The 72,089-nt window shown below is 39.4% G+C and overlaps 1 protein-coding gene across 1 annotated transcript; it reads left to right on the plus strand.

Annotated features, from left to right (window-relative positions):
* Positions 1-20,524: 20,524 nt before the first annotated feature.
* Positions 20,525-58,842, plus strand: LOC124780907 (protein KRTCAP2 homolog). The gene is made up of 6 exons (XM_047253814.1): positions 20,525-20,682; positions 20,791-20,945; positions 32,839-32,902; positions 32,995-33,061; positions 40,370-40,485; positions 58,732-58,842. Exons 1-5 carry the CDS (start codon positions 20,679-20,681, stop codon positions 40,473-40,475), a joined length of 396 nt encoding a protein of 131 aa, XP_047109770.1. The 5' UTR covers positions 20,525-20,678; the 3' UTR covers positions 40,476-40,485; positions 58,732-58,842.
* Positions 58,843-72,089: the final 13,247 nt, after the last annotated feature.

Genomic DNA, 72,089 nt, shown 5'->3' on the forward strand with positions numbered 1-72,089 from the left:
CACCACGCTTTTGCACCGTTACAGAGGAAGGCTGTAGGCACCTTTGAGACAAATTTCAAACTTTTGTGTCGCAATGGGAACATTTACTGGGTTTTGAAAAAAATGATCCTTGAATTCTGTTTCCCAGTGTGCAATACTCAACACAGCCCTCTCTACCTGTGTGGCTGCCTCCTGTGTGTAATGGCGCACAGATCTATTAATCAGAACCTGATACTCCACCAAGCATTGGTGCAAGTCAGGGAATGCGCAGCCTACATGGTTGCAGAACTGTGTGAGACACTGACTCAGAACGTGCAGTTGGCTCTGTACCAAAGGTCCACAATTGATCCTGTTGACAAAGCTACAGATGGTGAGCACTGACTTCATCTTGCAAACAACACTATCGATCTTTACCAACTCAAGAAGCCATTGGAATCCAGAGAGAATCTCTTCTAATCCAAAGTGGCACAGATTGTTAGTACCTACAAGAGCCACCACCTGCAGTTATCTGCACCATGTGGAAATACCCAGAACTTGCCCACTGAGACAGGAAAAGTGATTGCATCATGCCCAGAATCTTTATTGGCCACAGTCAGCACCTAAAATCAGTTTGCCATAGGAACTGATGAGGCTTTCTGTCCCTCAAAGATCTTCCTCTGCTTGCCTCAAGACCATGAGTGAGGGGTCAATGTCTGCAGCCAGTAACGAGGATGGCCATAGCAATAGACCAATCGTGGAATGTATGCAACACACTGGACATCCCATGGATCCCCCACGTTTGGCCTCCACAGTGATGCCCATTGGCAACAATGTCAAACTGTGTGACTAAAGCCAGCACCACCTGCAGCTATGAGCGAAGGGTCACCAACTCAGCCTGTATCTGAACACAGCAATCACAATCCCTCTCCATACTAAAGAATGCAGAACTCAACACTGTGTAGTTATTAAAACGCAGAACTGTGCCTTGTATGTACGCAAACATGTCTGACTGTGCTGACATGTAAGTCACATGATTCCAGTATGAGAGTTCAGCTGCCCATTAATAACAAGACCATGTTTCTACAGCCTGTACCTGCATAAATTAATTAAAAATAAATTGTCATGTTGCAGTGAAGCGATTCCAGACAAAGTAATAAATCACAGAGCAACAAATACACTACTTCCTGGTGTTATTAATATGTCATTAAGCGCAGGAGTCTTTCCAGATAACTAAAAACACAAACTTTTGAATCACTTTACAAGAAGTGTGATTCATATGCTGTTAGTAATTGCAGACTGTATCATTATTACCTGGTGTTTCAAAAATAATAGGAAGGATTATGTAGGAAAGTCTCACATTTTCTTAGTGAAAACCATATGGACGAAATGATTTTAGGAAAAATATTTCAGCTGAAACAGCCATCTATAATTTTTTTTTAAATTAGTCATAAATTCCATATGTAGCAAAAAAATTGAATTGTGACTTATTTGTGGTTCTGTCTACGGTATTTGATGTTAGTGACCATATTCAGGCGCTCAGGAAACTAGCTTGCTACGAGAGTGAGGGAGTAGCATATGATTGGTTCAAAACCTATCTCACTAACAGATATCAAAAGGTAGAGATACAAAATACAGCTGCGGTTTTTCTTGTCAACATGCAAAAAGTCATGTATGGTGTGACAGACTCATTAGCACCATCGCTGCTCTTAATATTAGATTGTTTCATATGTTTGTAGCGTTTCTTTGATAAGTTTAATGAACATAACACATACACATAATGGAGACTTTGGTCATTAATAGTATATTCTGCTTCATTATTTACAACAGTCTGCCAATGATGGGGTAACTTTTCGATTCCACGACTGTAGAAATCACGTTGTTTTTAGGCGAAGGACTCGTCGAGCCATGTATGGAGCGCATTTTTATCCAGAAAGGAAGTTCCTTGAAGGCTGTTCGACAGAGAACGGAAAAGATGAACATGTAAGGGCACTAGATAAGGTGAATAAGGTGGGTGCAGAATGAAGTCAATCTGGCAGGATGTGGTGGGCGTTATTGTGGGGTAGCATCACTTCAAGCAGTCTTCCTGGTCCCTGTTCTTGTATTGCGTTTGTAAGACGTCTCAGTTGCTGACAATAAATGGCAGCAGTGATGGTTACAACTAAGGGAAGCAATTCATAGAAAACCACACCGTCGCTCCTCCACTACATTCGTAACACTAGCTTTTTTGGATGTGCATAGGTCTTTGTAGGGGGAGCTGCTGCTTTGTTTGGACCCAACCATCCCTTTCTGTTCCTTATGTTAGCATAAAGATACAATATCTCGTCACAAGTAACGACACCAGATATGAATGGTTGGTGTTGGACACGAAGCAATTGATGACAAACAAGCAGAGATGCACATATTGCCACCTGCTGACTTGTGTGATTTTGGCTTCGAGCATATGGTGCCCATACACTCGATTTTCGAACCTTCCCCATTGCATGTAAATGTTGCACGATGGTGGAATGATCACAGTTCATCACATTTGCCAGTTCTCGAATACACTGACGTGCATCATTATGGATTAGTGTGTTTAAACGACCTTCACCAAACTCAAAAGGTCTTCCTGAACATGGAGAGACATTAACGTCTAAACAATCCTCCTTAAAACGAGAAAATTACTTTCTTGCCAAGCTCTCTCCTGCGGCGTTATCCCAATACATGGGGCAAATGTTTCTGGCTGCCTCTGCTATTATTAGCCCTCTCTTGAACTCAAACAGAAGAATATTTCGGAAACGTTCCGATTTTTGCACTTGGCACTCCATTTTCTAGTGTCCACAGCTCCAGTCAATGTCTCCAAATGACAAAATTACAATATATGAGCTCAGATAACAACAGTGAACTACAAATAAAAAAATGGCACTCGATAAATAAACCCATAGCTACCAGAACACCAACACACGAAATAAAAACGCTACGAAATTATGCGCCAATCTAATACTTATAAATAACGTGCCAAACCCATATATCAGCAGCAGATATAATACTATTTACTGATTACACAAGCATGTTAGTTAGAGGAATGAGTGATCTGACTAACATTAAGTAATCGCAGTAGCAGCAAAAGAATGAAACACATGGTTAGAGAATAACAACGAACGATTTAAATGTCTCACAGCACACTGAAGTCTTTGTTTATTGCATAGATATTGCTGTTCAGTGCCCCTACTCTCTTTTCCCAGTGATGCTTATGTCTCCAAGGAGAGCTATCGATGTCAATATCTCCACAGATACCCCCCATCCCAGTGTGTGGAGCACTGGCGGAAGCTGTTAGGGCTGTTACTTTCATTGACCATCTGGTGTGGAATATTCAGAAGCGCGTGACCAGCTGTGTTGTGACTGGGACTGTTTCTCATAGAAGCATTATCTAGGTGTGCCTGACCAGTCTTGCCATGGCAGACGGGTAAGCAAGATACGACTAGACCATTTCTTGGAGAGGTGTCGCCCATAGTACTAATGTTGTACAGAATGTAAGATACCAGATGGCGTGGGAGCTGTCCGGTGCAACTACCAGAATTTAGAATGGATGCGCAGGGCCACATGTGAAGAGGCATGGGAGGTGATGTGCCAGCAAAAGTTTCTGTGCTGGTGTGTGGATGGTTGAGTGGCATCTGCCATGTCTAAGCCGTCACACAGATGATTGTGAGACCAACATCTGTCTATAAACGAGATGAAATAGAAGCATAATCGACATTGTGTGGTACTGCATAAACATACTCGATTCTCTGCATGTGGGCTACGATCGAAGTCGGTACAGTCTCCCTACAGGCATCCACTTCAAGGTATTATCGACGATTCTGATACTTATCTTCTCTGGATCGAAGTGTTTAAGATATATATTGTTAATGACAGGTTTTTCTGAGTTTGAAGAGGTCAGCTTCATACTAAATGGTAATCTGTCGTCACTATAGTTATCCACCGCTGCAGTGTCACCGGCATTTCCTGGATTGTCGTTCTGTAGGACCGACATGGGCTTTAAGCAATTGATCGAGACAGTCGTTGGTTTGCCGTTGAGCAGGAGGATCGAATTTTTGGGTAGAGCTGCTCCAACCATGTCATTGTGCAGCATGACATAATCACAGAAAGGCAGTGCTTTGCGCACAAACACCTTAGGGGTTGAGAGCATTGCAGGCAGTGGCACACGTTTGTGTTGTGTGGTCTTTTGCACAGTGAACCAAGTGGGAAGGCCCAGCTTTTCAAAATGTTGCATCAGTAGGATGAAATCTCCACGTAGTGAAAGTGACTCAGCATAAAGATGTTTGGCTATCAATGCTAGACTCTGTCTGCAACCTCCTGTGGCACATGAGAGCGACTTTAAGTGTTCTGTGCCATCATCTGACCATCCTGTTGTAACTTCCCCACAAAGAAAAATGTCAATAAAAATGAAAATGAGCCATGTGTAACCTCCCAACAAAAAAATGAAAATTTAGCCAAGTGTAACCTTCCCACAAAAAGTATAATTTATAATTAAATGAATTTTTAATTATTGTGAGCTCTGAACAAAATTAATCTTAATGTAACCTCTGAACAAATTTTTTTTAAATGAATTTTTGTAATATTGTAACCTGTGAACAAAATTGGATTTTTATGTAACCTCTAAACAAAATTGGCTTCCATTTATAGTCTCTGTGCAAAGATTGCATTCACACTTAATATTCCCACAAAATTCTTTTCTCATTTAATGTCAAGTTCGAAATAGAAACGTTCCTAAACACCAAAATAATAAAAAAAAGTTCTGTAACCTGATAAATTTTATGAGGACAGCAGCACTGACCTTCGGCCCTGTATTCTGAATAAAAAAAGCAAAAATTCTTACCTCAATAAAACTGCAATTATATCTGCTCTTAAATTAGTCATTTTTCGACACAGCTTCGTGCAATGCTGGTGTATATATATATAAATTTTTTGATTCTTGGATGCAATGATCATGCATTTGAAATATTCTTTAAATTGAAATGAATGCTTTTCTTTAAAAGAGTTGCTTTATATTACAAAATTATTATTGGGGCATTTCTTTAAACAAATTAAATTACAATTAACATACATTATTAAATATGTGCAAGGCTGCTTCTTTATCTTCTACAACAATACTCATCTTGCAGAGTCCTGACCAGAGTCGCGAGCAGAGCACACAGCAGACGCATGCCGACTCCCGCCGACTAGCACGAACTAGCATGGACTGACGACTACTGAAGACTGACTCGCTACTACAACTGTCGACTCGCGTGGTCAAGTGCAGACTAACAACAGCTAACGATAAACTACTCTCTGGTCAGAGATTCTGTCATGCCTCGCCCATTGCCGGCAATGTATACATCTTTCATAACCCTCCACTGGGGGGGGGCAAAAATTTGGCAGCGATGGTGAGTCAATTGGACTTGCCATGAGCAACAAATTTTTCTTAATTAACTAAGTTTACAATCACAGAATATACATATATATAAGTGCAGAACACGAAATAAAATATAGTGCACATGCACTGAGTACAGAACATATCAAGCAATGACAAAATGTATACAGAATGAGTACAAATCATATTAACAAATGACATAAAGTGCACACGCACTGTAGTTCTGAACATATCAGGAAATCACAAAACGTAAAGGCAATGAATACAAATCATATTAACAAATGACATAAAGTGCACACATACTGTAGTACAGAACATATCTGAGAATCACAAAATGTATACGTAATGAGTACAAATGGCATGAAGTGCACATGCACTGTAAAACTCTTTAGCATTTTTACAACAAATAAACATATCAAGGACTGAAATAAAGTGCACATGCACTGTAAAACTCTTTAGCATTTTTACAACAAATAAACATATCAAGGACTGAAATAAAGTGCACATGCACTGTATAAGTCTTTATCATTTTTACAAGAACTTAAACGCATTGTATAAGTGTTTACCATTTTACAAGAACTAGGAAAGGAATGGGAAGGATTGTATCATGGTTGTAGCACTTTAGGTTGCACGCAGCTGCACTGAAAGTCCATATCTTTCTACAGAAGCACAACACCAAGAGAGACAATCTGAAGTTCTTTTCCTTGAAGTATTAATCAGTGTAGCCAAGACACTGAATTGTCGTAGTAATATTCCATGTTATCATTTTGGTAGTACATTAGGTACACCAAACAGTGGGACTATTATAACATCTCCATCGCTCAAGGTGGTGGACAGCATGTCATGTCAACACCACTTTCTTGTAAGGTACACCAACGTAGAATTAGTGCAAAAACCAAATATAGTGCTCCATGACCATGAGGATACACAGGACAAACGGATACTGCAGTAATTCCAGGTAATTAGGTCAGAAGGTGAAGGACATTAAGTCACATAGTAGTCTTCATTGAGTATTACACTAGTCTAACAACTGATTTGAGTAATTGGTGGCACTCATCACCCAGTTACCGAACATTTCTGTACCATGTATGTAGTATTACAGAATAATGTTCATAAATCGTTTGTTTACAGAGAACATTGGCACTCATTGCCCAGGTACAAACCATCAGAAGTCATCATTCAAAACAGGATCTAATAAATGGCATAGTATTACAGAATAATGTTCATAAATCGTTTGTTTACAGAGAACATTGGCACTCATTGCCCATCTACAAGCCATCAGAAGTCAGCATTCAAAATGAGTTAATTATTGGCATAGCATTTGTACATAATTAATCTAATTATAGTAATCATTGGCATCATAGGTCATCTTATTATAATAATCAGTGGCATTCATTGGCCAGCTACAAAGCATTTTTTTATATATGTATTATTCAGAAGTCATCATTCAAAACAAGCATTAATTATTGGCATAGCATTTGTACATAATTAATCTAATTATAGTAATCATTGGCATCATAGGTCATCTTACTACAATAATCAGTGGCATTCATTGGCCAGTTACAAAGCTTTTTTTGTGCTAGCATTGCATTGCGTTGGGATCGATAATTAATAACAATATTTGCTTTTGAGTTATTGCTGCAAATGAAGATGTGTAACGTCATTTGTCATGAGTCAGCTGTAGCAACGTTATGAAACAAGTAGAGTATATGTGATCACATAAATGACATAGGTTTAATGAACAACTGCTTATAGCACATTAATTTCATGAATAATTTCTCCTGCAAAATATACAAAAATGGATTATTAAACTGAAAGAAGAAACGCATATTATGCTGAAAAGTAGTGAACGTCGAATTAACAGGTAGTGAAATGTGTATAAAAAATATATGTTCTCTAGCTGTCCTGTCCAAAACCTTCAGTCATCATACTATGTGATATAAGACATACTGTCAAAACGAACTGCAACAAATACTTAAATAACTACATAGCATAAATACATAAACTTCAACATTATCCTCATCTGTAAAGGAAAAAAACTTCATTATCCATATTATCATAACTCCAGTATTATCATCACCTGTAAAGAAAAACTTCATTATCCATAGTAGCATATCCTTCATCATTATTCATCACCATTCATTATCATCTGCAAAAGAGTCACTTCATTATTCATTATACAACTATTCCTTATTTCTAGCATATTTCATCACTAAAACTAAGATGTGTAGTTCTGTCTGAGAGCCTGCACCAATGGCCTCGTATTCTGAAAGAAAAAATTAGTTAAGACTGCTATTCTACGATGTGTATAGTATATTCTTGTTAATGCTTGTTAATTCTGATCCATTTACTCTTCCTCACGAGGTATTGCATCTTCTTTCGTTCATTTCGAAGGTGAAATTCCCATGTCTGTTTAATTTATTTTTTTTTTTTTTTTTACACATTATTGCTTTCTGAAAATGATGAACAAAGATTAACGTCTTGCATTTAAATCACTTACCCACTAAATAAAAACTGGTTTATAGTAACATAATTGAGCATACAGCATAGCATGACAGAAAGCGTAATATGTCAAAAACATAGACAGTGTTCAGGTGCAAAAATGTACACAGTGTATCACAATGCAGCAGCAAAAAAATGTAAAATAGTCACGATGTTGAGATATCGTAGGGCAAAAATGTTAAAGTCAATTGTGTTTGTTATATCTTGAATATTTCATAGTGCATACAAACAAAACAGGAAAACAATCATACATACATGAAAAAATGGAAAATGTGCACAGTCTGATGTGTAACGACAAGAAGAGCAACCTGCTAACCTTACCTTGCCGGGCACTTGCCAAGAAAAAATACGACAATTGTCAGTAAGTAGTCACATCAATATAATTGCATAAGTGATTATAAAAAAAATTAGGAAATGGCATTACAGTATGATAAATCATAAAGTATGTTCATTCAATAAAAGATTTGATGTTGGAGACGTGGTGGTTCCCTTTAGTTTTTCTGGTTCTCAAAGTTTCGACGTGTACTACATTGGGGTGAGGAATGCTGCGAATCCGATATGGACCTGCGTATAGAAGCTTAAATTTACTGCATCTACTCTTTCCTCTGTTGGATAAGTAGTGTGTACATACTAATATCTTCTGTCCAATGTGAAAGTCACGGCATGTACAAACCTGTTTTTGCTGTCTTCTCCGGCGCTCTGCGGAACGTTTGACGTTGTTCAGCGCAATGTCAATTATTTCATGGTGTCGTAGTCGACGAGATGTAGGGAAGGTTACTAATTCATTAATTTTGTTAGGTGGTTCAACATTTTTCAGTATAACAGACGGAGATAGCATAGTAGATTCATTTGGTATGGAATTAATTACATCCTGGAATGAGAGTATGTGTGTGTCCCAATCAATATGTCTTTTATGGCAGTATATTCTACACAGTTTACCAATTTCTTTCATTAATCGTTCACAAGGGTTCGAAGAACAATGGTACCTGGATATAGAGATCGGAGAAATGTTTCTAGCTCGTAACATACGTGTCCATATAGCAGATCGAAACTGTGATCCATTGTCGGAAATTACTTTCAATACATGCCCTACATGAAATAGAAAATGTATTACAAATGCTTTCGAAACAGTTTTAGCAGTAGCTTTGCGTAACGGAGTGAAGGTAACAAATTTTGAAGTGAGTTCAACAGCGACAAAGACGTAGCAAAAACCTCTATTAGTTCTGGGAATCGGACCAAAAATGTCTACAGCGACCATATGTCTCAATTTAACAGGTACAATGGGTTGCAATGGAGGAACATGTGAAGTCGTGTCTGATTTAGCTTTCTGGCAGATTTTGCATGACGCTATAACTCGTCGTATACGTTTCTCCATGTTGGCAAAATAATAGTTCTGTCTCAGTATAAGAAAACATTTTCTGGCTCCGTAATGTGCGTAACTTAAATGAGTATACCAGATTAATTTGCTAACAAGTTCGTCAGGAATGCATAATAACCAATTGTTGCTGTCAGGATGAGAGCGGCGAAACGGAATGTCATTGCGTACAGTGTAATGGTTTCCAATGGTAACATTATTCTTATCTTGCCAAAGGTGTTTAATTTCTTTCCCTACGTTGTCTTTACTCTGCTCTTGTGCTATGTCTTGTAATGATGACGAAATGAAATTTTCAAATGCAACTTGTTGAATGTACATGACGCTGAAATTTGCTTTGCAGAAGTTGGTTGCGATGTCTTGCTGATTGTTGCTGAGAGAACGAGATAGTGCGTCTGCTACAATATTTTGTGTGCCGGGAATGTGAACAATTGTGAAATTAAATTCCTGCAAATAAAGTTTCCATCTACTTAATCTGTCGTGTGTAAATTTAGCCAAAAGTAAAAACTGTATTGCTCTATGGTCTGTATAAACGGTAGTGTGACTTCCATAAAGAAAATGCCGAAATATCGTAAATGCCCAAACAACACATAATGTTTACAGTTCTGTAACAGAATAATTTCGTTTAGCAGGTGACAGAATGCGACTTGCAAAAGCGATGTTTTTAATTACTGTACAACCATCTTCTTCAGTTTCCTGAAAAATATGTACGCCTAAAGCAGTGTTAGAACTGTCAGTGGCAATGGAAAAATTTCTAGTAAGATCTGGGTGCGATAAAAGTGGTGCATACAACAAAGCATGTTTCAAATAACATTCTCGTGAACAAGATTCTGTGTGTCAAAAGTATTGCTTGCGTTACTGGAAAATGCAACCTGTACTGTATCTAGTCAAATTCTATCAGACGTGTTATTATTTTCGGGAGGATGCTGTGGCATTTCCACTATTTGTACTGTTCTGTTATTTCTTCCTGACGTCTTACGTTCTGGATGATACCTACTGTCTGGTTCATTCATGATAATATGTTGTTGCTGATGTTCTTGCTGCTGATAAGATCGACTGTTATTAAATGTACGCTGAAAATTGTGCTCATTATTTTTACGTCTGTCATAATAATCATTTCTATACGGTGCATTGCGATAGCAATTGAAATAGTGTGTTTTCTGTACGTACTGGTTCCCTTGTTGCTGTGCGTTACGATTTGTTGGGGGCGACGCTATACGTGCAGGCGGCGAAACATTAAAGCTTGGTTGACCTTGTACATTACATTGTTGGTTAGGTATGCTAACCGGCTTTCATGCTGTTGTGGTGAAAAACGTCTATTGTTACCAAAAATGCGTTCGCTGTTGCTGATAATTTTACACATACTGATGATTAAATTTTTTCTGTGATTAAAGTTCTCGTGGTTGTCATTTCTGGAGCGTATAAAGATAAATGTCACTTTCGGTAAAAATTTGTCTTATTAGGTTTTCTTTACACTTTCATAATCCTAGATAGAGCAATAGTTAAAGAGCTATTCAGATAGATATAAAGGATAGTAGAAGAGAAGGCAGCCATGCAGGAAACTAAAGATGAAACAGCACTACTACGGCTCGGGGCCCTGTGCACGCTACGGCACATATTCATTAAAGCGTAATGAATCCCCCGAGGTCAATTACGCGCGCAAATAAATTTTAGCTTTTGCGTTACAGGCAATGCCGGTGAAAATTCAAAAGCAAGTTGTTGTATTAAACCCAATTTTAGTTTTTGCATTATATGCAATGGCGGTGAAAGTACAAAAATAAATCGACGTATCCAGTTCAAAGCGTATACCTGTGCTCTGTCATTTTCAAATACCTTAAATATTGTTACAGATAAAATTTGCTTATAATCGACGTTATCGTCTCTGACTCTGTGAACAGGTTCAGGATTGCATGAGAATCTATTTGTCTGTGTCTGTTCGGATTCTAAGTCACGTAGTCTCTGTAAATTGCCTAAATGATACTGGCTATGTGAGTGTGACAAATGTTCGGAATGTGCCGTATGCTGTGACGTGTTAGTAACTGAAACATTTTTCATTTCTGTTACTTTAATACGTTCGTCAATTTGGTTGTTCTGCTGTTCACATTTCTTATCGACTTCCGTATCCACAGTGTGTGAAAGTTCTGGTGACTTTAAATTAAACTCGTCATGTAACTGTGTCGCATTTTCAGAACATTGTTCAGTGACTGCATTAATTTCATCTCTAAATGATTCTGTTGTGCCTGCATGTCTATTACCTAATTCTTGTGCAACAGATCTAGTTTCTTCACTATTGTTCGTAGCACAAGTCTTAGTATCCTCACGTAATTGTTCTTTAGTATCATCACGCTGGACGGTAACGGTTGTAATCTGTTCACTAAGTTGTTCGTTCTGTTCGTTAAGGTTGTCGTGTTTTTCGTTCGACAGTTTGAAACTTTCATTAATTAGTTCATTAAGTTGTTTGGAATGGTTGTCGAAACTTTCGTTAAGTTGCTGGAAATGGTTGTTTTGTTTCTCACAGAATTGTTTGAAATTTTCATTACGTTGAAATATTTGTCTTGTTTTTCACTGTATTGTTTGAAATTTTCATTACGTTGTTTGTACGATTCATTAATTTGTGGCAATAATGCCATAACTTGATCCCAGCTAATATTATCTACTCTATTCTCTATACTGTTTGATGGTGTATCTGCAATTGTCACGTTTTGTGTAACCATTTGGTTATTCTGTGACTCTTGAAAATGTTTGCTAATCGGATGTGTACTGTTGGTCACTACACCGGAATTAAATAAATCTGTTGTACTCTGATTACACTGTTCATTTCCGTTGGAAACATTTATCTGTTCATTACGTAAATTTTGCAAACCGGGTATATCAAGCTGGGCAGCGTTCATTGTAACAGAACGTCCCGCGTCATCAATAGTCGTCAAATTAACAGAGGACACAATTGAATTCGTTTGTTCATCGTTAAGATAAAAATCATTATTAGTGGTCGGTACGCACTGATTGTCAGTAAATGGAGGATTGTCATCATTACACTGAGTGTCGCAAATATTATCGGTCAAATTATTAGAGTTGGCTATTTCACTCATTACACATCGCGATGTACTATTAACAGTTTTTCGTGGCATTTTTCACAAATCAAAATTATTCACAAATGAAACAAGCACAATGCAAAAGTGCAACAAACACAAATACAACAAAGAGCAACAAATTGCCGATGAACTGTGAAAGAAAGAGTGACAAATTAGTAAATGCGCTGCGCCAAATGCAAACTACATTTAACCAAATAAGAGCAGATATATGACTACTTCTCAGAAGATTCCCAAAGAAATACGATCCTGGCAGGGTCACCAAGTGTAACTTCCCTACAAAGAAAAATGTCAATAAAAATGAAAATGAGCCATGTGTAACCTCCCGACAAAAAAATGAAAATTGAGCCAAGTGTAACCTTCCCACAAAAAGTATAATTTATAATTAAATGAATTTTTAATTATTGTGATCTCTGAACAAAATTAATCTTAATGTAACCTCTGAACAAAATTTTTTTTTAAATGAATTTTTGTAATATTGTAACCTGTGAACAAAATTGGTTTTTTATGTAACCTCTAAACAAAATTGGCTTCCATTTATAGTCTCTGTGCAAAGAATGCATTCACACTTAATATTCCCACAAAATTCTTTTCTCATTTAATGTCAAGTTCGAAATAGAAAAGTTCCTAAACACCAAAATAATAAAAAAAAGTTCTGTAACCTGATAAATTTTATGAGGACAGCAGCGCTGACCTTCAGCCCCGTATTCTGAATAAAAAAAGCAAAAATTCTTACCTCATTAAAACTGCAATTATATCTGCTCTTAAATTAGTCATTTTTCGACACAGCTTCGTGCAATGCTGGTATATATATATATATATATATATATATATATATATTTTTTTTTTTTTGATTCTTGGATGCAATGATCATGCATTTGAAATATTCTTTAAATTGAAATGAATGCTTTTCTTTAAAAGAGTTGCTTTATATTACAAAATTATTATTGGGGCATTTCTTTGAACAAATTAAATTACAATTAACATACATTATTAAATATGTGCAAGGCTGCTTCTTTATCTTCTACAACAATACTCATCTTGCAGAGTCCTGACCAGAGTCGCAAGCAGAGCACACAGCTGACGCATGCCGACTCCCGCCGACTAGCACGAACTAGCATGGACTGACGACTACTGAAGACTGACTCGCTACTACAACTGTCGACTCGCGCGGTCAAGTGCAGACTAGCAACAGCTAACGATAAACTACTCTCTGGTCAGAGATTCTGTCATGCCTCGCCCATCGCCGGCAATGTATGCGTCTTCCACTGTTGCTCTGCACATGGTATGCTGTCGTGTGGTTGTGCTTAATGCTGCATAGGTTGCATAGAGCTTCAAATAGCGCCGATTCAAGCTGTCGACCCTGATGGGTTGTTACTGCCTCGGGTGAGACGAATCAAGCTATTCCATTATCTACGAATGCACAAGCTGTTGAGTCTACATTGATGTACTTCAGTGGTATCGCTTTGATCCATCAGGACACTGTGTCGATTACTGACAGTAAATATTTATATCCCTTTGATTCTGGGAGGGGGCCAATGAAATCGAGGTGTACATGGTGGAACTGTGCCTGTGGTATCTCAGATATTCCTAAATGTGGTTGTGTGTGCCTGATGACTTCACTGCGCTGGCATGCCATGCATGCTTGTGACCAGCTGTGGCATTCTTGTTTCATGTCTGGCCACAAAAATCGCTCTGTAATGAGGTCCAACTGTCGACCTGATGTTCAGTTGAGATTAGCTGTGAAGTTGTTAGAAGATTATATGATACATTGTCTTTGGCATCAGGGGTCAGATTCTATTGGAGGATATGTCACAGAGACATATCAAAATTTCAAACTCAGTGACATTTGCTGCTCAATGCTCAGTCCTGTAGAATCTGTATTCAGCTGTTGACTCAGTATAGTCGATGTGGAGAAAATGACATTTGTACATGATAGATAATGTGCAATTATGTTGTCAGTCCTGTGTAGGTGGAAAATACGTGTAGGGTATTGTATAGAGAGGTCAAGGTGTCACCAGTGGTGGGGGCTGAAATCCTTTGATGGGTGGCAACTTGTGCCAGCGAGCAGTTTGTGGTCTGTAAGCATTATGATGTGTCTCCCCTCAATGTCCTCCCTGAAATTCCTCATAGACAGCCAGCAGCTCATGGTCAAAGGCAGACCTATTTGACTGTGAAGTCATGAACTTTTTCGAAAGGAAGCTTAACAGGTGAGTCTCACTTCCCACGACTTTTTGCAGTACAGCCCAGATCATGGTGTCCATGCTAATAGTGAACTGAGCATCTGGGGTGGGTCAATGTAATTCTTGTGCAAGACAATCCTTAGCAAGTTCAAATGTGTAATTCAATTTATTGGTCTGAACTACTTGTCTTTTTCGCTGCTTGTTCAAACCAGAGAGGGCAAGTGTTAGGGGTGCTTGTTTTGCTGCTGGCTGTGATAGGCGATGCCAATCGAATTTCAAGATCTCTAAGAAGCGTCGATGCTCATGGTAATTCAGAGCGAGAATGAGTTGTTTGATAAGATCAATTATATCAGCTGCATATTGTGGCGTTCACTGTTTGCCCTAGGAAGGTCAAATCAACCTTTCAGAATGAGAGTTTCACTCTGCAGCGGAGTGTGCGTTAATATGAAACTTCCTGAAAGATTAAAACTGTGTGCCAGACCGAGACTCGAACTCGGGACCTTTGCAAGTGCTCTACCAACTGAGCTACCCAAGCACGACTCACGATCTGTCCTCACAGCTTCAATTCTGCCAGTACCTCGTCCCCTACCTTCCAAACATCACAGAAGCTCTTCTGCGAAGGGCAAAGGTCCTGAGTTCGAATCTCGATCCGGCACACAGTTTTAATCTTCCAGGAAGTTTCACTTCAACCTTCTCTTTCCATTGGTGAGCGTGCCACCATCCTGTGTGTTGTTGGGGTGTGACTGAAAAAATGAGGATATTGCCTAAATAGCTGTAGCAGAGGACGAAGTCAAAAAGTATCCTATCTATAAATGACTGCCATGTTTAGGCTGCGTTCTTCTTGCATGAGGAGTTATTCAAAAAGGTCAACTGGGGTTTACTACCATTTTCGCATCTGGGTGCATGGGAATTTGGAAGTACACCATTTTGCAGTCGATCACACTGAAGATAGTGGCACCTGCGAGTGAGTGTGTGAAATTCTAGACATTCTGTACTGGGAAGCTATTGTACACTGTTCAGGAGTTGAGAGCTTTGTAGTTCCCGCAGCCCTGTCTTTCTTCTGCATGAGTTTTATCAGTGATGCCCACAAGCTGCCTGAGGGGCACACTATTCCTGCATTCTACAGTTTTTTGTCTGCCACCTTTGCGGTGCATAGATTAGCTGGGATTAGATGGTATGCTTTGTGTCGAACTGGTGGGCTGGCAGTCATTAAAATGCAGTGCCCCAAGCTGTTTCGGATCGCGCATAGCTGCATCTTGGATTGTGGGGAATTTGCTATGGAAGGGGTACCTAGATTCCATGCACTGTTTGTCGAGGCGGAGTGCGCCATATGTGTTACGTGCTGTGTGTCCAGAGCATTGACCATGCAGGCGCCAGGTGCGATGACAGCAGGATGGGGCATGGCTGCACTTGCTGCCCAGTCCTCATCTGTGTGATGGGTGCATACAAGGTTCTTGTAGTGCTCACGCACCAGTGCAAGAGTTGTGGACATGTTTATTGATGTGCATCCGAAGTTGAGTAGCAGTCGAGGTACTGTTGATGCATTCTCAACAGGATTTTTGCTGTCGTGATACACTCCTTGTTCATAATTTAGTACATTATTGCGTCGGCCTCATGCACATTTGAGCACAGTGTAGTTCTGCAAGATATGGCTATCGTCATTGCAAAAAGTCCCAGGATGCAGTACTCAGTTTCACGGTGCAGGAGCGACATGTTCCATAGATCTGGCGAGACATGGAAATGTAGTAAGAAATCGATCCCGACTACTGGTTCCTTGACGTTGGTAACACAGAAAGTTCATATAAAGTGGTGCTGTGGGAGAGGTGCAGGGTTGGGTCGAAAGTTCCTTGCACTGTGACCCATGAATCGTTAGTAGCGCAGATTTGGAGCCCTGTTGTAGTGGTGAATGTTGAAGTAGTTTCCTTTGGTACCATTATGATGTCCAAAACTGTGTCCACCAGGAAATAGTTGCATGTGTTGTGATCGTACACATACAGTCTACCCCACAGAGGTGAGGGCATTGAGGCATCTGTTTGATGCACGTGTGTTGGTTGTTGGTGTGCCTAGTGCACTCTACACGTGGAGTTTGGGAACTATCAAGGCTTATGGCGGTTCCTTGTGGCTTTGCCAAACTAACAATGATACCGCAGGTGGTGGCGGCGCTCCACCCGTCGCTGCCAGCTAGCATTGCTGTGGCGTGAGTGTTTGTCGGACTTACCTTCTGAGGGTTGTGGTGATGTCGTCCTCATATTTTGTAGTAGGAGGTCATGGCGAGTCAATGAGCTCAGCCTTCGGCTGTGACCATGCTTTGTGTGGCGTGGAATGTGTTGTGGCCTTTATTTGTTGATGGTGTTGCGTAATTGGCCAGAACCAACTTTTTTTAAAGTGACTCTGCCTAGATGGCGATCATTGCAATTTTTAATTGCAGTGGAAGTTTCATCATCCATGGTGTTCACAGACCTGCATCCAGCATGAAACTCAAGTGTTGTCCACAGCTGATGTCAACTCTGAAATGATGTCTTGTTGCTGAGCTGCTCCTCGTACATCGCTTGTTTTAACTGTTGCTGTGGTGACCTTGACAGGCGCTGCAGAATGGACAGTTCTGCCATATTGGTCTTCTTTTGAGTGGGTGGTGTGAGTATGACATGGCTCATGAGGACAGCAAGTTCTGCCATATGACAAATCGGGTGTCATCATCCAGAATGCCTGTGCTATTGAATACACATTCCATATCGACGAACCAGATGGCAGATTACCTTGTTGAAATGGCAACAGTTTATGGCGAGAGGGTAGTCAGTGTGTGGCATCATGGGTATGTGGTAAAGCCAGGTTCACACATGCAACAAAAATGTTTCCACAGCTAATGGTATACTGCAGTTGCAATGCAGATGCATGTGTAAACTCCCACGTTTTAGTGGCATATCTTGAGGGACACCACTTTTGTCATGACACAAATCGTTCTATTCGGTTGTACTTCCACCACTGCTCCCTAGTGGTTGTATTTCAAACACGAGTAATATATTTCAGTTATCATGGAGTAATTACTGCTGTATCCCATTTGATTTCAGTGTGTTTTGATGCTATTACTGAAAAAAGTGAAACTGTTTTCGGCAGGTGTTCTTTTGCAGTTTCTGGAACTACAAGAACAACATCTTATGTTTGATTTTTTGTATCAGTGTGTGTGTGTGTGTGTGTGTGTGTGTGTGTGTGTGTGTGTGTGTGTGTGAGTGTGTGTGCATGTGCACAATATTTACAAACCAATGATGTATCCCACAATCTTAGAAGATTTTTGGATAAATAAATGTAACATGCCCATATCAGCGAGTACAATGTCCACCCCTGATAGCTGAGTGGTCAGTGCAACAGAATGTCAATCCTAAGGGCCCGGGTTCGATTCCCGGCTGGGTCGGAGGTTATCTCCGCTCAGGGACTGGGTGTTCTGTTGTCCTAATCATCATCATGTCATCCCCATCGACGCGCAAGTCGCTGAAGTGGCGTCAAATAGAAAGACTTGCACCTGGCGAATGGTCTACCCATTGGGAGGCCCTAGTCACACGACATTTATTTTAGCGAGTACAATAAGATTCTAATATCTCGAAAGAGTGGCATGTCTTCAGATGATATTTACTTCTCTTCTCTTATAAAAGTGAGGTCACTGATTTATCTGAGAAATCTATTTTTGGATCCAACATTTAGGATTCGTCTTCCTTGCATTTAACTGTACTCACAGCTCTAACGCCATAACCTGCACTATAAAATTCATAAACTCCCATACGATTTCAACTGACGCCGTGTTGAAAGCTTTGCAACTACTTAGAATTTGTGACATCCAGGTATGAGTGATAGCTCACATTGCCAATACAGAGAGCCACAAGCTGTGGCATCACATTAGTTGCATATGTGAACCTGCCTTAATGGAATAATTGTGGCTTAGTGAAACAGCATCAGAGGCAAGATGACCTTCGGTACCTGCAGCATCGTTGTGAATCTAGTAGCCATATTATGATAGTGAGCGGCTGATTGTGGAACCATGTGTGAAGGAGTTCTCTGCTCAATTTTAGTTCATGGCATAGTTGACTCAGGTGTCACGTGAAACACATCAGAGCTCGAAATTAGTTCTGTTTGTAGCCATTTTGGACTCATAGTTTACTACTTGTCATGGATGTCACAATCAAACACTTATTCATAGTGCTACTCAGTTGATACGGGGTCACCAATATCGAAGACTTCCCTACCAGGTATGAGGAAAGTTCCAATATCGAATCCAAGACGGTTGTGAATGAACAATAGTTCATTAATATCGAACGATACAAAACCGTGACTGCGTGGTCGGATACCTCAAAGCCAGTGATCTCCATACTAATATAATATAGAGATCACTGCTCAAAGCACACTGAAGTCTTTGTTTATTGCACAAATAATTCTGCTCGGCACCCCACTCTCTCTGCCTAATGATACTTAAGGAGCCCTCACATGTTCTATAATATTGTCAAACTGTCAATATATTGACCATCTGAGGGCACATGTTGATGTCTTGTCAATATTAGAAATACTGATGAGCAGTACTGATGGACCTCAAAAATTTTTCTGTATTCTCAATACATACCGAACGTGTGAGGTCAAATATTGACAGTTTGACAATTTTCTCCATTGAGGCATTGACAGAGACCCATGAACCAGCCACATGGCGTTAGTGCGCACCGTTAATTTTTTCGACTTTTCGTTGTGCATATCATATCTTAGATACCATTTTTTACAAGCTTTTTAACACAAAAGAATTTTAATAGGCCTATGCAAGGGTAATTTTCGTATATGCCACTTTAGGATGGTTACTGGAGGGTTCTCTGTGACATTGCTTACTTCATTAATATGGAAATGTAGTTTAGATTACATGTCGATTTCACCAAATTTTCAAAAAGTGTAAAAAATGTTATAAGTTAACTGCTTGAACAGGTCTTGCCAGGCAAATACAACTGCTTCACAGATTTCCATAGAATTATAATAACTGTGCTTGCTGATATTACAAAACTAAACTTCGAGCATTAGAATGACTTGTCTGTCTCCAGACATCTTGAAGTTTCTCGTAATATCCTGTTCACTGCAATTGCCTCTCTCGTTAAGGTATTTTTCTTCTCTATTTTTATCTCAATCAACACTAATAATTTGTACAATGCAGGAGTCATCGAAAAATAATTTACAAAATCTTTCAACCCATGATCCTAGCTTCAATCAGTAAATTAACATGTGGACAGTCTCTTCTCCTTTCAACCAATCTCGGACCCTTTTCCTCTTTTCGTTGTTTTCTGTTGTTCCCCAAGTATAGCTACTATAATTGCAGTGCACGATTTCTTTTGGGTGTTCGACATCTAAACATTGTAAAATCGTGTTGTCAACTGACAATTTTTGACAATGTTCTTGATACTGTGAGGTCCGTTCACTATACTGAAGGTCTGACAAACTAGTGTTGTAAATAAATACTGAACATGTGCAGGCCCTTTTACGCCTCCAAGCAGTGTTATAGGTGACAATATACCATAGACTTATTAAATTACATTGTATTTGGACAAATATAATAAAACTTTTTTTATTAATTAATTTATATTAAGACTTTTGTTATGTATGGCGTCATACTATACATAAGAATATTTTGTTACCTAAAATATTATTCTAAAATTGTTAATGAATTATTACTTTGATAAATCCTATATATAATGAGATATCGTAGTACGTGGTTGGCAATAAATTGAATTCAATTAGAAAGAGCTTCCATTCGTCCGAACACAGTACCAGTCTGCTTAAGAAACTCAACCTCACGCAGTTTATTCATTGTGTGCAACACCGTCTCGTTTATATATTCTTGCAAGGAAGTTCTTTATGATGTAAAAATCTGTTCATTTATTTCTTATCCCCAATCGCTGCATGCGCTGTACACATAATGTTTCATAACCTGAAAAGTTAATGCCACACTGTTTATACATTTCTCTACTCTAGTCTACCAAAAAACGTATTTTTCCTTGTAGCATTGTAATTGTCGCCAATATTTAGTGTTGATGGAAGTCGTTGTTAGTGGAACGACCGATGGTGGTCTTAGATCCTATGAACTTTGCTCCCACGTATGTCCACGTCGTGACACCGGTAGGAAGTTGTAAACAAACACAGCGTGAATTATTTTTCGAGAAATAAAAATGGGTAACAGTCCAACGTTTGTCATTTGTAAAAATATCGCTCAAGTGATGTTTTTGTCGAAGAGAGTTGTAAATATTGTTGTTATAAAAATGGTAAATTGCTTTGTTGCAGCTGTATCTTCTGGGATGTCTTTTGCCATTGCTTCGTTGTTGACAGTATTGCTCTTCTCCGGCATGCAGATGAATCGTCAATGGCTAGCTTCTTCGCAGGTTCTTACACTCGTAGGAGGCTGGTTTGCATCAATGCTGTTCGAGCTGCTGCTGATTGTATCCTTTGGACATACCACATCGCTATTTCATAGGAAACTATATATCGAACCCGAAAATAGCAGTAAATTTTAAAAATACACTATGAGAAATTGTGTAGTGTTAATTTCTTGTGATGATGTGTATTTTCGTAATATATTCTTATCTATGCAAACACAACGGATGGTGACTTCACCGAAGCTTTTACTGCTGTTGAGTTTAGTTAGTGGTAGCCATCCTAATCTTTTTCGATCTACGTCCTCCTCCATTATCCAGAGTTTAACGATTTTCCAGAAATACGAACAATACATTCAGGATTGCACCTTACACTATTGGTCACAATCCATTGTGCTTCCAGTGTATGAAACGCATGTCTTTTCACTACCAGTGTTACACCGGTTACCAGCAAGGACTGGATTAACCGCATCTTGATTACAATGAGCCTTAAGTCAGGTTGTTGTTGTTATAAGCCAATCACCCATAGTGTAATGCATGCTCTTTCTACAGTTTGTAGCTTTCATGAGTACCATACTGTGTTGTTTGCATTGCTGTGATGAGTGGTTCATTTATCAGTTCCCTTATTTTAATATCTTTCTTTCAGATCAGTAAGTGATATTTACTGAATACTGGCATCCGTATAGAACAGTTTCTCATTTATGTTATTGTTGTGGTTGTCAGTTTGTAGACTGGTTTGACACATTCCTCCACAGTGCTCAATCTTGTGCAAGCATCTTCATCGCTAAGCAACTGCTCCAGCATACATCTGTTTGATCTGCTTACTGTATTCCTTCCATGGTCTCCCTTTACTGTTTTTACACGTAACATCTCCCTCTATTACCAATCTCACAAGTTACACCAGAAGTTGCTTATCCCCAGTCTGATTCAGTACCTACTCATTAGTTACCACATTTCAAAATAATTTGTCTTCTGTGAGCAGCTAATTGTCCCTGTCTCATATCCACACAAGCATACACTCCAGATAAATAGGTGGTCATTCCATGCCAAAATACACAATAATTCAAGGATTTTTACAAAACCTTACACATTTGCGTATACTGATAACATAGGAACTTCTGCAAAATCTTTTTAGTCTCGGACAACAACTTTATTTTATATCTAATTTTAAATGTAGTGATATTCTGATAACTGGGCTCTGCAAGAATGTCAATGCAGAATGGTACTTATCTACATGGAAAATGGAAATGAAGTCCCATGCTTCTTGACAGTGTATAGGGGAACGATGTGGGAAACCCGCACCGCCGTACTAGGCAATGTCCTAATGGAGATGGTTTGCTGTTGCCTTCCTCTGGCTGTAATGGGGATGGGGATGATGATGATGATGATGATGATGATGATGATGATGACGACGACGACACAACAACACCCAGTCATTTTGGGGCAGGTGAAAATCCCTGACTTCTCTGGGAATCGAACTCGGGATCCTATGCTCGGGAAGCGGAGAACGCTAATGCGAGACCACGAGCTGCGGACACTTATCTACATAAATACCCATAACTCAGGTGTTTATGAAGCTTTTGATTTGCATTTTTTTAGAAGCTAAGTAAGGCATATAATTAACTGATATCCAGTTATTGAAGCAGTAAAATTACAAAGAAATTTTTTTTTAAAGTTAATGAATGTCAATTTTCGATTTCAGATAAATTGCGAGGATGTGGAAAAATGCTTATATCAGGTGTCTCCAACCTGCTGGGAACATTATTTTGGTCTTAAATAATCCCTGGATTGTAAGCTTTTTATTAAAAAAAAATGTTTAATGTGTCTTCTGCTAATTGACACGCGCATCTGAAATCAAAGTATATTATGCTGTGCTGGAAGATGGTTATTTTAAGTAAGTTCATCCATTCACTGCCTCATATGCAAAGGTATCAAATTAGCATATTTAAGTACAACTCATTCTAGGTGGGCAAGTTAACGTAAAGTGTGAAAATTTATTTCCTTTCATTTTACTGATTCAGCAATTTTTTAAAAGAGTGTAATTTACAAGGTTATTCTGAATGATGGACCCATTTTTAAAAATTCATATGTCTTCAAGTACAAATCCAAAATGAGCAAGCTTTATGCCAATGAAAAGAGGAAGTTTCAAAGTTTTTAGCAGGTGGGTTTCAGAAGCGGCTGGTAGAGTTCACGCAGCAGTAGGGCTGTCATTCAATTTCACTGTCAGTTGTGAGTAAGATGGCAACTGTGGAGTACAAGGTTTCTTGAGTTCGCGAAAAGTAAGTAGTAGATTGCAGTGCAGTGAGCATATTATACCAAATTCGGTATTCAACTACCAAATCACAAAAGCATTATCCATTGGCTTAAGCAATTTAAACAGACTGGGAGTGTGTGCAAAGAAAAAAAGCACAGGCAGACCACTTGTGTCAGAAGATGATGTCCGACAGATTCAAGAAAGCCTTGTGTGCAGTTCCAGTAAATCTAACCATAGAGCCAGCGGAGAACTTGGAATATCTCAGCCATCTGTATGAAAACCTGCAACATGCAAACTAATCTCACATCCGCATCTAAAAACTGATCCCGACCTTATTATCCTACCTGCGGATAAAGGCTCCACCACTGTTGTTTTGAATTGCAATGATTACCTGGCAGAAGGACTCCACCAGCTATCAGATACATCCACCTACAAACCTTGCAACAGTGACCCCATTCCAGACATCCAGCAGGCTATCCAGTCACTCCTCAAATCCGTAGGCCCATTCTAGAACCTCTCCCCGGAGTCCATCTCTCTGCTCACCCCTACCATTCCCCACACTTCTACCTTCTACATCCTTCCTGAAGTTCATAAACCCAACCATCCAGGACACCCGATTGTGGCAAGTAATGTGTGCCCACTGAGAGAATCTCTGCTCTCGTAGACCAACACCTTCAACCTATCACTCAGAACCTACCCTCCTGTATAAAAGATACCAACCATTTCCTCCACCAACTCTCCACAGTTCTTGTCCTTTTACCTAACAGTGTCCTGCTTGTCACTATTTATGCCCTCTTCCTTTACACTAACATCCCTAATGTCCATGGCCTTACCGCTATTGAACACTACCCTTCCCAACACCCGACTGATTCCAAACCGACAACCTCCTTCCTTCCTTCATGACGACTCTTGTGTAATTTTATAAATAATGATTAGCAAATATTGTCAACTTCAACATTAATGATTTTATGAATGAGTTTTCTTATCTTGTGCTATATAACACAAATGGTATGTGAAGTAATGTTGTTGTTGTGGTCTTCAGTCCTGAGACTGGTTTGATGCAGCTCTCCATGCTACTCTATCCTGTGCAAGCTTTTTCATCTCCCAGTACCTACTGCAACCTACATCCTTCTGAATCTGCTTAGTGTATTCATCTCTTGGTCTCCCTCTACGATTTTTACCCTCCACGCTGCCCTCCAATACTAAATTGGTGATCCCTTGATGCCTCAGAACATGTCCTACCAACCGATCCCTTCTTCTGGTCAAGTTGTGCCACAAACTTCTCTTCTCCCCAATCCTATTCAATACTTCCTCATTAGTTATGTGATCTACCCATCTAATCTTCAGCATTCTTCTGTAGCACCACATTTCGAAAGCTTCTATTCTCTTCTTGTCCAAACTATTTATCGTCCATGTTTCACTTCCATACATGGCTACACTCCATACGAATACTTTCAGAAATGACTTCCTGACACTTAAATCTATACTGGATGTTAACAAATTTCTCTTCTTCAGAAACGCTTTCCTTGCCATTGCCAGCCTACATTTTATATCCTCTCTACTTCGACCATCATCAGTTATTTTGCTCCCCAAATAGCAAAACTCCTTTACTACTTTAAGTGCCTCATTTCCTAATCTAATTCCCTCAGCATCACCCGAATTAATTAGACTACATTCCATTATCCTTGTTTTGCTTTTGTTGATGTTCATCTTATATCCTCCTTTCAAGACACTGTCCATTCCATTCAACTGCTCTTCCAAGTCCTTTGCTGTCTCTGACAGAATTACAATGTCATCGGCGAACCTCAAAGTTTTTATTTCTTCTCCATGAATTTTAATACCTACTCCGAATTTTTCTTTTGTTTCCTTTACTGCTTGCTCAATATACAGATTGAACAACATCGGGGAGAGGCTACAACCCTGTCTTACTCCCTTCCCAACCACTGCTTCCGTTTCATGTCCCTCGACTCTTATAACTGCCATCTGGTTTCTGTACAAATTGTAAATAGCCTTTCGCTCCCTGTATTTTACCCCTGCCACCTTTAGAATTTGAAAGAGAGTATTCCAGTCAACATTGTCAAAAGCTTTCTCTAAGTCTACAAATGCTAGAAACGTAGGTTTGCCTTTCCTTAATCTTTCTTCTAAGATAAGTCGTAAGGTCAGTATTGCCTCACGTGTTCCAGTGTTTCTACGGAATCCAAACTGATCTTCCCCGAGGTTGGCTTCTACTAGTTTTTCCATTCGTCTGTAAAGAATTCGTGTTAGTATTTTGCAGCTGTGACTTATTAAGCTGATAGTTCGGTAATTTTCACATCTGTCAACACCTGCTTTCTTTGGGATTGGAATTATTATATTCTTCTTGAAGTCTGAGGGTATTTCGCCTGTTTCATACATCTTGCTCACCAGATGGTAGAGTTTTGTCAGGACTGGCTCTCCCACGGCCGTCAGTAGTTCCAATGGAATATTGTCTACTCCGGGAGCCTTGTTTCGACTCAGATCTTTCAGTGCTCTGTCAAACTCTTCACGCAGTATCATATCTCCCATTTCATCTTCATCTACATCCTCTTCCATTTCCATAATATTGTCCTCAAGTACATCGCCCTTGTATAGACCCTCTATATACTCCTTCCACCTTTCTGCTTTCCCTTCTTTGCTTAGAACTGGGTTTCCATCTGAGCTCTTGATATTCACACAAGTCGTTCTCTTATCTCCAAAGGTCTCTTTAATTTTCCTGTAGGCGGTATCTATCTTACCCCTAGTGAGATAGGCCTCTACATTCTTACATTTGTCCTCTAGCCATCCCTGCTTAGCCATTTTGCACTTCCTGTCGATCTCATTTTTGAGATGTTTGTATTCCTTTTTGCCTGTTTCACTTACTGCATTTTTATATTTTCTCCTTTCATCAATTAAATTCAATATTTCTTCTGTTACCCAAGGATTTTTACTAGCCCTCGTCTTTTTACCTACTTGATCCTCTGCTGCCTTCACTACTTCATCCCTCAAAGCTACCCATTCTTCTTCTACTGTATTTATTTCCCCCATTCCTGTCAATTGCTCCCTTATGCTCTCCCTGAATCTCTGTACAACCTCTGGTTCTTTTAGTTTATCCAGGTCCCATCTCCTTAAATTCCCACCTTTTTGCAGTTTCTTCAGTTTTAATCTACAGGTCATAACCAATAGATTGTGGTCAGAGTCCACATCTGCCCCTGGAAATGTCTTACAATTTAAAACCTGGTTCCTAAATCTCTGTCTTACCATTATATAATCTATCTGATACCTTTTAGTATCTCCAGGGTTCTTCCATGTATACAACCTTCTTTCATGATTCCTAAACCAAGTGTTAGTTATGATTATGTTGTGCTCTGTGCAAAATTCGACCAGGCGGCTTCCTCTTTCATTTCTGTCCCCCAATCCATATTCACCTACTATGTTTCCTTCTCTCCCTTTTCCTACACTCGAATTCCAGTCACCCATGACTATTAAATTTTCGTCTCCCTTCACAATCTGAATAATTTCTTTTATTTCATCATACATTTCTTCAATTTCTTCGTCATCTGCAGAGCTAGTTGGCATATAAACTTGTACTACTGTAGTAGGCGTGGGCTTCGTATCTATCTTGGCCACAATAATGCGTTCACTATGCTGTTTGTAGTAGCTTACCCTCATTCCTATTTTCCTATTCATTATTAAACCTACTCCTGCATTACCCCTATTTGATTTTGTGTTTATAACCCTGTAGTCACCTGACCAGAAGTCTTGTTCCTCCTGCCACCGAACTTCACTAATTCCCACTATATCTAACTTCAACCTATCCATTTCCCTTTTTGTAAAATAGTCCCCCATTCGGATCTCCGGGCGGGGACTACTCAAGAGGATGTCGTTATCAGGAGAAAGAAAACTGGCGTTCTACGGATCGGAGCGTGGAATGTCAGATCCCTTAATCGGGCAGGTAGGTTAGAAAATTTAAAAAGGGAAATGGATGTGAAGTAATAAGACTATGTAAAAGGCTTGTGTTGAAACATGAATTATTTAATACAGATATCAAACATTGACAAGATGGGATAACTCCCAATAACCTAAAATTATGTGAAATAAGTGTGTTCTAAGCCCAATACATACATGAAGATAATATCAAGAGTGCTGCATTGAAGTGTGTTAGGACCTCTAATGACCTCCCAAGTATACTGGGCAGTTTTGTTAAATGAGGAAAAACTACAGGAAATGATCCTGATAGGACAAGGAATAAAAAATGTCATATGTACAATCGACATATGGTTGGAAATACATGTCATTCTACAGGGTATTTATGAATTCATCATATTTAATACAGAACGATGCAGTGCACAACATGCTGTGATGACACTACTGTTAGACAATGTGGTCAAATGACCCACACTGGCCTTTAAGGATGCGCAAACTCATATTTTAATAGACACTATTTTTACCTTGTTTTTGACCAGTGCTCCATCCCATAAGAATATGACTCAATTTTTATAAACACCCTATAGATTTTTGAAGGAAGATTAGTTCTGAGAGCATGTCTTAAGTTGTGTCTCTTCAAGCTTCCCTTTTTTAGTGAAATACAACATTTGAAGACAGTGTTCCAACAAAACTGTTATTCTGAGAGACAGATACGTAATGCATTCAGCTCAAGTAAATTCAGTCTGTGGAGCTGAATGAAGATTCGAAGACACCCACCACTTTGGACTTTTGCCGTATTTTGGTGCCACGTCATCAAGAATCGGAAGAGTCCTTGGAAGATATGGCATGAAGTGTGTTTTCAACCGTCTGCAAAACTGAGAAACCTGTTGGGTTTGGTTAAGGATGATCTTGGCCTGAGGAAATGTGGTGTGTACAAGATTCCTTGTCAGTGTGGGGCAGCATATATAGGCCAGACATGTCGCACAGTACAAGAACGCTGTGATGAACATCAGCATCATAAAAGCCTTCGCCAACCGGAAAAGTCGGCAATTACGCAACACTGTCTGAATACAGGACATCACATGATTTATGAAAAGACTGAAGTTTTATCGCCGGCATCATTGAGGAAGCAATACACATATGTACAGTTGATAATCTCATCAACAGGGATGCGAGGTTTCAACTGAGCACAGCCTGGAACCCTGCATTGCCTGCTAGTAAATCACAACACGAAAATCAAGATTTTTGATCACAGACCTGTCATAACATTGGTCTAGTATGGTATTTAGTGAGTAACGTCTGGCCACACTGATAGTAAACACAGCGCGTGCGAAGGAGAGCCGCTCTGCGATTTTTGACAGAGAGCGTCTCGAGTATGGCACCATCTATCTGCTAATAATTGTGCGTGTGTGATTTCTGCACCAGCATGTTCTAGCTGCACTTGTTCTAGAAACGGGGCATTAACATGCGGGTATCGTCGTACCTAGCCACCAGCACGATTTAACCACCTGAAGATGTCGGACAGTTGCTTTGTGGAAATATTGTGGAATTTGCACACCATGTTGTGTGTTTTTCGTAATTCAGATAAGGTTTTACATATGTGGCTGGGTATTTCTGTGCTAGTGAGGTATCTTTGAATGTTTCTGCAACTGATGCAGAGCTGAACCTTGAGACTAACCAGAATCTGCTGTGGGTGACTATTGTAGAAAAAAATACACTGATAACCCAACTGTTATGAACAACTGCTTAATAGTGTGTTGGTCATCCTTTGGAATGCAATACCAGCAGCAGTTCTGCATGGTATGGATTTTACAAATCCTTGGTAGGTTTCTGGAGGTATGTGGCACCAGGTGTATATGCACAGGTCTAGCAATTCCAATACAACACAAGCTGGTGGTTTGTGATCACAGATATGGTGCCCAGTAGTTTCCCGTATATGTTCTATTGGGTTCAGATTATCTAAATTTGGTGGCCAAGACATAAATGTGACTTCACCATCTTGCTCCTTGAACCACTGAAACATGATTCTCGCTTTGTTTCATAGACAGTTATCCTGATAGAAGATGCCATCATCTTATGGGAAGATATGAAACATGCAGGTGGTCCGCAGTAATGCCCATGTAGTCCACAGCTGTTATGGCGCCATGGAACCTAAGGTGAATGTCCCCATAGCAAAATACAGCTCCCAGAAGCGTGTATCTATGGTGTAGTGCATGTTTCAACTAGCCATTCACCTGGGTGAAGCATGAAACGTGATTTATCCAACCATTTGACCTATTTTCATTGGTCCACAGTGCAGTATCAGTGATCTCATGCTCATAGCAGTCGTAACTGACAATGTCGTTTTGGTCAGCATTAAAGCGTGTAGGGGTTGTCAAATGCAGAGCTCCATGTTAAATTATTTGCACTGAATATATGTGCATGCACCATCATGGTACTCTGTCATCTCATCTAACACAGATTGCTGCCTATCCTGCATTACATAATGAGCAAATTCTGCCCTTGACATTCCGAGATGAGCCTTGGGTGTCCACCACCTTGTCTCCTGATGGTTTTACCATCCTTCAACCTCTTTTCATAAATGCTCATGCTAGTAGCACACTAACAGCCAACATGCTTCACTGTTTCAGAGATGCTAGTTGCTGGGCGTTGGACTATAACAATCTGCCCTTTGTCAAAGTCAAGTCAATGGATTTCCCCATATCACCACTACATTAATTCCATATTCATCACTTCTTCATGTCACAAGCACACAACAGCCCCAGACAGCACCCAATCTCATGATGGGCAGTGGTCATGATGTTTTAGTTCATTGATGTAAGTTCATAATCTGCTTTTATTTCAACCTCGCCTGACATTAGATTTTTCCAGAACAAAATCAGTCTCAGTTAGGAAATTATTTAATGTCAATCATACGTTTCACCCTTTTGGGCATTATCAGATTGTCTAGAAGAACAAGAAACCAATCAGTTGGAAACAAATGGAGGGAAAGGGTGAGTGAACTAAAAGTAATAAAAACTTTAAAGTAACTGGATATGTGACCCATCAGTCATAAAACCGCATATGGTGTAAAATAGACACCAAGATAACTGGATATATAATCCATCTGTCATGAAACATCTAAACCATGCGGTGAACCTAGTGGAAGGAGAGAAACAGCCAGAATAACACCAAGAAAGTAGAAATATGTGGTGGAAAATTTTTCCATGGTTATCATATGTTAACTTGAACACACCAGATGAATCTCCCATGGCTGTACAAAATAGGGTCACGCTTACAGAACTGCAGTATGAGCCACACATGGCATAATGTCACACACACACACACACACACACACACACACACACACACACACACATTTCAATGAAAATTTGAGAAATGTGTTGTGTATAGTGCAGTAAGAAGTACCCAGGTGGCACGCATGTCCGGCTTAAGGAACATTTTTAAAAAACGAATGTGTGTAAACCTAGTAAATAAAATGCATATAAACAAACCAATGCAGACACATAAAACCCAAAAATAAAATAAAAGTACCCCCCCCCCCCCCAATATAAAGCGCAAAGAATAGGTCAAATGATTACATAAAAAACAACGAATCAAAATATGTCTATAAAACTCCGTCACATAGAGTAAAACAGCTAACAGTAGGAGTATATTCATAGCATATGCATTCTGAATCGATAAAGCTTCAATATACCATGACTGGGGGCAGTCTTAAGCTTTGCAAAAAGAGACAAAAATATTCTTAGTTATTAAAATAAAGAAATGTAAGTTATAAAATGTAAAGAGGTAAAGTCATTTACAATAAAAAAAACATCTACAATACAAAAGTCATTAAAAAGCTCCCTTTAAAATAGGGTTCCCCAACTTCCCACACAAAAATCGACAAATTGAGTGTGATGCTGTCGACACATAATAATCAATGCAGCAACATTTGGAACACTGGTAACATTGTATCATAATACACTTGATTACTGTTAATCAATTGATCATTCATCAACTTGCCTTTGTTACCGTCAAGTTATTTAACAATTTCAAGCTCCTCTAGTAGACTCAACTTCTTCTCCTTCTGAGCAATGTGCTTTACCCTCAGGTTTTCTAGTGTGGGGGTGGTGCCCATTGGACTTAAGACACTCAGCAAATGCAGAATTTTGCTTAATCTGACCTTTCTTAGTTAACAGGTGTTCCTTGAACCAGGTCTTTAATCTGCCGCCAGTCTGGCCACCTTTTTATGACTTTTTGCAATTGCTACACACCTATTTATATACGCCTGACCCTGCATATCTATCTTTCTGGGGGAATTCATTGTGAATATAATTATACTGAAGCTTATTACCAGTAGTGTAAACAACATGCAAATCTTGTTTTTAAAGTGTTTAGCTAAATCATAATAGAAGTTTCCCATGAATGGGATCTTCACAAATTTGTACCTCGAAAACAGTGAGATGGCTGGTGTACTCAAGGTAACATACGATAAAAGTGGAAAATTTTTCCGCCACATATCTCTACTTTCTCAGTGTTTTTCTGGCTGTTTCTCTCTTTCCACCAGGTCTACTGTGTGGTTTAGATGTTTCATGATGGATAGATTATATATCCAGTTACCTTGGTGTATATTTTACATTATATGTGGTTCTATAACTGATGGGTCATGTGTCCAGCTACTTTTACATAAGTTTTTATTACTTTTAATTCACATTGTCTGCATAACCATGTAAGATAGGACCATGCCCTTTTCCTCCATTTGTCTCTAATTGATTGGTTTCTTATTTTTGTAGACAATTTGATGATGCGAAAAGATGAAATGCTGACTTTAATCATTTCGCAACTTGGACAGTTTTTGTTCTGAAACGCTTTTAAATCAGTTACTGTAACAGCCTGCCATGATGGAATGGGAAAATTTTTTATATGAGATTTTTATTTATTGCAGCAAAACACAATATTGCTGCATCAACGAAGATTATTTGTAAAAGCATATCTTCAGTCTTTGGTAATTTCAAATAAATTTTTACATACATTATATGGCAGGGGTACTTCTGTGTTATCAAGATATCTTTGAATGACTCTGCAACTGCGACTGTCTGGGAACTACAGCCCACCATCACTTATCAAAAACCTTGGGTTCCATCCAACTCTTGGTACTTAGTTATATGAATACCATTGTTTTAGTAGAGGAAGCTAAATTTTAGGTCTTTAGTAGGAGTGCTTTGGCAGTTAACTACTGAAATTCATTGGCTTTCACTGGAATTGTTTGTTATTTGATTTCATACCTTCAGCACAACTACAGTGCTACCACAGATTTGTTATAAATTCAAAACAGTCTCTACCGGAAATATTACCTACAAGTTAACTAATTTATTTAGATCAGAATGTGTCTAGCTATTTAATTTAGACATGCTGATAATTTCAGTGGTCACCATTGTGATCTTGTTTAATGCAATACACATTAAATTGTTATAGTATTATCTGGGTGTGTCATGAGATGGCATGGTTGTGAGACACTGCTTTCCTTTCAGAGACCAGCAGGTCCAAATTCCCTTACAGACATTTTGTTGTAGTGTTTCAATTGTTTCCCTGAGATATATATTGCATGAATGCTCTACCTTCCATTACAGCCAAGCCATATCCTCCCTGTTATGCTCACTTGGCCTAATACCCCATCTCTAATGACTTGCTTAGAATTGGATGTTAAAAATGATTGTTTCTTCCTTGTCAGAGAATGGCATTTTTCATGAAGTAATTTTCTGCATCTTCACATATGAATTTGTTTTCCTATTATATTGTCAGGCAGTTGGAAATTTGGAGTCTGCTCTGTTCGGTAAAGGGTTCCAAACAACCCTTTTTCCTGAAGGTAATGTAAATGACACTTGTAGTTTTGATTCCTTAATTTCTTCCGGTATTAATGAATTGAAGATATTGAGCATGTGTTTAATTTTGTTTCAGTTGTACTTTGTCTTGCTATTGCCATGGTTTCTGCTGGTATGATACACAGAGTCTGCACAACAACATGGTAAGTGATTGTTTTACAGAAACTGATAATTATACCATTTGGTCAATTGGAATATGCGTCCTTAACTTTCACAGGCAATGTGCTATCAATTTTGCTATTGGCACATGCCTTGTGTACTGACCCAGAGCTTTAATAAGTCACATGTTTCCCTCTGTTGTGGTTGTGGTCTCCAGCCTGAAGACTGGTTTGATGCACCTCTCTGCACTACCGTGTCTTGTGTATGTCGTTTCATATCTTCTTAACCACTGAACCTTACATCCCTTTGAATCTGCTTATGGTGTTGAAGCCCTGTCTCCCTGTACAATGTTTATCCCTTTCCCAACGCCCCACTTCTCTTCATTAAGAAGTTCCTTGATGCTTCAGAAAGTGTCTCATAAACCAATCCCATCTTTAGTTAAGTTGTACCGAAAATTCATTTTCTCTTCACTTTGACTCAGGTGCTCTTCATTTTTATGCAGTCTACCCACCTAATGTTCTCCTGTAGCATCATATTTCGAAAGATTCTATTCTCATTTTGCCTGTACTGTTTATCGTACATATTTCAATTCTGTATAAGGCCACTCACCTGACAAATGCAGGTGACCCAAAAGTCCTTTAACATTTAAAAATGCACTCAGTCACGGAATAATATAGATGGAGGGGTAAAAATTGACACGTGCCTGAAACAGTATGGGATTTTTTGAAACCAAAAACTAGTGCAAAAACTGGCTAACAGATGGAGCTGGACAGCAACATGTTGCTGATGCCACATGAGAATCATGTATAAAATGAGTTGTGGTGAGAGAGGGAGTCAGATGGGCCAGTAATCATGGCATAACTTTACCTGAAAGGGCACTGTTAGTGAATAGAGAACTGGCTATTGCCGCTTTAGGATCCAATCACCATAAGAAGGGTATTCGAATGAATAAGGATCCTGTGACAAGCATCACTGTGTGGAAAATGAGCACAAAGTTCAAAGTGCCATAGTCTGCAAACAGAAGAAAGTGCTATCGCTTTTCGGACAGTTCATCTCCACATGGTGAGGTCAGCACTTGTGAAGTGGTACGTCACATTGGCATTTCACGCACGACTTTTTGGAGAGCACTAAGACATACCCTACAGTTCTGTTTGGCCAAAATCAAGCACTGTAATGAACTGTTAGCCACCAATTTTGTGATGCGGAGAGCATTTGCAGTGCACACACTTAAGGAAATGAGGGAAGGTGTTGATTGGTTGTCTGACGTATTGTGGCAAAGCCTATTCCACACACCCTCAGAATATTGGCTACCGAAAATCCTAAAACTGTTGTGTAAACTCTAGCCCATGAGGAGAAGTCACGATGTGGTGTGGATTTACCAATTCATTCATGATGGGACCCTTTTCTTCAAGGAAATGTGGGATGCAGCATTTCAAACAGTTGTCAGCATATGTTAAAGAATCTCATCATCCCTAGTTGTTGTTGTTGTGGTCTTCAGTCCTGAGACTGGTTTGATGCAGCTCTCCATGCTACTCTATCCTGTGCAAGCTTCTTCATCTCCCAGTACCTACTGCTACCTACATCCTTCTGAATCTGCTTAGTGTATTGATCTCTTGGTCTCCCTCTACGATTTTTACCCTCCTCGCTGCCCTCCAATGCTAAATTTGTGATCCCTTGATGCCTCAAAACATGTCCTACCAACCGATCCCTTCTTCTAGTCAAGTTGTGCCACAAACTTCTCTTCTCCCCAATCCTATTCAATACCTCCTCATTAGTTACGTGATCTACCCACCTTATCTTCAGCATTCTTCTGTAGCACCACATTTCGAAAGCTTCTATTCTCTTCTTGTCCAAACTGGTTATCGTCCATGTTTCACTTCCATACATGGCTACACTCCATACAAATACTTTCAGAAACGACTTCCTGACACTTAAATCTATACTCGATGTTAACAAATTTCTCTTCTTCAGAAACGATTTCCTTGCCATTGCCAGTCTACATTTTATATCCTCTCTACTTCGACCATCATCAGTTATTTTACTCCCTAAATAGCAAAACTCCTTTACTGCTTTAAGTGTCTCATTTCCTAATCTAATTCCCTCATTATCACCCATTATCCTCGTTTTGCTTTTGTTGATGTTCATCTTATATCCTCCTTTCAAGACACTGTCCATTCCGTTCAACTGCTCTTCCAAGTCCTTTGCTGTCTCTGACAGAATTACAATGTCATCGGCGAACCTCAAAGTTTTTACTTCTTCTCCATGAATTTTAATAACTACTCCAAATTTTTCTTTTGTTTCCTTTACTGCTTGCTCGATATACAGATTGAATAACATCGTGGAGAGGCTACAACCCTGTCTCACTCCTTTCCCAACCACTGCTTCCCTTTCATGCCCCTCGACTCTTATAACTGCCATCTGGTTTCTGTACAAATTGTAAATAGCCTTTCGCTCCTTGTATTTTACCCCTGCCACCTTCAGAATTTGAAAGAGAGTATTCCAGTTTACATTGTCAAAAGCTTTCTCTAAGTCTACAAATGCTAGAAACGTAGGTTTGCCTTTTCTTAATCTTTCTTCTAAGATAAGTCGTAAGGTTAGTATTGCCTCACGTGTTCCAACATTTCTACGGAATCCAAACTGATCTTCCTCGAGGTCCGCTTCTACCAGTTTTTCCATTCGTCTGTAAGAATTCGCATTAGTATTTTGCAGCTGTGGCTTATTAAACTGATAGTTCGGTAATTTTCACATCTGTCAACACCTGCTTTCTTTGGGATTGGAATTATTATATTCTTCTATATTCTTCTTGAAGTCTGTGGGTATTTCGCCTGTCTCATACATCTTTCTCACCAGATGGTAGAGTTTTGTTATGACTGGCTCTCCCAAGGCCATCAGTAGTTCTAATGGAATGTTGTCTATTCCCGGGGCCTTGTTTCGACTCAGGTCTTTCAGTGCTCTGTCAAACTCTTCACGCAGTATCTTATCTCCCATTTCATCTTCATCTACATCCTCTTCCATTTCCATAATATTGTCCTCAAGTACATCGCCCTTGTATAAACCCTCTATATACTCCTTCCACCTTTCTGCCTTCCCTTCTTTGCTTAGAACTGGGTTGCCATCTGAGCTCTTGATATTCATACAAGTGGTTCTCTTTTCTCCAAAGGTCTCTTTTATTTTCCTGTAGGCAGTATCTATCTTACCCCTAGTGAGACAAGCCTCTACGTCCTTACATTTGTCCTCTAGCCATCCCTGCTTAGCCATTTTGCACTTCCTGCTGATCTCATTTTTGAGATGTTTGTATTCCTTTTTGCCTGCTTCATTAACTGTATTTTTATATTTTCTCCTTTCATCAATTAAATTCAATATTTCTTCTCTTACCCACGATTTCTACAAGAGCTCGTCTTTTTACCTACTTGATGCTCTGCTGCCTTCACTACTTCTTCCCTCAGAGCTACCCATTCTTCTTCTACTGTATTTCTTTCCCCCATTCCTGTCAATTGTTCCCTTATGCTCTCCCTGAAACTCTGTACAACCTCAGGTTTGGTCAGTTTACTCAGGTCCCATCTCCTTAAAAGTCACCTTTTTGCAGTTTCTTCAGTTTCAATCTACAGTTCTTAACCAATAGATTGTGGTCAGAGTCCACATCTGCCCCTGGAAATGTCTTACAATTTTAAACCTGGTTCCTAAATCTCTGTCTTACCATTATATAATCTATCTGATACCTTCTAGTATCTCCAGGCTTCTTCCATGTATACAATCTTCTTTCATAATTCTTGAACCAAGTGTTAGCTATGATTAAGTTATGCTCTGTGCAAAATTCTACCAGGCAGCTTCCTCTTTCATATCTTAACCCCAATCCATAGTCACCTACTACGTTCTCTTCCTTTTTCCTACTATCGAATTCCAGTCACCCATGACTATTAAATTTTTGTCTTCCTTCATTATCTGAATAATTTCTTTTATCTCATCATACATTTCATCAATATCTTCGTCATCTGCAGAGCCAGTTGGCATATAAACTTGTACTACTGTAGTAGGCGTGGGCTTCGTGTCTATCTTAGCCGCAATAATGCGTTCACTATACTGTTTGTAGTAGCTTACCCTCACTCCTATTTCTTTTTATCCATTATTAAGCCTACTCCTGCATTACCCCTATTTGATTTTGTATTTATAACCCTGTATTCACCTGACCAAAAGTCTTGTTCCTCTTGCCACCGAACTTCACTAATTCCCACTATATCTAACTTTAACCTATCCATTTCCCTTTTTAACTTTTCTAACTTACCTGCCCGATTGAGGGATGTGACATTCCATGATCCGATCCATAGAATGCCAGTTTTCTTTCTCCTGATAACGACATTCTCTTGAGTAGTCCCCGCCCGGAGATCCAAATGGGGGGCTATTTTACCTCCGGAATATTTTACCCAAGAGGACGCCATCATCATTTAACATCATCCCTCGTGTGGCTGATAAATACCTGCTGGAAGGCGTTCCAGCCCATATTTGCTACATATATGAAAGTCCACTTGCACACATTGTTTGCTGAGAAATGCATTCTGATCTGTCATTTCCGTCATGCTTGGTTTCCCAGGTCCCCAGACCTCAACCCGTGTGATTGTTGGTTTTGGATTACCTGAAGCCACAAGTCTACTGCAATTATCCAACCTCATTAGAGATGCTACAAGACAACATCTGATAGCTATTTCTAACCATCCATATCGATAAGCTGTACAGTGCTATTCGCTGTCAGTCGACTTAGTATTGTTGACGAATGATGGCTGACATGTTGAGCATTTGTTATAAAGAGCATTGTCTTTGCTAAAGATGAATTGTTATGCTAATACTGCTTTTTTATTGTATGAAGTGTGATCTGTTGGTCTTTTTTCCCCCCTTCATTAAAACCCCATGACATCTCAAGCATGTGTGTCAGTTTTTACGTCTCAACGTACATTATTCCATGAAATAATTGAATTTTCAGATGTTAACAGGCTTTTGAGTCACTCTGTACTTCCAGAAAGATGTCTTAACACTTAAATTTGTATCAGATGTTAAAAAAGTTCTGTTTCAGAACAGCTGTTCTTTCTGCTTCTTGCTTTACACAGTCCAGTCGCATTAATGTAACCACCATTTGTGTTCAATGTGAACATGCAATAACTTTTCACAGACAGTGGGTGGCTGTACTAGCAGTGGAGGGTATATAAACTGTGTCAGGGGATGTAGAAAACAGTGCAGGCATTGTTGTAATGTGGAAACAGATGTCCTAAAGGGCATGATCATTGGCTTTTGAGCCAAAGGTGGAAGCATTTTTGAAATGGCTAAGTTTGTAAAATGTCCACATGCTGCTGTGGTTACAGTATAGCATGCATAGCAAAATGGCACTATCCAAAACCAGTGCCAAGGCAACTATGCCGCACCATGGGCCATAGATAGTGGCTGTGAACAACAGTTGAGAAGATGTGTACGAGTGAATAGATGTGCAACTTGAACAACTGATTGTCCAAATGAAACAAGGTGTTACCATCAGTATGTTCTCAGTGACCATTTAGCAAACATTGCTGCATACAGGCCTCAGCAGCAGGCACCTGGTTCATGCACACATGCTGACAATTATTCATCGGCTACAGAGGCAGTGTAATTTGCATGCCAATACTGAAACTGGCTGTCTGTTAACTGGTGACAGGTGGCCTTTTCAGAGTAATCACCTTTTATGCTCCATCAGACAGAAAGCAAATACCCTGCAACAATTGTCGAAAGGGTCCAGGCTGGAGGTGGGAGTGTCATGTACGCACGTATGCTTGGGGATCATGTCCACCCCTACATGCAGTTTGTTTCCCTCAGCATGGTGACGTCTACCAGCAGCTCACTTCACACGGCTTGCAGTGTATGTGCATGGTTCAAAGAGCACCAGGATGAGTTTGCCCTACTCCCCTGGCCACTGAACTTCCTTTATATAAACCCAATCAGGGATCTGTGGGACCACTTCGATCAGGCTGTGTGCACCACATATCCTCAACAGTGGAACCCAGCACAGCAAGCAATGGCATTGGAGTCAGCATAGCTCCACATCCCTGTTGGTACCTTCCAGAGGCAGAATTACATTGTCATTAGTAAACCTCAAAAGTTGTTATTTATTCCCACTAAAGTTTTATTCCCTTTCCAGATTTCTTCTTGGTCTCCATTACTGTTTGCTCCATGTACAGATTGTTTAACATTTCTTCTGCACCACTGCTTCCCTTTCAGTTACTTCAACTTAAGTAACAGCAGTGTTGTTTCTGTACAAATCATAATGTCTGTCTGCTTTCTATATTTTATCACTGCTACCTTCAGAATTTCAAAGAGTGTATTCTAGTCGAAGCTTTCTCTAAATCTACAAATTCTATAAATATAAATTAGCCTTTTTTCAATCTATCTTTTAAGATGAAAAATTTAAATGATAATATGGCATTATTGGCCAAAGTTGTTCTGCTGCCTGGTGCTAATGCCTCTATTTTTTTACCACTTTGGCAACTTGCACATCAGTAAAGTTGAGAGGCAGTGATTAGGACAACAGAAACATCAAGTCCATGAGCGAAGAAAATCTTCGATCATGCTGGCAATCAAACCTGGGATCCCGCAGTCCAGAGGCAGTAACCATAACCACTAGATCACAAGCTGCAGACTGTCTTTTAAAATGAATAGCAGGGTTAGTAATTCCTTGCATTAAAGTGTATAATAATGCTTAAAATAAAGGAAAGCAACCAGTCACCTGTAGATGACTGATGCTTGGTGCATAGAAACATGCAACAGAAAACAGTATTTACATTAGTTGTTGAAGTCTTGCTCTTGTAAAAGTACAAACAGTCACACACAACCACACATAGACCTAAATGCACACACCCGCGTCTGCGGCAAGATTGATTCTTCAGTTAGTGACTGTCAGTTTTGCCGCGGCAGCAGGTGTCTACTTGAGTGGTAGCGTATCCGTAATTTTATACATTTCTCCATCCAAGAATTTCCATTGTAAAGTGTAGAACAAATAATCCAGATTTTTTATGTGATTGTCACTGGCAACATCAGGTCTTTTAATTTATTATTGTTGTTACATTCAGTTAATGTAACATGATCCGTGATTGTGTGACGGTGTCAAAGTGGCCACATGTAATTTAATGTCAAATATAGAGTGGATGCCCTAATACAGAAAGAGAGGTGGTTAACTGCATGCTGCTATGCTTTAAATGCAGTAGCCCTTTTTACTGGTATGTATTTTTGCTGAGGTGTTCTCTCTTGATAATTTTACATTGTAATGTATACTGTATTTATTGATATATCAGGAGTGATATTTGTGAACTGAAAATAATGTTCAGTTTTCTTTCCAGTCTGTTATTCTCCCTTGTGGCGCTGTACTATATGAATCGCATATCTCAAGCAACATATGCTGCCCCTGCCCCTGTGCAGCCAGTAGTGACAAAGAAGAAGAAATAATCATTAAAAGGTATTAAACAATATAGAAATGTAAGTTAAGGGCACTTCTGACCAAAGAAGGCTACATTGTGTGTTACCAACAATAAATTCTTTTAAAGATCTTGACATTTATTAAGAATGTTGTACAAATATTAATATAACAAGTTTGTTTACATAGCCAACTTCCACAGCAGCTGTTATAATAAGTTTTTGGATTTTCTTCCTTAAGCTTACTGCAGTTAAAGAGTGTTTCACCTTTATTTACAGAGCACCTTCTGTGGACATTTTGGAAATGTGGATACATAATATTAGTGTACATTTTGGTCTTTATAGATTAAAATCAGTCTTTCCTTATATTATGAATCACCTAGAAGAGCACGGTCTATTGACACACAGTCAACACAGATTTAGAAAACATTGTTCTTGTGAAACGCAACTAGCTCTCTACACACACCAAGTGTTGAGTACTGCTGACAAGGGATTTCAAATTGATTCGTATTTCTAGATTCCCAGAAGGCTGTTGACACTACCACACAAGCAGCATGTAGTGAAATTGCATGCTTATGGAATATTGTCTCAGTTATGTGACTGGATTCGTGATTTCATGTTAGAGATGTCACAGTTCGTAGTAATTGACAGAAAGTCATCAAATAAAACAGAAGTGATTTCCGACATTCCCCAAGGTAGTGTTATGGGCCCTCTACTGTTCCTTATCTACTTAAATGATTTAGGGGACAATCTGAGCAGCCATCTTAGGTTCTTTGCAGATGATGCTGTCATTTATTGTCTATTAAACTCATCAGAAGATCAAAACAAACTGCAAAAAAATGTAGAAAAGATATCTGTATAGTGCGAAAACTAGCAATTGACTCTAAATAATGAAACGTGTGAGGTCATTCACATAACATGCTACAAAAAAATAATAAAAAAAAACATTAAACTTTGGTTACATGATAAATCAGTGTAATCTAAGGACTGTAAATTCAGCTAAATACCTAGAAATTACAATTACGAACAATTTAAATTGGAAAGTGTTGTGAGGAAGGCAAACCAAAGACTGTGTTTTATTGGTAGAACACTTAGAAAATGTATTGGAGCTACTAAAGAGACTGCATACACTACGCTTGTCCCTGTTGTGGGATCCTTACCAGATAGGATTAACAGAGTACATCGAGAAAGTTCAAAGAAGAGCAAGTATTTTCGTGAAATAGAAGAGAGTGTGTCACAGACAGGAAACAGGATTTGGGAAGGACACCATTAAAAAAAGGCATTTTTCGTTGGGGCGGAATCCTCTCAAGAAATTTCAATCACCAACTTACTCCTCCGAATCCGAAAATATTTTATTGATGCCGACCTACATAGAGAGAAACAATTGTCATAGTAATATTAGGAAATCAGAGCTCATACGGAAAGATTCAGGTGTTCATTTTTTCTGTGAACTGTTCGAGGGTGGAATAATAGAGAATAATTGTAAAGGTGGTTTGATGAACGGTCTGCCAGGCTCTTAACTATGATTTGCAGAGTATCCATGTAGATGTAGGTGTAGATATAATTGTATATAATTTACTGATGGTGTTTTTACCTCTTATTTATGTGTTCTGCAAACAACTGCTTTTCCATTTGTCATTAGTGGAGGTTGAGGTTGAAAGACTCCTGGTATCTCATTCAAACTTGGTATTTTTTGCCTTTTTTGAAACCAGTTTTTCTTACTCTGCTTTGGCATTACTTACACTTCACCTCACTTTACAAAAATAGAACTGTGGTCTCCCATACCTGTACTCGGCACTGTGTTCATGTTTATTCATTTGTTCTCTATGTAGGTTGTGAGCATTGTGTAAGGCACCATCAGTGCAGGGTACTAATGGTCAGGTGCAAAGTCGTACAATATGTCGATCCCCAGAAAGAAAGAAATAATTCTTCACATGCAGCAATTGTATCAGAGCACTAGTTATTATGTGAAACTTGCTCTTTTTCACAGCATAAGTACGCATTTATACCCTCTTTCCTGATCCGTGCACCGTATCGATTCTCATATTACGCATCAGACAACGATAGTAAATTATACAAACACTAGGCCCTTGAACCATGAACCAAGTGACTCTGAACACAATGTCACCAGCATACATATATGCAATCAGTTACTACGCTTAGCATTCTTCCTACTTGGCACTCAGTCTACTTTTACAATACTCATAAATGTACCACTTTACTAGGCACACAGCCCTAACAACAGATTTGGCCATCCTGATTTAGGTTTTCCTTGATTCCCCTGAATTGCTTCTGGCAAATGCTGAGATGGTTCCTTTGAAAGGGCATGGCCAACTTTCTTCCCCATATTTCAAAAATCCCATGGGACCAATGACCTCACTTTTAGGGCCCCTCCCCCAAATCAACCAACAAACCATCCAAACAAGAGCTCTCACTGTGGCTTCCACTGACTCTACTCCCAGAGATTACTGAAAGCAAAGATATCACAGTAAGGCAAGGTGCCTTACATTCCCCCATTCACCTCTTTTTCAAATTTGGAAGCAAATTTCGAAAACAAAAAACAGGCAGAAACTGTAATAAGTTTAATCGAAACGACGTAACTAATACAGTTGTTGAAACGCACCCCTCTAACATTCCACATCTTAGTAATATTATAGACAACACATAAGTTTTATAGCCAAAACACGAAATACGATTAACTATGAAATCACAAAACTAAATGTGACTAATGGTTCAGTTACGCAGCATCCATGTTATCAGTCACCTAACATCTTTAGTTCGAATTCATCAACTGAAAGAACACAGAAGAAAGCTCATAACATGGAATATACTCCCTTTTTTCTACACACACACACTCTCTCTCTCTCTCTCTCTCTCTCTCTCTCTCTCTCTCTCTCTCTCTCTCTCTCTCTCTCTTTCTTTCTTTCTTTCTTTCTCATTTGACTAAGCTATTGCTGATACAGCATTTGCTGTTTGTCGTGGTAGGACGGGTGTACCCCTCGTACAATTGCATGTTAGCGCATATGGTCCCTGTTGGTAAACAGTTATTGGCTTGACATTACCTGTTGTTGATCAACACTCTTGCTGCTCCAGCTGCAGATGGAGCCCCACACATACGCAGTCATGCCCAGTGACAGCATGCATGCCAATAGTGGTGGGGATGAGCTGGGCTGCCCTGGGCTTGTGCAGTGCTGATGTCTGGGCATGCATTTACAGTTAGCTTCCCACTCATCAATATAGTGCGTCAGAAACAATTTTTATCTACATTTCCCTGGCAACTCCAATTAGCTCCTCACTCATCTAATACAGTGAGTCAGAAACAACTTTAATTACATTTTCCTGGTAACTCCAATCTCTTAACTAACACTTTGGGTACAAATCCCAAGTTCACTGAAGGTTGAGGGGTGTGTCCTTATGTGCCTCATTTTTCTTCACTTGCAAAACCTTGTTGCCCTACCACTGCTTGCAGTATCAGGTATGGTTTTGTAAAGTATGGCTGATGTGGCTTTCTTTTGCTTTGATGACACCAGGTTTACTGGAAAATACTTCCTTGTACTCTATTAGTAGGATGTCTAATTTACTCTTCATTGTTCTACAGGTACTTTCCATTCCCTCAATTTTCTGTGTGATTTTCCTTTCTCCGCTGTAGCTTTCTTCCTCTTCTAGATGTTGTTTCAAACTGCTATATTGTACATGATCCATTTGTGCTTGCTTCCCATAGCTATTGATGCTTCTGTCATGCCACATTATATTCTTGTAAATGCCTCAATATATTCTGTAGTCTTCTCTTTAGACATAACCTTTTGTCCTTCAGAATGTTCTATGGCTTCCAGTCTGCTCCCAGTATGTCATGGACATGTAACAATTGTTTGATTCATGTACACATACATTTGATACAACTAAAGTCTCCATAGTATAGTTTTTTCCTGTATTTCAATTACATTACAATCAACTAAAATGTAGACTTTCACGGCCGGAAACAGAATTCATCAACCAACCACGGCATAACATCCCGGATAATTATAATGGCCATTACAATCAACTGCTTGTATATTGCTTTTTTATTTCAACAAGTTTATTTTTTTCACAGTCATCCTGACCTAATGCCCATGCAGACTTCTTCATTCATATCTTCAGCTATTTCCAATTGGTTTTGTTTCTGTAGCCCTGTGTGCAGTTCAGAAGTTCTTTCTTAATTGTCAGTTTCTGAATACTAGTATCCAGCTATATCTCCTCCTGCAATACTAGATGGTGACAAGAAAAATTCTGTATTCTATTTCATTGGTTTTTTGTGTCCTTCCTGCAGTTTTCTCATTTTCTTCGTCCCTTTTTCTCATTTGTTCTTCATGGTTATACTGTCTTTTCATTAATGCCCCTAACATCTGTAGTATTTTCATTTCAGTAATGCTTGTCTACTCCTTATGCTGACCTTCACACAACCCTGAACAAGGCATGCTGCTTTAAATAACATTATCTGGGCCATGATACTTCAGTCTTAAAAATTTGGCCAAACATGTAAAGTACAGCTCTAATACAGTTAACTGCTATTCTCCACTCCAAAAGTACAGATGTTTCAATCAGCTATTCTACTTCAGCACTTATGTTTCTTACAAACTTACTTTTCGTCTCTTGAACTGTTATTGTTGCATCCATTTCGATGCTGAGTGCTGCTCCATTAGGATCTTGTAATATCTTCAGTCATAACATTGCACGTGTTGTTGGCGGCACATGCCTCTAGTTCCTTTGTGAGTGCTGTTTTAATTTTATTAGTTCTCTTAGTTTATCCTCCTTGTGTACCAATTCACTGAAGATTGTCCAGTTGTGATAGTCATGTGTAAGGCTCTATCAGTTCGGTGTAGTAGTATATACCGAACAGTCAAGTAGTATGTCAGTCGTCTTCTTCACATGCAGCAAACATGAAAACATATTTATAATCTCTAATAGAGCAAAGGTGTTTACAATACTAGTAACTCATTCTGTAGGACAGTATCGGTATAACCATGATTAAGAATGTTGCCGATATCTTAGTACCTGTCTTAACTGACATATTTAATTTTTCCCTCGTGAACGGAATATACCCCACTGCATGGAAAAGAAGCATAATTCGACCCATCCCTAAGATCGAAAACCCGCAACTGCGTAGTGATTACCGACCAATTAGCATACTGCCTGCTGTTTCCTAAGCACTTGAATATATTGTTCATGACCAAATCACTGAACACTTGCATGAATTCAGCCTATATGACAAATTTCAATCCGGTTTCCGTAAACATCACAGCACAAAACACTGCTCTAATTAAAGTAACTGATGACCTGAAATATGCCATCGACAATCGAAAGGCAACAATATTGACGCTACTGGACTTCAGCAAAGCTTTTGACACTGTTAACTGTGACATATTGCTCAGAAAAATGCAACAGCTTAATTTCTCTGATAGTGCAATGAGATGGTTTGAAAGCTACTTAAAAGACAGACAGCAATGTGTTGTCTGCGTAAATGAAAAATCTTCCTGGAAACATGTTTCCTCGGGAGTGCCACAAGGATCAGTCTTAGGACCACTTTTGTTTTCTTTATATGTCAACGATATTTCGTCGGTTCTGTCCTCCTGTAAATATCATTTCTATGCCGACGACCTCCAGTTCTACCTAAGCGTCAGACCTGAAGATGTAAACACTGCAATCGCTCAGATGAATGATGATCTGTCTTCAGTAGTGACATGGGTGAAAAACCTGGGGCTTAAACTAAATGCAAAAAAGATGCAAGTAATCTTAATAGCCCATCAGAAATTAATAAGTTCAGATTTCCGCGAACGGCTACCTCCTATTCTGCTCGACGGTACTCCAATACCATATCAGAAAACAGTGAAGAACTTGGGTGTAACTTTGGATGAGCATCTCAACTGGGCGGAGAATACAGTCGCAGTGTGCCGAAAGACGTCTGCTTATCTCTATGCTCTCAAAAAGTTTCGGAACATGTTTCCACAGGACTTGAAATGCCAGCTCGTGCAAGCACTCGTTCTACCGAACCTCCACTATTGTGACGTGATTCAACAAGGCATGAGTAGTGAAAACAAAAGACGGCTAGAGCTAACCATGAATGCCTGTGTGCGGTACACCTGCAACATTCGCCGATATGATCATGTTAGTGCTTCATACTCCGAGCTAGGGTGGCTGCGGCCGGACAAATTGCGTGACTACCACACTCTATGTCTACTTCACCGACTCCTCGTCGCGAAAGCACCCCAGTACCTTGCTTCAGAGATTAAAAACCTGTCATGCCATCATAATCGAAACACGAGGTCACTCTTATTTGGTATCCTAACTGTGCCCACTCACAAAACAAAAACTTTTGCAAACCCCTTCTCAGTTGCCGCTGTCCGCCTCTGGAACAAATTGCCCCTTACCTTGTGCAAAATTCAATCTCCTGCTGCTTTCAAGAAGAAGTTGAAGCATTTCCTACTATCATCCTCATAAAGTTCTCCACAAAATTAATGTACAAGGCCAATCCTCTCATCTGTCAAATAGCAAAGCTAGCGTATCCTATCTTGCTCCTGAGATGCCTTCCTCTTCATCTATCTCTATTAGCCATGCAATCTTCTTTTCCTTTATATTTCCTTAATTATGTTTCATCATGTCTCTCTGTTCTTCTCCTCCCTTCACCATGAGTCTCCCTCATACTCCCTGCTGCCAGCACCCCTATATAAAATCTGTCTCTTCAATAATGTCTAATTATAACAGTACTTATGATCTACGAATATAAACTCTATATGTATGTATTTTTCCAGGTGTACCTTTCTAATTGTTTATTTCACTTTTTTACTAAATGTAGTTTAACATGCCTACTAAAACATATGAATGTAAAATAAGTAGAATGCCTGGTTAGATGTAAGAGAGGGCCTCATGGCCCCAATCTTGCCAGGTTAAATAAATCAATAAAAAAAAAAAAATTAAATTTTGAAAACAGTTTCAAGTGTTGTGGTTTTAGCCTTGTGCATGGGCACTTAGGTGTTTGTATGTATTAAATGTTCAGTGAGGCTAATTGTGGGGTACTTATCCTTTTCTTCGTGTACTGGCCATGTTCACACCACGCTATTTCAGCTGCAGTTTTCCTTTTTTATTCCTGATGCCTTGGTCTTAACGTTAGCCCAGTAGCCCCCATTCATCAGTGTGGGGCTAGGGATGGCTCTGAGGACAGCCAACTTTGCTCATGTTTCTCTGGTGCCAGTCAGGACTATCAACAGATGCGGTTTCACTTGGCATGGCCTACACCTAAACAGGACTGGGAAGGGAAGATTGGTATAGCTGATTAATGAAAGTATAGGGGGTGGATCTCGGGCCACACATGGTCAAATACCTGTTGTCATAGGCAGGAAAAGTAGGTCCTTTTTAGGATAAATCCAGACAACAGGTTCCCCTGCCTAAAGAGTATCTCCAGCAGTTTAAAAAAAATACTGAAACAATCACTCACACGACAGATTTTAACACTTCATATATCACGCATACCAGATGTCGCAAAGAAAAACAAACCTTTGGAAAGAGTAATATGGGCATTTCACAAACTTAACAATCCTCCATCAAAACATGCAATCAATAAAAAATAAAATACAACTATCAGAAGTTGAGCTCCAATTTTTGAACTGCACAGTAGTTTGTATTACTGAGCACTGATGTAGAGACACAGAAATCCGACATGTAGTATTATCATTGTATGAAAGGGCAGATTCTTACTGCAGAACTACTTCAAGGGGTGGAGGATCATGCATTTATATCAGAAAAGGAACACAGCTCAAATCAAGACATGACCTCAGTACAGTAAGTGACAGCAAAACACTTTGAAATATTAGCTATTGAATTAACAGCACTTCATATTACCAAGAAATTAATCATTTTGTGTGTGTGTAGATCTCCCAGTGGTAGCGTGGACACTCTTTCCAATAAATTAACAGAAGTTCTAGATAAAGTCTCAAGTACAAAGGTCAACATAATTCTATGTGGTGACATTAACATCAACAGTAATATCATAAATGAATCCAGCAGCACCTTCATAAACATCCTTCAAAGTTTTGGCATGTCCCTATTGGTGAATAGTGCAAAAAGGGTTACTACAATCACTGCATCAGTAACTGACCATGTGGCCACAAATATGGGCAGGGAAAAATGTGAAGTAGCTGTAAGAAATCTTGGACCATCAGATCATCTCCATCAAATAACAACAGTAAAATCAGGCCTTGAATCATTCCCTGAACTGCAAACCTACAAACAACATCTATCAGAAATAAAAATAAAAGATTTTTTAAAAGAACTAAGAAAACAAACCTGGGATTAAGTGTATAAGGAAACCAATGTGAATATGAAATTCTCCACATTGTTTAAATTTAACTTTGAAAAGGCATTTCCAAAAGTATGCATGTCTGTATCAACATCTCACTAAAACAGATGGATAACTGCAGGTATTAAGAAGTCCTCCCAAACACCTAAACACCTCAGTTCCATGAAAAAGATTCGCAATGATCCAGAATTCTTACAACACTTAGCAAACTATGCAAATGAGCATTTTTCAAGTATTGCAGAGCAGTTACAGCAAAAATTCCCCAAAACAAATATGACACCTGTAAGTAATGTTGCACTAAATACAATGATGTTACTTCCAACCACAGAGAATGAAGTCAATAAAACTCTTCAAAAACTAAAAAATAAGAAGTTAGTAGGCTTGGATGGAGTACCAATGTGTGTACTGAAACAATGCATAGGGATTATACAAGGCCCCTTAACAAATATAATAAATGAATCCTTCACATCAAGAACATTTCCAGAGCCAGTTAAAACAGGCAAGAGTTGTACCTTTGCTTAAGGAAGGTAATGCAGAAGACATAGAAAATTACCAGCCCATTTCCCTGCTGTCAACATTCTCAAAAATAATAGAAGCAATTATGAAAGACAGATTAATGAATTACCTGAATAAATACAATCTTTTAAGCGAATCAAAGTTTGGTTTCCAAAGTGGCAAAAATGGAGTAGGCCATAGTAGAATTCACAAAAGTTGTACTTGATGCTCTTGATAAAGATGAGTGTGTCACAGGCAAATTTTTGGATCTTTCTAATGTGTTTGATACAGTTGACCGCAAGATTCTATTAAATAAATTAGAAGCATTCGGGATAAGAGGGGTAGCTAATGACAGGTTTTGATCATACCTAGCAGACAGGGTACATACTTCAGATAGATCTAAACATTTACTAAAACACTTATCAGAACCAAAATACATTAATATAGGGGTTCCTCAAGGTAGCATATTAAGACCAATACTATTCCTGGCATACAGCAATGACTTTCCCAGTAGTGTTACTCATGGTGAAAAATTCTCTTCTCTGATGACAGCAATATTATAGTCACTGAGAAAACAAGAGAACTCATTGCCGAGAAAGCAAATGAAACTCTCAAGGAAGTTTATGATTGGTCAATAAGCAATAAAGTGACATTGAACATGTTGTTGTTGTTGGGGTCTTCAGTCCTGAGACTGGTTTGATGCAGCTCTCCATGGTACCCTATCCTGTGCAAGCTTCTTCATCTCCCAGTACTTACTGCAACCCACATCCTTCTGAATCTGCTTAGTGTATTCATCTCTTGGTCTCCCTCTATGATTTTTACCCTCCACGCTGCCTTCCAATGCTAAATTGGTGATCCCTTAGAACATGTCCTATTAACCGGTCCCTTGTGCCACATACTCCTCTTCTCCCCAATTCTATTCAATACTTCACCATTAGTTATGTGATCTACCCATCTAATCTTCAGCATTCTTCTGTAGCACCACATTTCGAAAAAAAAAATGTTATACAAATAAATAAGTAATAATAATAATAATAATAATAATAATAATAATAACAACAACAATAATGATTATAAAACATTCCACATAACACTTTCACTTTGTTTTTTTCCTGTCTAGGAATACTTACCCCCAAGCTATGCATAACACAATACTGACACCTCTTCTTCTTTCTGAGCTCAACATCTCATTCATTATGGAGGGATGCTGACTCAGTTTTTCAGGATAGCAAATGGGAAGTTGTGATACAGAAAATGGCCCAGAGATCGCTAATGTGTGTGTGTGTGTGTGTGTGTGAGACTGATAGTGAGATATGAGTGAACAGTGTGGCACTACATTATTACATAAGTTATTTGTAAAAAAAGTATTGTATACCAGGAATAAATCTAATGATTGTCTCTAACTGGAAGCCTTTAAATATATGTGTATACGAATTGGCTTATTTTAAATTGGTCAAAACTTGTAAATACTTTGACATGTCCTATATCCTTGTAAAAAGAGATCTACGAATGAATAAAGCTGCTGCTACTACTACTATGCTGTACCTTTCTCTCTACAGTTCACATTTTGCTTTTTAGTTGTGGCTTTTCTTGTAAAACCAAGGTGCGCTACAAGTTTCTTTATGAGTGGTGTGCATTTATGGATATTCTCCAGAGTTATCTCCACTTCTTGAAGTCTTTTTCTTTCTCAGTTAACCACAACACAGTTTTCTTTTTGGGAAAGCAACAGAAATTGCTCAACCTTGTAGGACTCATATGGATAATGTGAACATAATAACAGCTTATTGCAGTTGACTTTTGTCCCACAGTTACTTTCTTCTACCATTGTGTCCAACTGAGCCGTTCCCCTATTGGTCTCTGTGTCAGTGAGATATAACAATCATTATGTATTTAGTTTTTTTTTTTTCCTGATTGGTTGTTGTTTGTTGTTGTGGTCTTCAGTCCTGAGACTGGTTTGATGCAGCTCTCCATGCTACTCTATCCTGTGCAAGCTTCTTCATCTCCCAGTACCTACTGCAATCTACATCCTTCTGAATCTGCTTAGTGTATTCATCTCTTGGTCTCCCTCTACGATTTTTACCCTCCACGCTGCCCTCCAATACTAAATTGGTGATCGCTTGATGCCTCAGAACATGTCCTACCAACCGATCCCGTCTTCTGGTCAAGTTATGCCACAAACTTCTCTTCTCCCCAATCCTATTCAATACTTCCTCATTAGTTATGTGATCTATCCATCTAATCTTCAGCATTCTTCTGTAGCACCACATTTCGAATGCTTCTATTCTCTTCTTGTCCAAACTATTTATCGTCCATGTTTCACTTCCATACATGGCTACACTCCATACAAATGCTTTCAGAAATGACTTCCTGACACTTCAATCTATACTCGATGTTAACAAATTTTTCTTCTTCATAAAAGCTTTCCTTGCCATTGCCAGTCTACATTTTATATCCTCTCTACTTCGACCATCATCAGTTATTTTGCTCCCCAAATAGCAAAACTCCTTTACTACTTTAAGTGTCTCATTTCCTAATCTAATCCCCTCAGCATCACCCGACTTAATTCGACTACATTCCATTACCCTCGTTTTGCTTTTGTTGATGTTCATCTTATATCCTCCTTTCAAGACACTGTCCATTCCATTCAACTGCTCTTCCAAGTCCTTTGCTGTCTCTGACAGAATTACAACGTCATCAGCGAACATCAAAGTTTTTATTTCTTCTCCATGGATTTTAATACCTACTCCGAAATTTTCTTTTGTTTCCTTTACTGCTTGCTCAATATACAGATTGAACAACATCGGGGAGAGGCTACAACCCTGTCTTACTCCCTTCCCAACCACTACTTCCCTTTCATACCCCTCGACTCTTATAACTGCCATCTGGTTTCTGTACAAATTGTAAATAGCCTTTCGCTCCCTGTATTTTACCCCTGCCACCTTTAGAATTTGAAAGAGAGTATTCCAGTCAACATTGTCAAAAGCTTTCTCTATGTCTACAAATGCTAGAAACGTAGGTTTGCCTTTCCTTAATCTTTCTTCTAAGATAAGTCATAAGGTCAGTATTGCCTCACGTGTTCCAGTGTTTCTACGGAATCCAAACTGATCTTCCCCGAGGTTGGCTTCTACTAGTTTTTCCATTCGTCTGTAAAAAATTCGTGTTAGTATTTTGCAGCTGTGACTTATTAAACTGATAGTTCGGTAATTTTCACATCTGTCAACACCTGCTTTCTTTGGGATTGGAATTATTATATTCTTCTTGAAGTCTGAGGGTATTTCGCCTGTTTCATACATCTTGCTCACGAGATGGTAGAGTTTTGTCATGACTGGCTCTCCCAAGGCCGTCAGTAGTTCCAATGGAATGTTGTCTACTCCGGGGGCCTTGTTTCGACTCAGGTCTTTCAGTGCTCTGTCAAACTCTTCATGCAGTATCGTATCTCCCATTTCATCTTCATCTACATCCTCTTCCATTTCCATAATATCGTCCTCAAGCACATCGCCCTTGTATAGACCCTCTTTATACTCCTTCCACCTTTCTGCTTTCCCTTCTTTGCTTAGAACTGGGTTTCCATCTGAGCTCTTGATGTTCATACAAGTCGTTCTCTTATCTCCAAAGGTCTCTTTAAGTTTCCTGTAGGCAGTATCTATCTTACCCCTAGTGAGATAAGCCTGTACATCCTTACATTTGTCCTCTAGCCATCCCTGCTTAGCCATTTTGCACTTCCTTTCTATCTCATTTTTGAGACGTTTGTATTCCTTTTTGCCTGCTTCATTTACTGCATTTTTATATTTTCTCCTTTCATCAATTAAATGTTCCTTCATCATGGAGGAGAGGCGGGAAAGAAAGGGAAGAAGGGAAAATAGGTTCAGTTACTCACAACCCAGGTTATGAAGCAACAGGGAAAGGTTCTGTTTTTTGTGTATCTATCGGCTGTACTGAGCTGAGGTAAGTACTGGCCAGCCCTTCTATCTCTTTCTTAGTATTTGTTTCACATCTTTATATGAGATTTTCCATTAATCATTTAAATTCAATATCTCTTCTGTTACCCAAGGATTTCTACTAGCCCTCATCTTTTTACCTACTTGATCCTCTGCTGCCTTCACTACTTCATCCCTCAGAGCTACCCATTCTTCTTCTACTGTATTTCTTTCCCCCATTCCTGTCAATTGTTCCCTTATGCTCTCCCTGAAACTCTGTACAACCTCTGGTTTAGTCAGTTTATCCAGGTCCCATCTCCTTAAATTCCTACCTTTTTGCAGTTTCTTCAGTTTTAATCTACAGGTCATAACCAATAGATTGTGGTCCGAGTCCACATCTGGAAATGTCTTACAATTTAAAACCTGGTTCCTAAATCTTTGTCTTACCATTATATAATCTATCTGATACCTTTTAGTATCTCCAGGGTTCTTCCATGTATACAACCTTCTTTCATGATTCTTAAACCAAGTGTTAGCTATGATTATGTTGTGCTCTGTGCAAAATTCTACCAGGCGGCTTCCTCTTTCATTTCTTAGCCCCAATCCATATTCACCGACTATGTTTCCTTCTCTCCCTTTTCCTACACTCGAATTCCAGTCACCCATGACTATTAAATTTTCGTCTCCCTTCACTATCTGAATAATTTCTTTTATTTCATCATACATTTCTTCAATTTCTTCGTCATCTGCAGAGCTAGTTGGCATATAATCTTGTACTACTGTAGTAGGTGTGGGCTTCGTATCTATCTTGGCCACAATAATGCGTTCACTGTGCTGTTTGTAGTAGCTTACCCGCATTCCTATTTTCCTATTCATTATTAAACCTACTCCTGCATTACCCTTATTTGATTTTGTGTTTATAACCCTGTAGTCACCTGACCAGAAGTCTTGTTCCTCCTGCCACCGAACTTCACTAATTCCCACTATATCTAACTTCAACCTATCCATTTCCCTTTTTAAATTTTCTAACCTACCTGCCCGATTAAGGGATCTGACATTCCACGCTCTGATCCGTAGAACGCCAGTTTTCTTTCTCCTGATAACGACGTCCTCTTGAGTAGTCCCCGCCTGGAGATCCGAATGGGGGACTATTTTACCTCCGGAATATTTTACCCAAGAGGACGCCATCATCATTTAACCATACAGTAAAGCTGCATGCCCTCGGGAAAAATTACGGCTGTAGTTTCCCCTTGCTTTCAGCCGTTCGCAGTACCAGCACAGCAAGGCTGTTTTGGTTATTGTTGCAAGGCCAGATCAGTCAATCATCCAGACTGCTGCCCTTGCAACTACTGAAAAGGCTGCTGCCCCTCTTCAGGAACCACACGTTTGTCTGGCCTCTCAACAGATACCCCTCCGTTGTGGTTGCACCTACGGTACGGCTATCTGTATCGCTGAGGCACGCAAGCCTCCCCACCAACGGCAAGGTCCATGGTTCATGGGGGGGGGGGGGGGGGGGGGGGGGGCCTGATTGGTTAGTGTTTGCATAAAAACAATGTGGGGTGTCTGGGTATCCCCTGATGCAAAAACTTTCTTTGTTCTTCCTGAACTGGTTGTGATGAATGCTCACTAGGTTTTATTTATTTGTTTCCTTAAGTGTTGGTACTTGAGTGGTCTGTTGTTAATTTTGAATGATCATGCCAGGTCTTGGCTTCTGTTTCCCATGTGATTTCTGGGGAAAGACTATTTATGCATAAAATAGCTGCTATATAGTTCTCTGTTGTAAGTGTTTGCTTCATTGTTGGTGTCCTGTTACTGGCAATATTTTGCTCAGCACGGTTTCATGAAGTGCTGTAGTTGAGTTACATTTCTATTATGTGCAATTACAGTTTCAGTTATGGACTGGTCCTCTTTGATTTTCTTCAAACTTATAGGATTTGAAGCTCAGTAGGTGGACATCAGTATCCTAAAGCAATAAAACCAGATTCTCAAAAATTCTGAAAAAAATCACCTTTGAAGATTAGACAATTTTCAAGCACTGTTAAGAATGAAACATTCGAAGTTTATTAACAGAGTTGGCACTATGCGAGTCCTTGGAACGAAAGTCTTATTGTCCTAACGCTTCTGGTTTGAATATTGCTAGTAGCAACAGCTTTTGTACTTTTATTATTAAATTCATAACATAAGAGAAAGGCAATCACTTACCTACACTGGCAGTATGCACACTTGTGTGCTGTCTACGGTATGGTGCCATGCAATCCTAGTCAGTTTAATCATAGGCAACCGCTTTTAGCATGTTTTGTCCAGACGATAAATGTTGGGATTTGGCTCTAAGCAACCACTTTGCTATGCCAGAATTTTTTAAAAAGCTATCGCCTGAGGCTGCGTCTCTACTGATGTGAGACTGGTTGTGACTTTTTTATGAAAAGTACTTTAACAGCCAGTGCAAAAGATTTTATTCACCTTGTAGAGGGACCAGTGCGTGGTGCACAGACACATGTAATAGGAAACACTAACACTAGTGTCTCTGAGCATTTCTAGTAAGAGTACACACACACACACACACACACACACACACACACACACACACACACATGTGTGTGTGTACTCGTACTGGAAAAAGAGCAAGAGGCCAAGAGCTAGTATTAGCTGTTTCCTATTACAGTGAAACCTCTATATAACGTTTTTCAAGGGACCACAAATTCTGAATACTGTATAGAGGAAAACACTATAAAGAGGAAGGCTTCCAAATAATAATTATAGGGCATTACTGAAGATCGGGATACCACTAATCAGCTTTGACAAATGGTGCCATAGATGACATTTTAAATTTTCACAACACTGTAATACGATATTCATCGAAAATGATCAATGTATCAAATTAGTTTTTTGTAATTAAAACATGTGGCTAGGTAGGTGGATGGCTGAAAGTAAATGGATCATGGACCAGTTTGTACTGTAAAAAGTTATAACATATTCTTAAGATATGACATCATTGTCCAAAGATGACAGGTGGTATCCCGTTCTTCAGTTGACCCAATTATAGAATATGAGCCAGTCCTCAATACTTTGTACTCCAGTGGGTGCCACATTGTCATCCACAGCCACAAAGTCCTCAAAAGTGACAGAACCACTGCCTATTAATTCCTGAAACTCTTGCATATCAAGTCAATGGTTTCAAACGCATAAGTTTCGAATTTCCACAATTGTCAAACCCTTCGATTATCGACGATATGTTTCTCTTAATAGTGTTGTGTGCTGAGGGGGCCAGTTCAAATTGCTTTGCTAGCTCCACACGACTCACACCAGGATATGCCTCCACTTTTTTAATAACAGAAACCTTCTCTTCCAGAGAAATGTTCTTCCACTTTTCACCCATGTCCACTGATGAAACCTTAAATAAAATTATATCGAAGACATACTCTTACTAGACACGCTGTCTGCTGCTCAGCTCATACAATACACTATGAATACAAAGCATCGACTGAAATGGCACCAAAAAGATCACAAGCAGATTGTGCATCACATGTCACATGACCGGGTTCTGCTGCTGACACGAAACACGCTGAGCGCGGGCTTTCCGAGCCGGTGCAAACTGTGATTCACAGAATGGAAAACGATGCGTCTACATCCAGTCACTTAAACGTTGTAAAGAGGTAAATAATTGACCAGGGTTACAAAAATATGAGCGTTACATGGAGGAAATTGTAATATAGAGGAAACGCAGTAAAGAGGAAAATTTAACATTGTTTATATGGGCTTTTAGTCGGGACTGAAGAAAACGGATGTAACATAGGGGAAAACATTATATGGAGGAAAGTTATAAAGAGGTTTCACTGTATGTGTTTGTGTGCCATGCACCAGCCCTTTTTAGGTAGGTGGTTACCTTTCTCTTATTTGATGTATTTTTCTATCTATGAATCTCCATTATTATTGTTTATTAAATTCTGCTTTATTAACAAATGAAAATGTCAGTTAACAACTATTGTATCATTTTTAATACTTCACATTCACAAATCCTTGTATGGAGTACAAGATGTTGCCAAGCAGATATGATTTCAGTTAGTATGGAAGTTAATTTTATTATCTTTTAAATTCAGTGGGTAGGTGGTAAGTGCCACATTAAGGCTGAATGGTGAACAGTGTAAATAATTGCTCCTTCTAGTACAGGTGGTTATAATTGAAGTGCAGCTACTTAAGGAGATACAATTTGGGCTGTAATTATCGTATGGCAGTGAAACTTGGTAGATATGCTAATGCGTTAATGCAGAACAGATTTGCGCTGGAAAAAATTAGTTCCAGTTTCAGCCACCAGGTGCAAATCTGGCACTGTACACTACTTGTATGATGGTGTGATATGCACTCTGTCATTTGACAATCCATAATGTCAGTCTGGCTACCAAGAAGAGAATGGCAGCAATTACAGTGGTGCATTGAGAGAGTATCACAAGTGGCCTTGCCTCAATGGTAACACCGGTTCCCATCTGATCACCAAATTTAAGCACTGTCGGGCTTGGCTATCACTTGTATGGGTCACCTTCAGTGTCTGCTGAGTGCTGTAGGCAAGCGGGGTGCACTCGACCTGTGTGAGGCCAATTGAGGAGCTACTTGATTGAGAAGTAGGAGCACCAGCCATGAAAACTGACAAAGGCTGGGAGAGTGCTGTGCTGACCACATGCCCCTCCATACCCACATCAGGTGATGCCTAAGGGCTGAGGATGACACAGCAGCTGGTCAGTACCATTGGGCCTTCAAGGTCTGTCCAGATGGTATTTGTTTCTGTTGTGAGAGTGTCACTGATGGAAAGGTCTGAGGAGAGATCCAATGTTAAATTGTTTGAAGATGATGATGGTAAAATTCGAAACAATGCAGCAATGTTATGAATCTGCTCATTGGTTTCCGGCACATATCGAAGTTGATGACAACTGGCCGGCAATATTCTGTGAAGTGATGAGGCACATTTGACACTACAAGGTACAGTGAATATACAGAACTGCTGAATTTGTGGTACTGTTAAACCACATGTTGTGCACAAGGAGCCTTTACCCTCACCATACATGACTGTGTGGTGTGGCTCCACAAGCACCATCATCATTGGTCCATTCTTCTTTGAAGAGAATACAACCAGAGGCCCTGTCAGATGTACCATGATGTCTGCATGTCATCAAGACCTCCTTGTACAGCATGTGCTTTGGAAAAGTTCAACTATGTGGAAACCATTGTTTTCATGCATGGTTTACTGAGTTGTTTGACCTCTTCTGCCTGTGTCACGTTCCTAATCCACTACATATAAAAACATTTCTATATGCGTTTATTGCATTCACATTGCTAGATTTGCACCTGGCGGTGAAAATTGGAACCAATTTTGTTCCAGGAGAGATTGGATCCACGTTAATGCCTTGGCATATCTACCAAGTTTCTTTGCCATAATAATTATACTATGGCCCTCCATGAGCAGCCGCACTTTAATTATAACCACCCAGTATTATATTTATGAATGTTACTGTTGTTTTCAAACTATAATGTATCTAATTACATGTTTCTGTTGCAGGAGTGTGTCTTCCAGATAAGAGAAACAAAAACTTCATATCTCAAGAAGCTCAGCATGAAATGTTATAACTCTTGTACAAATTACATAAAAATGGAAAAACAGTATCCTGAACAAGTTTTTGTAAAATACTTATTGTCATTATTAGTTAAAATACACAATATACATTTTATAAAGAGTGCTTCCATTTATGAGCACTGGAGTATGAACAAAAGAACTTGGGTCGTAGATGCAGAGACATTGCAAGGAGGGGGGAGGGGACAAGCGTAGTTGTCGTGGGGGTGCTCCTTTGTGAATGACCACTATTTGGTAGGGGAATTGCAGTTCGCCAGCTGAAGCCTATAGACAAACCTACACCTCACATGCTTGTAATCTACAGCTTGTGAGTCTGCAAATGATCGTTTAAACAGGTTGTGTCAATATACCCGAAAAAGAAAGTCACACAAAGAAAGGCTCAACCAAAACAAAACAATATCGACCTTCCACTCATTCGAACAATCATTCAGCAATCGTGACACTATTGCAGGGATGATGCTCATCTTCAAGAAAGCTAGGAAAGTATTTATGTTTGGTGGAATTGAGGAGATACTTGTAGTCACTAACATCCTACGTTAGTGCAGTTTCAAGAAACAGAAGAGTTGTTGCAAATCATGCACACCTTAACTCATACTGTACATCAGCATTCCTTAAACTGTGTTATGCAGAACACTAGGGTTCTGTGAAGATCACTCAAGTTAACACCCCTACAAAATTAGAAAAAAATGATTAACAACTAACCCTCATTTCTGCTTACTAATTTGGATAGTTGGTACAAATGTGACACTAATCTCTGTCTCCACACTGACATTGTCGATGAGGCACAAAAGCGGCACTGAGAGTGAATAAGCCTGTATTTATCAGAGACCAGACTGGAACCCTGCAGACGGAAAACTTAACAATAAGGGAATGGTTACACACTGTGCAATCAGAGTCATTGTCCAACATCCACAACAGTATTTATTACTCTGTCATCTTGCATCTATACGACGAGCAACATTGTGCTCCTTGCTTCAAACTGCCTATATATGCAACATTTACACAAAGGTCAATGAATTTAATTTAACCCTTCAAGCCAAGCAAGTAAATGTACTTACTGCTCATGAGAGGAAATAATGTTTTCCAGAAAAAGAATTTGTATGCATGTCAACAAGTTTTATTGCTTTCCAACAATACATAGTGTTTTAAAAGAGGAAGGGGTTGACACAGGAGAGGAAGTTATTGAGTACTTGAAAAGTCTGAATGAAGGTTTTAATAAGTATTTTCCAAATGAACAGCAGGTTAAACCAAAATGAATTCTGGACCAAAAATAATTTATTGTCAAAGCGCAACCCTCAATCACCTCAGGAGGATACCAAACTTTTATTAAACTAACATCACGTTCATTGTTGGCAGAAAAATTTAAATTACTGTTGTCAGGAGAATTCTGATGCAGTTTAAAAGATGAATATCCAGAATTGTCACAAATTAGGTGTTGATACTTTACCATTTGCAAATCATGTTTCTCAGCTTAAGGGTTAAAAAAAATAAATCAATACCACAGCAGACTTGGTACTGAAGCACACAAGAAAATTCGTCTTTCATCCATAAAGTATATTTACAAAAATAAACATTAGCACCTATCTCATTAAAATTTAAGTCCTGTTTGATTGTATTATTTTAAATCTTAGTTATGTTAAGAGCTTCTGGCTTGAAATTACTTTTCAAAGCAAATAAATGTTATTTGAAATAATTGACTATTTTGTTGCAAATAAAACACTTACAGAATGTTAGAGTACAAACATATTATAGAAACACAAGAAAAGTGACCATTAAAAAAGGTCCCATTCATTGAAAAGATTAAGGAATGCTACTCTAGGTAAATAAGTAATATTATGTCATATAATAAAAGATAGCAAAGACGAATGATGGTTTAATGGTGCCAATCACAGATTTTTGCAAACAGAGATTGCTACAGCTTCACTACAAAGAAGAATGTAGGGAAACAGAATGAGAAGCTTGTGCATCCATAAGATGATCTATATGGAAGCCTACAGTAATATATGCAGGCAGATGATGGTGAAAGATGTATCAGAAATCCCTAGGAAGTTCCTGTTATATGTGAAACCAAAGAATTGGTCTAAATCTTAGATCCAGTTGCTCAGGAATCTCATTGGTAAGAACTTGGAGCATGCTGCAGGTGAAAAATAGGTCCGCAACTTTTAATTGAAACACCGTAAATGGTTGTCGTCATAAGTTGCATTGAGAAGTATCTATTCTTTATTTCTTGATGGTACCTGGTTTTGGACACCTATGTCCATTTTCAAACCATCCATGCTGTAAGTGTGACAAATACAGCCCATGTACAGAAACTGCACCTTCAGCAATCAAATTGATACATGGTCGACTTAACAGCAGCAAATTACACCACATAGAACAGACATTAAAGAACTCCTATGTAATGTGTTGTTGTTAAGTCTGCCATATACTGCTTTGATTACTGCAGGGGCAGATTCTGTACATGGGCTATTGCCTGTATTTGTCACATTTACAGCACAGATGGTTTGATAATGGACACGGGTGTCTGAAACTAGTCACCATCAAGAAATAAAAAACAGGGACTTCTCAATGCAACTTATGGTGAGGTTACAACCATTTATTTCAGTCTCATTGGTGTTGAAACTTAAGACAACATACAAAAAGGTAAAACAAATTAATTCTGCATTTAAAAAGTATTCATATACAGGGTGGAGCAGAGGAAATGCATATTTTTCACTATCAAATGATCGGGACATAGTTTGATGAAAATAATAAAAAGAAGCATTATGTGATGGATTTTTTAATGCAGTTTTGAAATATATATACTTTAATTAGGTTTGAAAAATAATGTCTTGGAGTTGACGTCCTGCTTGCTGGATACAAATTTGGATCCTCTCCCGAAAGCTATGTATGGCTCTCTCCAACATTTCATTCGGCACAGCTCATTTTCCTGACGAATGGAGTTCTTCAGGTCATCGATTGTGATAGGCTTGTTCATGTAGACTTTTGATTTTAAATATTCCCACAAAAAGAAGTCGCATATCGACAAATCAGGTGAGCGAGGGGGCCAGTAAACATCACTGTATCTCGAAATAACATGTCCTCGGGACATTTGTCGAACCACTTCCATGGATGCTCTCACTGTGTGAGCTGTGACACTGTCCTGCTGAAACCATATTTCTCTCAAGTTCCATTGATGCCTTTTAAGTTCTGGATGAAGAAAGTTGTTTAACATTTTAACGTAGCATGCTGATGTCACAGTAAATGCAGTTCCTTCCTCTTAAAAAAAAAAAAAAAAAAAAAAAAAAAAAAAAAAGGGTCCAACAATCCCCATCTTTGAAATGCACCACACTGTTACTTTTAAACTGTGGAGAGGTCTTTGGTGTAATTTGTGTTGGTTCTCTGGCATCCAATACCGACCACTTTGAACACTGATGTAACCGTCTACATGAAAATGTGCTTCATCACTCATTAAGACAATGGCATCTGCATCTTCCATAAAAATATCGTCCATTATGCGACAAAACTCTCTGCGCTGCACAAAATCCCTTTCACCTAGGAGCTGGACGATCATTATCTTGTGTTAACAGGGTTTAGGTTAGCATCTCACTTTTGTAGATCAGAAATGGAGAAAGGAGGAGTTGCCACATTCATCAGGAACCGTCATAAATTTAAGAACATAGACATTCATAAATTTTGCCTAGAACAGCATATGGAAGCGTGTGCAACAGAATTAGAATTTCACAAAAAATCTTTCATAATATTAAGTGTATATCGAGCACCTGCAGGTAACTTTAATCTGTTTGTCAACCTTGAAGCTGTACTGGCCCATTTAACAATCAAAAACAAAGAAATAGTGGTTGCTGGTGATTTCAATGTAGATTTCCTTAAAGACTCTCCCAATAAGAACTTATTTCAGGTAGTAACACTATCATTCAACTCAATTCCCACTGTAAAGTTCCCCACTAGGATAGCCACTTGCTCACAAACAGCCATTGATAATATCTTTATAGAAAAGTCCAATGAACAAAATTTTATTACAAAACCAATAGTCAATGGCCTCTCAGACCATGACATGCAGTTCCTTCTGTTAAATGTTAATACTGAACAGGATATAAAATCTGTTAAATCTGAGCTCAAGAGGGTAATCAGTAAGCCAAAAATTGATTATTTTAGGACACTCCTCAGAGACATTCACTGGACTGATGTTTACAGTGCTCATGGCATGAATGAAAAATATAACATTTTTGCTAATAAAGTGCTTACCTTATTCGAACACTGCTTTCCCCCAAAACTTACCAAGGTTAGAGCAAAGTCTACAAATAAGCCATGGATTACTCGAGGAATAGGGGTATCTTGTAAAACAAAAAGAAAACTGTATCTGTCAATCCGAAACATTTCTAATGTTGATGCTATAGCACATTATAAGAAATACTGCAAAATATTAAAGACTGTAATACGGATGTCAAAGCAAATATATTACAAGGAAAAGATAGTCATATCAGATAACAAAATAAAGACAATATGGGATATAGTGAAGGAGGAGACCAGTAGAACCAGACATGAAGAGGAAAAAATAGCATTAACAGTAAATGATACATTGGTGACAGATGTGTATAGTGTTGCAGAACTTTTTAACAAACATTTTATAACTGTTTCTGAAAAGATGGGGTTGTCAGGTTCGGTAGATGCTGCTATGGATTACCTTAGACCAGACATTTCAAGTAACTTCCATAATATGAATTTGACCCTCACTACCCCAACAGAAATAATGTCCATCATAAAATCTTTAGAATCAAAAACATCTAGTGGGTATGATGAAATATCAACAAAGTTAATTAAAGAATGTGATTCTGAGCTAAGTAACATATTAAGCTATCTGTGTAACCAGTCGTTTATTAGTGGAATATTTCCTGAATGGCTGAAATATGCTGAAGTTAAGCCACTGTTTAAGAAGGGAGATAAAGAAATAGCATCAAATTTCCGTCCAATTTCACTGTTGCCAGCATTCTCAAAAATTTTCGAAAAAGTAATGTACAGTCGTCTTTATAACCATCTTATCTCAAATAACACACTGTCAAAGTCACAGTTTGGATTTCTAAAAGGTTCTGATATTGAGAAGGCTATCTACACTTACAGTGAAAATGTGCTTAATTCATTAGACAAAAAATTGCAGGCAACTGGTATATTTTGTGATCTGTCAAAGGCATTTAACTGTGTAAATCACAATATCCTTTTAAGTAAACTAGAATATTATAGTATAACAGGAAATGCTGCAAAATGGTTCAAATCTTATATCTCTGGCAGGAAACAAAGGGTATTATTAGGAAAGAGACATGTATCAAGCTATCAGGCATCATCCAACTGGGAACTAATTACATGTGGGGTCCCACAAGGTTCCATTTTGGGGCCGTTACTTTTTCTTGTGTATATCAATGACCTTTCATCAGTAACATTTCCAGATGCCAAGTTTGTTTTGTTTGCCAATGATACAAACATTGCAATAAATAGCAAATCAAGTATAGTCTTAGAAAGATAAGCCAATAAAATATTTGTGGACATTAATCACTGGTTCCTAGCCAATTCTTTGTCACTAAACTTTGAAAAAACACACTACATGCAGTTCAGAACTTGTAAGGGGTGTCCCAAGAGTATATGTCTAACATATGATGACAAGAAGATAGAAGAAGTGGACAGTGTTAAATTCTTGGGATTGCGGCTTGATAATAAATTCAACTGGGAGGAGCACACCACAGAACTGCTGAAGTGTCTTAACAAATCTCTGTTTGCAATGCGAATTTTGTCAGACATAGGGGATATAAAAATGAAAAAGCTGGCATGCTATGCTTACTTTCATTCCATAATGTCATGTGGGATCATTTTTTGGGGTAATTCATCAAGCCAAGCTAAAGTTTGCCAGGCACAAAAACGTGCAGTGAGAGTTATATGTGGTGTGAACTCAAGAACATCCTGCAGAAGCCTGTTTAGGGAACTAGGGATACTAACTACTGCTTCCCAATATATTTATTCCTTAATGAAATTTGTCATTAAAAATATATCACTTTTTCAAACCAACAGCTCAATTCGTGGAATCAATACTAGAAATAAGAATAATCTTCACAAGGATTTAAAGTCACTTAGTCTTGTACAAAAAGGTATGCATTATTCAGGAACACATATTTTCAATAACTTGCCAGCAGCCATAAAAAGCTTAACAACCAATGAAATTCAGTTTAAGAGAAGCCTAAAGGATTTATTGGTGGCCAGCTCCTTCTACTCCATTGATGAATTTCTTAGTAAAACCAACTGATTTGTATATAAGTACAACATAACTTCTGCACAATTTCAGTGCAGTAATGTGTTCATTGAAAATTTGTGTGTGTGTGTGTGTGTGCGCGTGTGTGTGTGTTAGTATAATCTAACTTCTGCTCCATTTCAGTGCAGTAATGTGTTCATTGTAAATAAGTATTACAGTAGTTGTATTACCTTATAAATAAATAAAAAACTTTTTTATTTTAAATTCAGTGCATTAGTATTTGTAAAATGACTCTTAGTGTTCATTAAAAAATGACGATCATTCCACTTGGGACCTGTGGAATGGTACATTAGCTTATTTGTTTTAGTTGTAAATATTTGTCATGTATTGTTGTTTTTCTGACATGTTCCACATCCTGGAGGACCTCCCCACTACGGATCAATTGGAATGAAAGTAAATCTAATCTAATCTACGGGTGAAACTTAAGATCATCATGTAAGATGCGGTGGAGTGAACGACATGACATACCCAGCACGTCGTCTAGCCGAACATTTCGGCCTAGCAAGAACTGCCATTCTCACTCGGTCTGCATTTTCTGGAGTATGAACTGAACGGGGAAGACCAGGTGGTTTCTTTTTCATCACAGATCCAGTACTTCTAAGCACTTCAACCCATTGGAGTACAGTATTTCGATCAGGCACTGCACCTCGATGTCCAACTCTAAAATTTTGACGGAAAAGACGTTGCCCCGTGACTACGGAATCATTGTTTCTGGTATTGCTCGACAACAAACACACGATGCTCTGCACCCCATAGCCATCGAAACTGCATTATATGGGCAGTCTGCCAACATTCATTCGAGGTCAATACACCCTCATCACCACGTACTAGCGGTTCAAAAAACATGTGTTTCCTCTGCTCCACCCTGTATGGGGATAGTACTATATCTACTTTCATTTCCACACACTCACAGATGTAAGACACTGCAATAAGCCTTTCCATTAAACTTTACAACAATTACTACTGCAATATAGAGTGATGCGCTAGGTCCTGATGAAATTCCTATTAGATATTACATTGAATATGCTGTGCAATTAATCCCTTTCCAGCTCATATTTATCAAGAACCTTTTGCATGGAAAATTGTCCCACATGACGGTAAAAGGTCCAGGTTTTTTACAGGAAAGTTACAAGAAAGCATGCACCGATTTATAGACAAATACTGCTTGCATCTGTCTGTCGCAGGATCCTGGATTACATTTGATGCTAAGCTTCAAAATTATACTGTCCCTGGAGGAATATATGCTTTGCTCAAAGAATAGTCGAAGTTCAGGAAAAAAACATTCACATGAAACAACTCACTTTTTTAACACACAGTGTCTTGCAAGTAGTAGATGCAGCTGAACAGATAGTCATTCTTCATACATTGCTGAAAGTCATTTCACTGTGTACCACACCATTAACTGATTTCCGAGATACAATCATACAGACTATCTTCAGAAATAGGTGAAAGCATAATAAAACTACTAAAATCTCAATATAAAGAAATAATTGATCAAATAGGATCGAGCAACATTTTTAGGTTGTTGACAATGTGAGCACAAATAGCATCACTGCATGATTGAAGACAATGGAGAATTACTTAGACAGTATTTGCATTCAGTGTAATGAATGGCATCTCTCTTTAAACTGTCCATAGAAAAGAAAAAGAACCCACCAATATTATGTAACAAGAATAGTGCTCTCTTTGTTCTTCCACTTGTTCTGTTCACATAAGTTGTTCTGAGTCTTGGTACACATGGATTCACGAGAGGCTTATTTCCGTTATTGTTCAGAGGTTTGGGAATAAAGATATATTTGTCTTAGTTGGATCAATTTTGTGTATTATTTGTTTACTACATGATTGGCGACAAGTTTGGAGTGGTTTGGTGTGCAGTCTTGAAGTGCAGATTCATCAGCTCAGTCATAATGGACGCTGTGCTACTGGCCCTGATTGAACAGCTTACTTCGGCAGTTACCCCTTTGTTGGCTTCCATTAACAGACAGGGTACCGTTCCACTGGTCCATCCACCCACTTTTCCTCCGTATGATGATTCAGCCAAGGATTGGGAAGCTTATGAAAAAAGGTTCAGACGCATGTTTTGGCTTTTGGTGTGACAGATTCGAATTTGTGCAAAGCTTTCTTCCTCGCATGGATTCCACCTAAAATGTATCAATTACTTTGTCAGCTTGCTCCTTCACAGGAACCAGCAGGTCTTACTTTTGACCACATGTGCAGTTTATTGTCCAGCTACCATCGCAAATTAATGCATTTCATAGTGACGCGAGTTGAAATCTATCAATGCGAAACCAGTCAAGCAGGGCTTGAGTAGGTGAACTTCAAGACCTTAGCCATGAGTATCAGTTTGTTACTGATGCCCGGATAAAAAAAAACTGTATGGTGTGTGGTCTGGTTATCTGCTTAGCTCTGGACAAGGAAGTGTACAAGAAGGCTTTACTCTGTGAAAACCAGCTGGTGACAAAAGTTTTGCAAATAGCACAATCTTTTGAAGTTTTTCAGGCAGCGGGTGACCAAACTGAAGTGTGGGCACATGTGCCCACTAGGATGACAGATAGCTTGCATGAGCAAGGGGCATTGGTGGTGTTAAACATGCGGGCCCAGCGCTGAGCAGACCAAGGCCATCCCCAGGAGCCACGACTGCCACAGCACCAGCATCAGCATTCTCCGTTTCCGTCTTGTCCTTCCTGTTTTGTCCAGCACAAACATTTGGCGTGCCATTAGTGCTGGGCTACTTGTAATGCATACCAGAAGAAAGGCAACATCACCTCCACGTGTTGTTTGCCAAAGGTTGCTCAGGATATGGACGTAAACTGTGTGACTCCAATGCTTGGAACTTCTCCCAAGTTGTTTATCGAGTTAAGTGTTTTTTTGCCAAGTGCCCCGGCTACAGGTCAACACAGGTGCTGCAGTGATGTTATTGAATTCTCAGTGATGTTATTGAATTCTCAAACCTATGCAAATTTATGCTCACTGCCGTTGACACGGGTCACACAGAAGCTGGTTATTTATAACAAACAACATTGTGCTGTTGGGACAATTTATGGCATCTGCCTCTTGCAAGTCAGTGGCTTGCTCCGTTACATTTTTGGTAGTTGCTGATAGTGGTTTTAAGAACCTGTTTGGGATGGACGTATTTCAGGCATTTGGATTTTCTATCACCGACACAGTTCACCTTGTGTTCTCAATTGGAAACACTGTGCAAGGAATTTTCAAACTTTTTTTCAGAAGGTATATGGCATGCTGTAAATTTTTGTGCTCATATTTCTTTGAAATCGACAGCTTGGCTTCGTTTTTGTCAGGTGCATCTTGGTGCTGTCACCCTGAAAGATCAAGTGAAAACAGAATTGGACATACTTCAATCTCTATGGGTGGTGCAACCTGTTATGGATAGTGAATGGTCAACTCCACTGGTTGTAATTCAGAATCCATTGGGGAAACTTCGCCTCTATGGTGACTTCAGTACGACTGTCAATGCGCAGCCGATCATGGATACCTATTTTCTCTCACACCAGGAGGAACTGTTCATGAAAATATTGGGTCACCAATGCTTTTCTTAAAATTGTCTGAAGCATATCTTCAGGTTCCGTGGATGAAGAGTCTCAGCGAGTTCTCGTTTTGAATACTCTTTTTGATCTCAATCAATATTTATGCTTTTCTTTTGGCATGGCCCATGCCCCTCCTATTTTCCAAGGATTTTTAAAGCAATTTACTATGCCTGTCCCAAGGTGCATTAATTATCTGGATGATACTGATGTCATGCGCTTCTTCATGGCGAATCACTTGAAAAATTTGCGCACTTTGTTTTCTGTCATACATTCCGCTGGCTAACAGTGTAATCTCACAAAATCTCATTTTTTTCAACCTGTTATTGTCTATTTGGGCTTCGAGGCCTCGCAGGATGGGGTTCGCCCTCTGCCGAAACATATCTTCACTGTTTCATCTATGCTTCACCTCTTGTCCATGAAGGAGCTTCACACCTTCCTAGGGAAGATAACCTACTACCATAGACTCCTGCCAGGGTCGGCCACATTGGCCCACCCACTGCATGCCTAGTTACACAAGAATGTACCTTTTTGCTGGAGCCCTGATTGCCAATGTGCTTTCAAATGTTGAAATCCAAACTACTTTCAGCCTGTTGAATAGCTACATAGTTTTGGCGCCTGACGCTTCACATTATGGCCTCGGGATGGTCCTAGTGCATCGATATGCTGCCAGTGGGTCCAGCCCCATCTCATCTGCAGTGGGACCTGCCTCTGATGACAACGCAAAGATGGCAATGGCACCCTCCTCTCTGGTGCTGTCGTTGGGTGCTGCATGAGCCCATCACCCTCGGGCGTGCCTACGTCTCCACACGTTTAAGCACTTTGCTCCAGTGCCCACCCAGCACAACAATCCACCCTCTCTATCAGCACTGGCTGCTGCCACTCCAGATCCAATGAATCTATTCTTGTTGGGCCACTGGCATCTCCTCCATCACCTGGGTACCTACTCTGCATGAGACAGAGGTTCATTGTATCCTGCTACTAGTGTATGTGAGTGTGCAGAGTGAAGTGTCGCTGCATGTGTGCGCTTGAATCTGTTGCCAACTGTATCAGCATGGGCCACCTGTGAGAGACGTGCACAATGAGATCTCCACCATGTCATTTGGCAGCGACTCATACATATGTGCGGAGCAGCGCTGACTGGCCATCACTAGGTTCTTCCAGCTGTACCACTAACATCAGTTGTTCTATGTCTTGTTATGTTTGGAAAGTCCAGGATGGAATGTAACAATATGAGAGAAGGAAAGTTGCTAGTCACCATACAGCGGAGATGCTAAGCTGCGATAGGCACAATAAAAAGATTGATACAATCATAGCTTTCGGCCATTAGGGCTTTGTAAGCAGTAGACAAACATACACACACACACACACACACACACACACACACACACACACACACACACAAAGTGCAACTTGCACACACACATCTGCAGTCTCAGAGAGCTGAAACTACACTGCAAGCAGCAGCACCAGTGCATGATGGGAGTGGCGACTGGGTAGGGGTAAGGAGGAGGCTGGGTGGGGAGGAGGAGGGATAGTATGGTGGGAGTGGCGGACAGTGAAGTGTTGCAGTTCAAACGTTTGACCTTTGTGACTTTTCGCCAATTTTAGTGAGTTTTCGCCTTCCACTATCGTTGTCTTCCTCAGATTTCATATCTTTTTTCCCCCCTGTGCATCCATTTTGTACTATTCACACTTATTAGGGTGTATTTTTGCGTAATTTTTTGGACGTAATTCTACTTTCTTACGTATTTTTTCGCATTTTTGCACCACCATGGATCCTTGCTCCTTCCATCTGTGTCAATACAGAAAGGTTTCCTTATCCCTAGCCAGATACCAGCCCCCCATACTGTTCCTGCATTGTTGCTTGGCTCATGAAATCTGCCCTAATGGCCTTACCATCAAATTACCCATCTCTGGTTGCCACCCCTCCTTCGACAATGACCTCCACCTGTTCAGATTCTGCCAATCCTTAGCATTCGCCAACATAGTCCTGCAAAACCATATCAACCAAGCCCAATCCTCCTTGCAGTACCTTCTCTACATGAGCAAAATTCTCCTGCTATGTAATCCCAAATTCCTGGAACCCATAACACACATTGAAACTCTTGCCCTGCAGGAATTTGAGCAACATGCACAACGTCACCTCAAAAAGCTCTCCACCCTGCTCACTTCTTACTCCCGCCTCGGAGTACCACTGTCCACCACTTCTACAACAGCCTCCAAACCTCCCCCACGCCCCCTCATAGCTGACAAACCTTGTCTCGCAGACCTACTACATTTACCCCACCCTCCAAAACTCCCTCCCACCACCACAAGGAACTCAAAACCTAAACAGACCCGCAACACAGTCATGAACTTTTCCTCCAGAAGCCTCAGTCTTAGTCCCACAGAAATATCAGTCCTTTCCAAAGCCCTTACCTTTTGCCCCACTCCCAAATTCAACCATGCAGGACTAGTTAAAGACCTTCTCTCCTTCTCTTGGTCCCTACAGTGGAAACACTTCTTGGCCACCAACTCGACCAATCAGACTCAATCAAAGACCAACATTGAACCTTGCCTAACTCAGTTCACTCCTCCATCCAACCGTAATCCACCCCCACTGCCTCCAAACCGCCCTGTCAACTTTCCAGAATTTCTTATCCTCGAACCTTGCCTCACCATCATTCCCCAAATCCCTCAACATGCATACTAACCTTACATCCACAGAAAGAACCGCAGTCCACCATCTAATAACTGATCCCGATCTTATAATCCTACCTGCAGACAAAGGCTCCACCACTGTAGTTTTGAACGGCAAGGATTACGTGGCAGAAGGACTCCGTCAGCTGTCAGATACTTCCACCTAAAAACCATGCCACAGTGATCCCATTCCAGAAAGATCTCCAGTCACTTCTCAAATCCTTAGGCCCATCCAAGAACCTCTCCCCGGAGTCCATCTCTCTCTACTTACCCTACCACTCCCCACACTCCCACCTTCTACATGCTTCCTAAAGTCCATAAACCCAACCACCTAGGACACCTCACTGTGGCCGGTTACTGTGCCCCCACTGAGAGAATCTCTGCTCTCATAGACCAACACCTTCAACCTCCTATATAAAATATACCAACCATTTCCTCAACCGACTCTCCACAGTTCCTCTCCCTTTACCACACGGTGCCCTGCTCGTCACTATTGATGTCACCTCCCTGTACACTAACATTCCTAATGACCATGGCCTTACTGCTATCGAACACAACCTTTCCAGACGCCCTATGGATTCCAAACCAACAACCTCCTTCCTAGTCTCCATGACCAAATATATCCTCTCCTACAATTACTTCTGCTTTGAAGGCATTACCTACCACCAAATCTGCGGTACGGCTATGGGCACCTGCATGGCACCATCCTATGCTAAACTTTTCATGGGCCATCTAGAGGAATCCTTCCTAAAAACCTGGAATCCTAA

The sequence above is a fragment of the Schistocerca piceifrons genome, chromosome 1 (genome assembly GCF_021461385.2).
Source record: "Schistocerca piceifrons isolate TAMUIC-IGC-003096 chromosome 1, iqSchPice1.1, whole genome shotgun sequence".
Classification (NCBI taxonomy): Eukaryota; Metazoa; Arthropoda; class Insecta; order Orthoptera; family Acrididae; genus Schistocerca; species Schistocerca piceifrons.

Coding starts and splice junctions, on each gene's coding strand:
- LOC124780907 (XM_047253814.1), top strand. Junction 20,946..32,838: donor TGTTCGAGCTGCTGCTGATT/GTATCCTTTGGA, acceptor TTATATTGTCAG/GCAGTTGGAAATTTGGAGTC. Junction 32,903..32,994: donor AACAACCCTTTTTCCTGAAG/GTAATGTAAATG, acceptor ATTTTGTTTCAG/TTGTACTTTGTCTTGCTATT.